This window comes from Eschrichtius robustus, chromosome 20 (genome assembly GCF_028021215.1).
Source record: "Eschrichtius robustus isolate mEscRob2 chromosome 20, mEscRob2.pri, whole genome shotgun sequence".
NCBI classification, from domain to species: Eukaryota; Metazoa; Chordata; class Mammalia; order Artiodactyla; family Eschrichtiidae; genus Eschrichtius; species Eschrichtius robustus.
In genome coordinates, this window is record NC_090843.1 from 30,511,839 (window position 1) to 30,583,927 (window position 72,089).

The window sequence follows — 72,089 nt, forward strand, 5'->3', positions numbered from 1 at the left end:
GGCCTGGGAACATGACATTGGTTTGATTCTGGAACCCTGTTTCCTGGGAACGTGACTGAGGTTTGATGGTTGAACCCTGTGGCCTGGCAACATGACAGAGGTTTGATTGTGGAACCCTCAGGCTTGGGAACATGACGGAGGCTTGATGGTGGAACCCTGTGGCCTGGCAACAGGACTGAGGTTTGATGGTGGAATCCTGTGGCCTGGAAAGATGACTTAGGTTTGATTGTGGAACACTCTGGCCTGGGAACATGACTGAGGCTTGATGGTGGAACCGTGGCCTGGCAACAGTACTGAGGTTTGATTGTGGAAACCTCTGGCCTGGGAATATGTCTGAGGTTAAATTCTGGAAGCCTGTAGCCTGGGAATATGAGTGAGACTTGATTCAGGAACCCTGTGTCCTGGGAACATGACTGACGTTTGATTCTGGAACCATGGGGCCTGGGAATATGACTGAGGTTTGATTCTGGCAACCATTGGCCTGGGAACATGACTGATGTTAGATTGTGGAATTCTTTGGCCTGCGTACATGACATCGGTTTGGATTCTGGTACCCTGTTGCCTGGGAACATGAAATTAGTTTGATTCTGGAAACCTGTGGTCTGCGAATATGACTGAGGTTTGATGGTGGTACCCTACGGCCTGGCAACATGACTGAGGTTTGATTCTGGTTTCCTGTGGCCTGGGAACATGACTGAGGCGTGATTCTGGAAACCTGTGACCTGGGAACATGAAATCTGTTTAGATTGTGGAATACTGTGCCCTGGCAACCTGACTGAGGCTTGGTTCTGGAACCCTTTGGCCTGGGAACATAACTGAGGATTGATTCTGGAACCCTGGGGCCTGGAAACATGACTGAGGTTTGATTGTGGAACCCTCTGGCCTGGGAACATGACTGTGGATGATTCTGAAACCCTGTGGCCTGGGAACATGACTGAGGTTTGGTTCTGGAACCCTGTTCCCTGGGAACATGACTGAGGTTTGATGCTGGACACCTGTGTCCTGTGAACATGACTGAGATTTGATTGTGGAACCCTGTGCCCTGGAAATATGACTGTGGCCTGGTACTGGAAACCCATGGCCTGGGAACTTGACATTGGTTTGATTCTGGAACCTTGTGTCCTGGGAACATCATTGAGGTTTGATTCTGGAAACCATTGGTCTGGGAACATGACTGATGTTAGATTGTGGAATCCTGTGGCCTGGGAACATGACATCGGTTTGGATTCTGGTAGCCTGTTGCCTGGGAACATGAAATCGGTTTGATTCTGGAAACCTGTGTCCTGGGAACATGACTGAGGTTTGAATGTGGAACCCTGTGGCGGGGGAACATGAGTGAGGTTTGATTCTGGAACCATGGGTCCTGGGAATATGACTGAGGTTTGATTCTGGATACCTGTGGCCTGGGAAAATGACTGAGGATTCAGTGTGGAAATATGTGGCCTGGGATCATGAGTGAGGTTTGATGGTGGAACACTCTGGCCTGGCAAAATGACTGAGGCTTGATTCTGGAACCCTGTGGCCTGGGAACTTGACTGAGGTTTGGTGGCAGAAACCTGTGGAGTGGAAACATGACTGTGGTTTGATTGTGGAACCCTGTGCCCTGGAAACATGACTGAGTCCTGGTACAGGAAACCCATGGCCTGAGAACTTGACACTGGATTGATTCTGGAACCCTGTGTCCTGGGAATATGATTGAGGTTTGATTTTGGAAACCATTGGTCTGGGAACATGACTGATGTTAGATTGTGGAATCCTGTGGCCTGGGAACATGACTGAGGTTTGATGGAGGAACCCTGTGGCCTGGGAATATGACTGAAGTTTGATGGTGGTACCCTGTGGCCTGGCAACATGACTGAGGCTTGATCATGGAACCCTGTGGCCTGGGAACTTGAATGTTGTTTGATCGCAGAAACCTGTGGACTGGCAACATGACTGAGGTTTGATGGTGGAACCCTGTGCACTGGGAACATGACTGAGGCCTGATACTGGAACCCCATGGCCTGGGAACATGACATTGGTTTGACTCTGGAAACCTGTTTCCTGGGAACATGACTGAGGTTTGATAGTTGAACCCTGTGTCCTGGCAACATGACAGAGGTTTGATTGTGGAACCCTCAGGATTTGGAACATGACTGAGGTTTGATGGTGGAAACCTGTGGCCTGGCAACAGGACTGAAGTTTGATGCTGGAATCCTGTGGCCTGGCAAGATGACACAGGTTTGATTGTGGAACACTCTGGACTGGGAACATGACTGAGGCTTGATGGTGTAATCATGGCCTGGCAACAGTACTGAGGTTTGATTGTGGAACCCTCTGGCCTGGGAATATGACTGAGGTTTAATTGTGGAACCCTGTTTCCTGGGAATATGAGTGAGGCTTGATTCTGGAACCCAGTGGCCTGGGAACATGACTAGGGTTTTATTTTTGAATGCTATGTCCAGGGAACATGACTGAGGTTTTATTCTGGAACCCTGTGTCCTGAGAACATGTCTGAGGTTTGATTCTGGAAACCATTGGCCTGGGAACATGACTGACGTTAGATTGTGGAATCCTGTGGCCTGGGAACATGACATCGGTTTGGATTCTGGTACCCTGTTGCCTGGGAACATGAAATCGGGGTGATTCTGGAAACCTGTGGTCTGGGAATATGACTGAGGTTTGATGGTGGTACCCTATGGCCTGGCAACATGACTGAGGTTTCATTCTGGATTCCTGTGGCCTGGGAACATGACTGAGGCGTGATTCTGGAAACCTGTGGCCTGGCAACATGACATCTGCTTACATTGTCCAATAATGTGCCCTGGGAAACTGACTGAGGCTTGGTTCTGGAATCCTGTGGACTGAGAACATGACTGAGGTTTTATTCTGGAAACCTGTAGCCTGGGAACATAACTGAGGATTGATTCTGGAACCCTGGGGCCTGGAAACATGACATCAGTGGATTCTGGAACCGTGTGGCCTGGGAACATGAGAACGGTTTGATTCTGGAACCCTGTGGCCTGGGAATATGTCTGAGGTTTGATGGTGGAATCCTGTGGCCTGGCAACATGACTGAGGTGTGTTTCTGGAATCCTTTTGCCTGGGAACATGACTGAGGTTTGATTCTGCACACCTTTGTCCTGGGAACATGACTGAGGTTTCATAGTGGAACCCTGTGGCCTGCGAACATGACTGAGTTTGATTCTGGACCCATGTGTCCTGGGAATATGACTGAGGTTTGATTGTGGAAATCTGTGGCCTGTGAACTTGACTGAGGTTTGATGGCAGAAACCTGTGGACTGGCAACATGACGGAGGTTTGATTGTGGAACCCTGTGCCCTGGAAACGTGACTGAGGCCTGGTACTGGAAACCCATGGCCTGGGAACTTGACATTGGTTGATTCTGGAACCCTGTGTCCTGTGAACATGATTGAGGTTTCATGGAGGAACCCTGTGGCCTGGGAACATGACTGAGGTTTGATGGAGGAAACCTGTGGCCTGGGAACATGACTGAGGTTTGATGGTGGTACCCTGTGGCCTGGCAACATGACTGAGGCTTGATTCTGGAACCCTGTGGCCTGGAACTTGACTCTGATTTGATAGCAGAAACCTGTGGACTGGCAACATGACTGCGGTTTCATGGTGGAACCCTGTGCACTGGGAACATGACTGAGGCCTGATACTGGAACCCCGTGGCCTGGGAACATGACATTGTTTTGATTCTGGAACCCTGTTTCCTGGGAACGTGACTGAGGTTTGATGGTTGAACCCTGTGGCCTGGCAACATGACAGAGGTTTGATTGTGGAACCCTCAGGCTTGGGAACATGACGGAGGCTTGATGGTGGAACCCTGTGGCCTGGCAACAGGACTGAGGTTTGATGGTGGAATCCTGTGGCCTGGAAAGATGACTTAGGTTTGATTGTGGAACACTCTGGCCTGGGAACATGACTGAGGCTTGATGGTGGAACCGTGGCCTGGCAACAGTACTGAGGTTTGATTGTGGAAACCTCTGGCCTGGGAATATGTCTGAGGTTAAATTCTGGAAGCCTGTAGCCTGGGAATATGAGTGAGACTTGATTCAGGAACCCTGTGTCCTGGGAACATGACTGACGTTTGATTCTGGAACCATGGGGCCTGGGAATATGACTGAGGTTTGATTCTGGCAACCATTGGCCTGGGAACATGACTGATGTTAGATTGTGGAATTCTTTGGCCTGCGTACATGACATCGGTTTGGATTCTGGTACCCTGTTGCCTGGGAACATGAAATTAGTTTGATTCTGGAAACCTGTGGTCTGCGAATATGACTGAGGTTTGATGGTGGTACCCTACGGCCTGGCAACATGACTGAGGTTTGATTCTGGTTTCCTGTGGCCTGGGAACATGACTGAGGCGTGATTCTGGAAACCTGTGACCTGGGAACATGAAATCTGTTTAGATTGTGGAATACTGTGCCCTGGCAACCTGACTGAGGCTTGGTTCTGGAACCCTTTGGCCTGGGAACATAACTGAGGATTGATTCTGGAACCCTGGGGCCTGGAAACATGACTGAGGTTTGATTGTGGAACCCTCTGGCCTGGGAACATGACTGTGGATGATTCTGAAACCCTGTGGCCTGGGAACATGACTGAGGTTTGGTTCTGGAACCCTGTTCCCTGGGAACATGACTGAGGTTTGATTCTGGACACCTGTGTCCTGTGAACATGACTGAGATTTGATTGTGGAACCCTGTGCCCTGGAAATATGACTGTGGCCTGGTACTGGAAACCCATGGCCTGGGAACTTGACATTGGTTTGATTCTGGAACCTTGTGTCCTGGGAACATCATTGAGGTTTGATTCTGGAAACCATTGGTCTGGGAACATGACTGATGTTAGATTGTGGAATCCTGTGGCCTGGGAACATGACATCGGTTTGGATTCTGGTAGCCTGTTGCCTGGGAACATGAAATCGGTTTGATTCTGGAAACCTGTGTCCTGGGAACATGACTGAGGTTTGAATGTGGAACCCTGTGGCGGGGGAACATGAGTGAGGTTTGATTCTGGAACCATGGGTCCTGGGAATATGACTGAGGTTTGATTCTGGATACCTGTGGCCTGGGAAAATGACTGAGGATTCAGTGTGGAAATATGTGGCCTGGGATCATGAGTGAGGTTTGATGGTGGAACACTCTGGCCTGGCAAAATGACTGAGGCTTGATTCTGGAACCCTGTGGCCTGGGAACTTGACTGAGGTTTGGTGGCAGAAACCTGTGGAGTGGAAACATGACTGTGGTTTGATTGTGGAACCCTGTGCCCTGGAAACATGACTGAGTCCTGGTACAGGAAACCCATGGCCTGAGAACTTGACACTGGATTGATTCTGGAACCCTGTGTCCTGGGAATATGATTGAGGTTTGATTTTGGAAACCATTGGTCTGGGAACATGACTGATGTTAGATTGTGGAATCCTGTGGCCTGGGAACATGACTGAGGTTTGATGGAGGAACCCTGTGGCCTGGGAATATGACTGAAGTTTGATGGTGGTACCCTGTGGCCTGGCAACATGACTGAGGCTTGATCATGGAACCCTGTGGCCTGGGAACTTGAATGTTGTTTGATCGCAGAAACCTGTGGACTGGCAACATGACTGAGGTTTGATGGTGGAACCCTGTGCACTGGGAACATGACTGAGGCCTGATACTGGAACCCCATGGCCTGGGAACATGACATTGGTTTGACTCTGGAAACCTGTTTCCTGGGAACATGACTGAGGTTTGATAGTTGAACCCTGTGTCCTGGCAACATGACAGAGGTTTGATTGTGGAACCCTCAGGATTTGGAACATGACTGAGGTTTGATGGTGGAAACCTGTGGCCTGGCAACAGGACTGAAGTTTGATGCTGGAATCCTGTGGCCTGGCAAGATGACACAGGTTTGATTGTGGAACACTCTGGACTGGGAACATGACTGAGGCTTGATGGTGTAATCATGGCCTGGCAACAGTACTGAGGTTTGATTGTGGAACCCTCTGGCCTGGGAATATGACTGAGGTTTAATTGTGGAACCCTGTTTCCTGGGAATATGAGTGAGGCTTGATTCTGGAACCCAGTGGCCTGGGAACATGACTAGGGTTTTATTTTTGAATGCTATGTCCAGGGAACATGACTGAGGTTTTATTCTGGAACCCTGTGTCCTGAGAACATGTCTGAGGTTTGATTCTGGAAACCATTGGCCTGGGAACATGACTGACGTTAGATTGTGGAATCCTGTGGCCTGGGAACATGACATCGGTTTGGATTCTGGTACCCTGTTGCCTGGGAACATGAAATCGGGGTGATTCTGGAAACCTGTGGTCTGGGAATATGACTGAGGTTTGATGGTGGTACCCTATGGCCTGGCAACATGACTGAGGTTTCATTCTGGATTCCTGTGGCCTGGGAACATGACTGAGGCGTAATTCTGGAAACCTGTGGCCTGGCAACATGACATCTGCTTACATTGTCCAATAATGTGCCCTGGGAAACTGACTGAGGCTTGGTTCTGGAATCCTGTGGACTGAGAACATGACTGAGGTTTTATTCTGGAAACCTGTAGCCTGGGAACATAACTGAGGATTGATTCTGGAACCCTGGGGCCTGGAAACATGACATCAGTGGATTCTGGAACCGTGTGGCCTGGGAACATGAGAACGGTTTGATTCTGGAACCCTGTGGCCTGGGAATATGTCTGAGGTTTGATGGTGGAATCCTGTGGCCTGGCAACATGACTGAGGTGTGTTTCTGGAATCCTTTTGCCTGGGAACATGACTGAGGTTTGATTCTGCACACCTTTGTCCTGGGAACATGACTGAGGTTTCATAGTGGAACCCTGTGGCCTGCGAACATGACTGAGTTTGATTCTGGACCCATGTGTCCTGGGAATATGACTGAGGTTTGATTGTGGAAATCTGTGGCCTGTGAACTTGACTGAGGTTTGATGGCAGAAACCTGTGGACTGGCAACATGACGGAGGTTTGATTGTGGAACCCTGTGCCCTGGAAACGTGACTGAGGCCTGGTACTGGAAACCCATGGCCTGGGAACTTGACATTGGTTGATTCTGGAACCCTGTGTCCTGTGAACATGATTGAGGTTTCATGGAGGAACCCTGTGGCCTGGGAACATGACTGAGGTTTGATGGAGGAAACCTGTGGCCTGGGAACATGACTGAGGTTTGATGGTGGTACCCTGTGGCCTGGCAACATGACTGAGGCTTGATTCTGGAACCCTGTGGCCTGGAACTTGACTCTGATTTGATAGCAGAAACCTGTGGACTGGCAACATGACTGCGGTTTCATGGTGGAACCCTGTGCACTGGGAACATGACTGAGGCCTGATACTGGAACCCCGTGGCCTGGGAACATGACATTGGTTTGATTCTGGAACCCTGTTTCCTGGGAACGTGACTGAGGTTTGATGGTTGAACCCTGTGGCCTGGCAACATGACAGAGGTTTGATTGTGGAACCCTCAGGCTTGGGAACATGACGGAGGCTTGATGGTGGAACCCTGTGGCCTGGCAACAGGACTGAGGTTTGATGGTGGAATCCTGTGGCCTGGAAAGATGACTTAGGTTTGATTGTGGAACACTCTGGCCTGGGAACATGACTGAGGCTTGATGGTGGAACCGTGGCCTGGCAACAGTACTGAGGTTTGATTGTGGAAACCTCTGGCCTGGGAATATGTCTGAGGTTAAATTCTGGAAGCCTGTAGCCTGGGAATATGAGTGAGACTTGATTCAGGAACCCTGTGTCCTGGGAACATGACTGACGTTTGATTCTGGAACCATGGGGCCTGGGAATATGACTGAGGTTTGATTCTGGCAACCATTGGCCTGGGAACATGACTGATGTTATGTTGTGGAATTCTTTGGCCTGCGTACATGACATCGGTTTGGATTCTGGTACCCTGTTGCCTGGGAACATGAAATTAGTTTGATTCTGGAAACCTGTGGTCTGCGAATATGACTGAGGTTTGATGGTGGTACCCTACGGCCTGGCAACATGACTGAGGTTTGATTCTGGTTTCCTGTGGCCTGGGAACATGACTGAGGCGTGATTCTGGAAACCTGTGACCTGGGAACATGAAATCTGTTTAGATTGTGGAATACTGTGCCCTGGCAACCTGACTGAGGCTTGGTTCTGGAACCCTTTGGCCTGGGAACATAACTGAGGATTGATTCTGGAACCCTGGGGCCTGGAAATATGACTGAGGTTTGATTGTGGGACCCTCTGGCCTGGGAACATGACTGTGGATGATTATGAAACCCTGTGGCCTGGGAACATGACTGAGGTTTGGTTCTGGAACCCTGTTCCCTGGGAACATGACTGAGGTTTGATTCTGGACACCTGTGTCCTGTGAACATGACTGAGATTTGATTGTGGAACCCTGTGCCCTGGAAATATGACTGTGGCCTGGTACTGGAAACCCATGGCCTGGGAACTTGACATTGGTTTGATTCTGGAACCTTGTGTCCTGGGAACATCATTGAGGTTTGATTCTGGAAACCATTGGTCTGGGAACATGACTGATGTTAGATTGTGGAATCCTGTGGCCTGGGAACATGACATCGGTTTGGATTCTGGTAGCCTGTTGCCTGGGAACATGAAATCGGTTTGATTCTGGAAACCTGTGTCCTGGGAACATGACTGAGGTTTGAATGTGGAACCCTGTGGCGGGGGAACATGAGTGAGGTTTGATTCTGGAACCATAGGTCCTGGGAATATGACTGAGATTTGATTCTGGATACCTGTGGCCTGGGAAAATGACTGAGGATTCAGTGTGGAAATATGTGGCCTGGGATCATGAGTGAGGTTTGATGGTGGAACACTCTGGCCTGGCAAAATGACTGAGGCTTGATTCTGGAACCCTGTGGCCTGGGAACTTGACTGAGGTTTGGTGGCAGAAACCTGTGGAGTGGAAACATGACTGTGGTTTGATTGTGGAACCCTGTGCCCTGGAAACATGACTGAGTCCTGGTACAGGAAACCCATGGCCTGAGAACTTGACACTGGATTGATTCTGGAACCCTGTGTCCTGGGAATATGATTGAGGTTTGATTTTGGAAACCATTGGTCTGGGAACATGACTGATGTTAGATTGTGGAATCCTGTGGCCTGGGAACATGACTGAGGTTTGATGGAGGAACCCTGTGGCCTGGGAATATGACTGCAGTTTGATGGTGGTACCCTGTGGCCTGGCAACATGACTGAGGCTTGATCATGGAACCCTGTGGCCTGGGAACTTGAATGTTGTTTGATCGCAGAAACCTGTGGACTGGCAACATGACTGAGGTTTGATGGTGGAACCCTGTGCACTGGGAACATGACTGAGGCCTGATACTGGAACCCCGTGGCCTGGGAACATGACATTGGTTTGATTCTGGAACCCTGTTTCCTGGGAACGTGACTGAGGTTTGATGGTTGAACCCTGTGGCCTGGCAACATGACAGAGGTTTGATTGTGGAACCCTCAGGCTTGGGAACATGACGGAGGCTTGATGGTGGAACCCTGTGGCCTGGCAACAGGACTGAGGTTTGATGGTGGAATCCTGTGGCCTGGAAAGATGACTTAGGTTTGATTGTGGAACACTCTGGCCTGGGAACATGACTGAGGCTTGATGGTGGAACCGTGGCCTGGCAACAGTACTGAGGTTTGATTGTGGAAACCTCTAGCCTGGGAATATGTCTGAGGTTTAATTCTGGAAGCCTGTAGCCTGGGAATATGAGTGAGACTTGATTCAGGAACCCTGTGTCCTGGGAACATGACTGACGTTTGATTCTGGAACCATGGGGCCTGGGAATATGACTGAGGTTTGATTCTGGCAACCATTGGCCTGGGAACATGACTGATGTTAGATTGTGGAATTCTTTGGCCTGCGTACATGACATCGGTTTGGATTCTGGTACCCTGTTGCCTGGGAACATGAAATTAGTTTGATTCTGGAAACCTGTGGTCTGCGAATATGACTGAGGTTTGATGGTGGTACCCTATGGCCTGGCAACATGACTGAGGTTTGATTCTGGTTTCCTGTGGCCTGGGAACATGAAATCTGTTTAGATTGTGGAATACTGTGCCCTGGCAACCTGACTGAGGCTTGGTTCTGGAACCCTTTGGCCTGGGAACATAACTGAGGATTGATTCTGGAACCCTGGGGCCTGGAAACATGACTGAGGTTTGATTGTGGAACCCTCTGGCCTGGGAATATGACTGAGGTTTAATTGTGGAACCCTGTTTCCTGGGAATATGAGTGAGGCTTGATTCTGGAACCCTGTGGCCTGGGAACATGACTAGGGTTTTATTTTTGAATGCTATGTCCAGGGATTTTGACTGAGGTTTTATTCTGGAAACCTGTTTCCTGAGAACATGTCTGAGGTTTGATTCTGGAAACCATTGGCCTGGGAACATGACTGACGTTAGATTTTGGAATCCTGTGGCCTGGGAACATGACATCGGTTTGGATTCTGGTACCCTGTTGCCTGGGAACATGAAATCGGGGTGATTCTGGAAACCTGTGGTCTGGGAATATGACTGAGGTTTGATGGTGGTACCCTATGGCCTGGCAACATGACTGAGGTTTCATTCTGGATTCCTGTGGCCTGGGAACATGACTGAGGCGTGATTCTGGAAACCTGTGGCCTGGCAACATGACATCTGCTTACATTGTCCAATAATGTGCCCTGGGAAACTGACTGAGGCTTGGTTCTGGAATCCTGTGGACTGAGAACATGACTGAGGTTTTATTCTGGAAACCTGTAGCCTGGGAACATAACTGAGGATTGATTCTGGAACCCTGGGGCCTGGAAACATGACATCAGTGGATTCTGGAACCGTGTGGCCTGGGAAAATGAGAACGGTTTGATTCTGGAACCCTGTGGCCTCTGAATATGTCTGAGGTTTGATGGTGGAATCCTGTGGCCTGGCAACATGACTGAGGTGTGTTTCTGGAATCCTTTTGCCTGGGAACATGACTGAGGTTTGATTCTGCACACCTTTGTCCTGGGAACATGACTGAGGTTTCATAGTGGAACCCTGTGGCCTGCGAACATGACTAAGTTTGATTCTGGACCCATGTGTCCTGGGAATATGACTGAGGTTTGATTGTGGAAATCGGTGGCCTGGGAACTTGACTGAGGTTTGATGGCAGAAACCTGTGGACTGGCAACATGACGGAGGTTTGATTGTGGAACCCTGTGCCCTGGAAACATGACTGAGGCCTGGTACTGGAAACCCATTACCTGGGAACTTGACATTGGTTGATTCTGGAACCCTGTGTCCTGTGAACATGATTGAGGTTTCATGGAGGAACCTTGTGGCCTGGGAACATGACTGAGGTTTGATGGAGGAACACTGTGACCTGGGAACATGACTGAGGTTTGATGGTGGTACCCTGTGGCCTGGCAACATGACTGAGGCTTGATTCTGGAACCCTGTGGCCTGGGAACTTGACTCTGATTTGATCGCAGAAACCTGTGGACTGGCAACATGACTGCGGTTTGATGGTGGAACCCTGTGCACTGGGAATATGACTGAGGCCTGATACTGGAACCCCGTGGCCTGGGAACATGACATTGGTTTGATTCTGGAAACCTGTTTCCTGGGAACATGACTGAGGTTTGATGGTTGAACCCTGTGGCCTGGCAACATGACAGAGGTTTGATTGTGGAACCCTCAGGCTTGGGAACATGACTGAGGCTTGATGGTGGAACCCTGTGGCCTGGCAAAAGGACTGAAGTTTGATGGTGGAATCCTGTGGCCTGGAAAGATGACTTAGGTTTGATTGTGGAACACTCTGGCCTGGGAACATGACTGAGGCTTGATGGTGGAACCGTGACCTGGCAACAGTACTGAGGTTTGATTTTGGAAACCTGTGGCCTGGGACTGTGTCTGAGGTTTAATTCTGGAAGCCTGTGGCCTGGGAATATGAGTGAGACTTGATTCAGGTACCCTGTGTCCTGGGAACATGACTGGGGGTTTTTTTTTGAAACCTGTTTCCAGGGAACATGACTGAGGTTTTATTCTGGAACCCTGTGTCCTGGGAACATGACTGAGGTTTGATTCTGAAACCATGGGGCCTGGGAATATGACTGAGGTTTGATTCTGGAAACCATTGGCCTGGGTACATGACTGATGTTAGATTGTGGAATCCTGTGGCCTGCGAACATGACATCGGTTTGGATTCTGGTACCCTGTTGCCTGGGAACATGAAATTAGTTTGATTCTGGAAACCTGTGGTCTGCAAATATGACTGAGGTTTGATGGTGGTACCCTATGGCCTGGCAACATGACTGAGGTTTGATTCTGGTTTCCTGTGGCCTGGGAACATGACTGAGGCGTGATTCTGGAAACCTGTGACCTGGGAACATGAAATCTGTTTAGATTGTGGAATACTGTGCCCTGGCAACCTGACTGAGGCTTGGTTCTGGAACCCTTTGGCCTGGGAACATAACTGAGGATTGATTCTGGAACCCTGGGGCCTGGAATCATGACATCAGTGGATTCTGGAACCCTGTGGCCTGGGAACATGAGAACGGTTTGATTCTGGAACCCTGTGGCCTGGGAACATGTCTGAGGTTTGATGGTGGAACCCTGTTCCCTGGCAACATGACTGAGGTTTGTTTCTGGAATCCTTTTCCCTGGGAACATGACTGAGGTTTGATTGTGCACACCTTTGTCCTGGGAACATGACTGAGGTTTGATAGTGGAACCCTGTGGCCTGCGAACATGACTGAGGTTTGATTCTGGAACCATGTGTCCTGGGAATATGACTGAGGTTTGATTGTGGAAATCTGTGACCAGGGAAAATAACTGAGGTTTTCGTTGTGGAAATATGTGGCCTGGGATCATGAGTGAGGTTTGATGGTGGAACACTCTGGCCTGGCGAAATGACTGAGGCTTGATTCTGGAACCCTGTGGCCTGGGAACTTGACTGAGGTTTGATGGCAGAAACCTGTGGACTGGCAACATGACTGAGGTTTGATTGTGGAACCCTGTGCCCTGGAAACATGACTGTGGCCTGGTACTGGAAACCCATCGTCTGGGACGTTGACATTGGTTTGATTCTGGAACCCTGTGTCCTGGGAACATGTTTGAGGTTTGATTCTGGAAACCATTGGTCTGGGAATATGACTGATGTTAGATTGTGGAACCTGTGGCCTGGGAACATGACTGAGGTTTCATGGAGGAACCCTGTGGCCTGGGAACATGACTGAGGTTTCATGGAGGAACCCTGTGGCCTGGGAACTTGACTCTGATTTCATCGCAGAAACCTGTGGACTCGCAATAGGACTGAGGTTTGATGGTGGAACCCTGTGCACTGGGAACATGACTGAGGCCTGATACTGGAACCCCGTGGCCTGGGAACATGACATTGGTTTGATTCTAGAACCCTGTTTCCTGGGAACATGACTGAGGTTTGATTGTTGAACCCTGTGTCCTGGCAACTTGACAGAGGTTTGACTGTGGAACCCTCAGGCTTGGGAACATGACTGAGGATCGATGGTAGAACGCTGTGGCCAGGCAACAGGACTGAGGTTTGATGGTGGGACCCAGTGGCCTGGGAACATGACATCGTTTTTGATTCTGATACCCTGTTGCTGGGAACATGAAATCGTTTTGATTCTGGAAACCTGTGTCCTGGGAACATGACTGAGGTTTGAATGTGGAACCCTGTGGCGGGGGAACATGAGTGAGGTTTGATTCTGGAAGCATGGGTCCTGGGAATATGACTGAAGTTTGATTCTGGATACCTGTGGCCTGGGAAAATGACTGAGGTTTCAGTGTGGAAATATGCGGCCTGGGATCATGAGTGAGGTTTGATGGTGGAACACTCTGGCCTGGCAAAATGACTGAGGCTTGATTCTGGAACCCTGTGGCCTGGGAACTTGACTGAGGTTTGGTGGCAGAAACCTGTGGAGTGGAAACATGACTGTGGTTTGATTGTGGAACCCTGTGCCCTGGAAACATGACTGTGTCCTGATACAGGAAACCCATGGCCTGAGAACTTGACACTGGTTTGATTCTGGAACCCTGTGTACTGGGAATATGATTGAGGTTTGATTTTGGAAACCATTGGTCTGGGAACATGACTGATGTTAGATTGTGTAATCCTGTGGCCTGGAAACATGACTGAGGTTTGATGGAGGAACCCTGTGGCCTGGGAATATGACTGAAGTTTGATGGTGGTACCCTATGTCCTGGCAACATGACTGAGGTTTGATTCTGGTTTCCTGTGGCCTGGGAACATGACTGAGGCGTGATTCTGGAAACCTGTGACCTGGGAACATGAAATCTGTTTAGATTGTGGAATACTGTGCCCTGGCAACCTGACTGAGGCTTGGTTCTGGAACCCTTTGGCCTGGGAACATAACTGAGGATTGATTCTGGAACCCTGGGGCCTGGAAACATGACTGAGGTTTGATTGTGGAACCCTCTGGCCTGGGAACATGACAGTGGATGATTCTGAAACCCTGTGGACTGGGAACATGACTGAGGTTTGGTTCTGGAACCCTGTTCCCTGGGAACATGACTGAGGTTTGATTCTGGACACCTGTGTCCTGTGAACATGACTGAGATTTGATTGTGGAACCCTGTGCCCTGGAAATATGAGTGTGGCCTGGTACTGGAAACCCATGGCCTGGGAACTTGACATTGGTTTGATTCTGGAACCTCGTGTCCTGGGAACATCATTGAGGTTTGATTCTGGAAACCATTGGTCTGGGAACATGACTGATGTTAGATTGTGGAATCCTGTGGCCTGGGAACATGACATCGGTTTGGATTCTGGTAACCTGTTGCCTGGGAACATGAAATCGGTTTGATTCTGGAAACCTGTGTCCTGGGAACATGACTGAGGTTTGAATGTGGAACCCTGTGGCGGGGGAACATGAGTGAGGTTTGATTCTGGAACCATGGGTCCTGGGAATATGACTGAGGTTTGATTCTGGATACCTGTGGCCTGGGAAAATGACTGAGGTTTCAGTGTGGAAATATGTGGCCTGGGATCATGAGTGAGGTTTGATGGTGGAACACTCTGGCCTGGCAAAATGACTGAGGCTTGATTCTGGAACCCTGTGGCCTGGGAACTTGACTGAGGTTTGGTGGCAGAAACCTGTGGAGTGGAAACATGACTGTGGTTTGATTGTGGAACCCTGTGCCCTGGAAACATGACTGAGTCCTGGTACAGGAAACCCATGGCCTGAGAACTTGACACTGGTTTGATTCTGGAACCCTGTGTCCTGGGAATATGATTGTGGTTTGATTTTGGAAACAATTGGTCTGGGAACATGACTGATGTTAAATTGTGGAATCCTGTGGCCTGGGAACATGACTGAGGTTTGATGGAGGAACCCTGTGGCCTGGGAATATGACTGAAGTTTGATGGTGGTACCCTGTGGCCTGGCAACATGACTGAGGCTTGATCATGGAACCCTGTGGCCTGGGAACTTGAATGTTGTTTGATCGCAGAAACCTGTGGACTGGCAACATGACTGAGGTTTGATGGTGGAACCCTGTGCACTGGGAACATGACTGAGGCCTGATACTGGAACCCCATGGCCTGGGAACATGACATTGGTTTGACTCTGGAAACCTGTTTTCTGGGAACATGACTGAGGTTTGATAGTTGAACCCTGTGTCCTGGCAACATGACAGAGGTTTGATTGTGGAACCCTCAGGATTTGGAACATGACTGAGGTTTGATGGTGGAAACCTGTGGCCTGGCAACAGGACTGAAGTTTGATGCTGGAATCCTGTGGCCTGGCAAGATGACACAGGTTTGATTGTGGAACACTCTGGCCTGGGAACATGACTGAGGCTTGATGGTGGAATCATGGCCTGGCAACAGTACTGAGGTTTGATTGTGGAACCCTCTGGCCTGGGAATATGACTGAGGTTTAATTGTGGAACCCTGTTTCCTGGGAATATGAGTGAGGCTTGATTCTGGAACCCAGTGGCCTGGGAACATGACTAGGGTTTTATTTTTGAATGCTATGTCCAGGGAACATGACTGAGGTTTTATTCTGGAACCCTGTGTCCTGAGAACATGTCTGAGGTTTGATTCTGGAAACCATTGGCCTGGGAACATGACTGACGTTAGATTGTGGAATCCTGTGGCCTGGGAACATGACATCGGTTTGGATTCTGGTACCCTGTTGCCTGGGAACATGAAATCGGGGTGATTCTGGAAACCTGTGGTCTGGGAATATGACTGAGGTTTGATGGTGGTACCCTATGGCCTGGCAACATGACTGAGGTTTCATTCTGGATTCCTGTGGCCTGGGAACATGACTGAGGCGTGATTCTGGAAACCTGTGGCCTGGCAACATGACATCTGCTTACATTGTCCAATAATGTGCCCTGGGAAACTGACTGAGGCTTGGTTCTGGAATCCTGTGGACTGAGAACATGACTGAGGTTTTATTCTGGAAACCTGTAGCCTGGGAACATAACTGAGGATTGATTCTGGAACCCTGGGGCCTGGAAACAAGACATCAGTGGATTCTGGAACCGTGTGGCCTGGGAAAATGAGAACGGTTTGATTCTGGAACCCTGTGGCCTGGGAATATGTCTGAGGTTTGATGGTGGAATCCTGTGGCCTGGCAACATGACTGAGGTGTGTTTCTGGAATCCTTTTGCCTGGGAACATGACTGAGGTTTGATTCTGCACACCTTTGTCCTGGGAACATGACTGAGGTTTCATAGTGGAACCCTGTGGCCTGCGGACATGACTGAGTTTGATTCTGGACACATGTGTCCTGGGAATATGACTGAGGTTTGATTGTGGAAATCTGTGGCCTCGGAACTTGACTGAGGTTTGATGGCAGAAACCTGTGGACTGGCAACATGACGGAGGTTTGATTGTGGAACCCTGTGCCCTGGAAACATGACTGAGGCCTGGTACTGGAAACCCATGGCCTGGGAACTTGACATTGGTTGATTCTGGAACCCTGTGTCCTGTGAACATGATTGAGGTTTGATGGAGGAACCCTGTGGCCTGGGAACATGACTGAGGTTTGATGGAGGAAACCTGTGGCCTGGGAACATGACTGAGGTTTGATGGTGGTACCCTGTGGCCTGGCAACATGACTGAGGCTTGATTCTGGAACCCTGTGGCCTGGAACTTGACTCTGATTTGATAGCAGAAACCTGTGGACTGGCAACATGACTGCGGTTTCATGGTGGAACCCTGTGCACTGGGAACATGACTGAGGCCTGATACTGGAACCCCGTGGCCTGGGAACATGACATTGGTTTGATTCTGGAACCCTGTTTCCTGGGAACGTGACTGAGGTTTGATGGTTGAACCCTGTGGCCTGGCAACATGACAGAGGTTTGATTGTGGAACCCTCAGGCTTGGGAACATGACTGAGGCTTGATGGTGGAACCCTGTGGCCTGGCAACAGTACTGAGGTTTGATTGTGGAAACCTCTGGCCTGGGAATATGTCTAAGGTTTAATTCTGGAAGCCTGTAGCCTGGGGATATGAGTGAGACTTGATTCAGGAACCCTGTGTCCTGGGAACATGACTGACGTTTGATTCTGGAACCATGGGGCCTGGGAATATGACTGATGTTTAATTCTGGCAACCATTGGCCTGGGAACATGACTGATGTTAGATTGTGGAATTCTTTGGCCTGCGTACATGACATCGGTTTGGATTCTGGTACCCTGTTGCCTGGGAACATGAAATTAGTTTGATTCTGGAAACCTGTGGTCTGCGAATATGACTGAGGTTTGATGGTGGTACCCTACGGCCTGGCAACATGACTGAGGTTTGATTCTGGTTTCCTGTGGCCTGGGAACATGACTGAGGCGTGATTCTGGAAACCTGTGACCTGGGAACATGAAATCTGTTTAGATTGTGGAATACTGTGCCCTGGCAACCTGACTGAGGTTTGGTTCTGGAACCCTTTGGCCTGGGAACATAACTGAGGATTGATTCTGGAACCCTGGGGCCTGGAAACATGACTGAGGTTTGATTGTGGAACCCTCTGGCCTGGGAACATGACAGTGGATGATTCTGAAACCCTGTGGCCTGGGAACATGACTGAGGTTTGGTTCTGGAACCCTGTTCCCTGGGAACATGACTGAGGTTTGATTCTGGACACCTGTGTCCTGTGAACATGACTGAGATTTGATTGTGGAACCCTGTGCCCTGGAAACATGACTGTGGCCTGGTACTGGAAACCCATGGTCTGGGAAGTTGACATTGGTTTGATTCTGGAACCCTGTGTCCTGGGAACATGTTTGAGGTTTGATTCTGGAAACCATTGGTCTGGGAATATGACTGATGTTAGATTGTGGAACCTGTGGCCTGGGAACATGACTGAGGTTTGATGGAGGAACCCTGTGGCCTGGGAACATGACTGAGGTTTCATGGAGGAACCCTGTGGCCTGGGAACTTGACTCTGATTTCATCGCAGAAACCTGTGGACTGGCAACAGGACTGAGGTTTGATGGTGGAACCCTGTGCACTGGGAACATGACTGAGGCCTGATACTGGAACCCCGTGGCCTGGGAACATGACATTGGTTTGATTCTAGAACCCTGTTTCCTGGGAATATGACTGAGGTTTGATGGTTGAACCCTGTGGCCTGGCAACTTGACAGAGGTTTGACTGTGGAACCCTCAGGCTTGGGAACATGACTGAGGATTGATGGTAGAACGCTGTGGCCTGGCAACAGGACTGAGGTTTGATGGTGGGACCGAGTGGCCTGGGAACATGACATCGTTTTTGATTCTGATACCCTGTTCCCTGGGAAAATCAAATCGGTTTGATTCTGGAAACCTGTGTCCTGGGAACATGACTGAGGTTTGAATGTGGAACCCTGTGGCGGGGGAACATGAGTGAGGTTTCATTCTGGAACATGGGTCCTGGGAATATGACTGAGGTTTGATTCTGGATACCTGTGGCCTGGGACAATGACTGAGGTTTCGTTGTGGAAATATGTGGCCTGGGATCATGAGTGAGGTTTGATGGTGGAACATTCTGGCCTGGCAAAATGACTGAGGCTTGATTCTGGAACCCTGTGGCCTGGGAACTTGACTGAGGTTTGATGGCAGAAACCTGTGGACTGGCAACATGACGGAGGTTTGATTGTGGAACCCTGTGCCCTGGAAACATGACTGTGGCCTGGTACTGGAAACCCATGGTCTGGCAACTTGACATTGGTTGATTCTGGAACCCTGTGTCCTGGGAACATGATTGAGGTTTGATGGAGGAACCCTGTGGCCTGGGAACATGACTGAGGTTTGATGGAGGAAACCTGTGGCCTGGGAACATGACTGAGGTTTGATGGTGGTACCTTGTGGCCTGGCAACATGACTGAGGCTTGATTCTGGAACCCTGTTGCCTGGAATTGACTCTGATTTGATCGCAGAAACCTGTGGACTGGCAACATGACTGCGGTTTCATGGTGGAACCCTGTGCACTGGGAATATGACTGAGGCCTGATACCGGAACCCCGTGGCCTGGGAACATGACATTGGTTTGATTCTGGAACCCTGTTTCCTGGGAACGTGACTGAGGTTTGATGGTTGAACCCTGTGGCCTGGCAACATGACAGAGGTTTGATTGTGGAACCCTCAGGCTAGGGAACATGACTGAGGCTTGATGGTGGAACCCTGTGGCCTGGCAACAGGACTGAGGTTTCATGGTGGAATCCTGTGGCCTGGAAAGATGACTTAGGTTTGATTGTGGAAAACTCTGGCCTGGGAACATGACTGAGGCTTGATGGTGGAACCGTGGCCTGGCAACAGTACTGAGGTTTGATTGTGGAAACCTCTGGCCTGGGAACATGACAGTGGATGATTCTGAAACCCTGTGGACTGGGAACATGACTGAGGTTTGGTTCTGGAACCCTGTTCCCTGGGAACCTGACTGAGGTTTGATTCTGGACACCTGTGTCCTGTGAACATGACTGAGATTTGATTGTGGAACCCTGTGCCCTGGAAATATGACTGTGGCCTGGTACTGGAAACCCATGGCCTGGGAACTTGACATTGGTTTGATTCTGGAACCTTGTGTCCTGGGAAAGTCATTGAGGTTTGATTCTGGAAACCATTGGTCTGGGAACATGACTGATGTTAGATTGTGGAATCCTGTGGCCTGGGAACGTGACATCGGTTTGGATTCTGTTAGCCTGTTGCCTGGGAACATGAAATCGGTTTGATTTTGGAAACCTGTGTCCTGGGAACATGACTGAGGTTTGAATGTGGAACCCTGTGGCGGGGGAACATGAGTGAGGTTTGTTTCTGGAACCATGGGTCCTGGGAATATGACTGAGGTTTGATTCTGGATACCTGTGGCCTGGGAAAATGACTGAGGTTTCAGTGTGGAAATATGTGGCCTGGGATCATGAGTGAGGTTTGATGGTGGAACACTCTGGCCTGGCAAAATGACTGAGGCTTGATTCTGGAACCCTGTGGCCTGGGAACTTGACTGAGGTTTGGTGGCAGAAACCTGTGGAGTGGAAACATGACTGTGGTTTGATTGTGGAACCCTGTGCCCTGGAAACATGACTGAGTCCTGGTACAGGAAACCCATGGCCTGAGAACTTGACACTGGTTTGATTCTGGAACCCTGTGTCCTGGGAATATGATTGAGGTTTGATTTTGGAAACAATTGGTCTGGGAACATGACTGATGTTAGATTGTGGAATCCTGTGGCCTGGGAACATGACTGAGGTTTGATGGAGGAACCCTGTGGCCTGGGATTATGACTGAAGTTTGATGGTGGTACCCTGTGGCCTGGCAACATGACTGAGGTTTGATGGTGGAACCCTGTGCACTGGGAACATGACTGAGGCCTGATACTGGAACCCCATGGCCTGGGAACATGACATTGGTTTGACTCTGGAAACCTGTTTCCTGGGAACATGACTGAGGTTTGATAGTTGAACCCTGTGTCCTGGCAACATGACAGAGGTTTGATTGTGGAACCCTCAGGATTTGGAACATGACTGAGGTTTGATGGTGGAAACCTGTGGCCTGGCAACAGGACTGAAGTTTGATGCTGGAATCCTGTGGCCTGGCAAGATGACACAGGTTTGATTGTGGAACACTCTGGCCTGGGAACATGACTGAGGCTTGATGGTGGAATCATGGCCTGGCAACAGTACTGAGGTTTGATTGTGGAACCCTCTGGCCTGGGAATATGACTGAGGTTTAATTGTGGAACCCTGTTTCCTGGGAATATGAGTGAGGCTTGATTCTGGAACCCAGTGGCCTGGGAACATGACTAGGGTTTTATTTTTGAATGCTATGTCCAGGGAACATGACTGAGGTTTTATTCTGGAACCCTGTGTCCTGAGAACATGTCTGAGGTTTGATTCTGGAAACCATTGGCCTGGGAACATGACTGACGTTAGATTGTGGAATCCTGTGGCCTGGGAACATGACATCGGTTTGGATTCTGGTACCCTGTTGCCTGGGAACATGAAATCGGGGTGATTCTGGAAACCTGTGGTCTGGGAATATGACTGAGGTTTGATGGTGGTACCCTATGGCCTGGCAACATGACTGAGGTTTCATTCTGGATTCCTGTGGCCTGGGAACATGACTGAGGCGTGATTCTGGAAACCTGTGGCCTGGCAACATGACATCTGCTTACATTGTCCAATAATGTGCCCTGGGAAACTGACTGAGGCTTGGTTCTGGAATCCTGTGGACTGAGAACATGACTGAGGTTTTATTCTGGAAACCTGTAGCCTGGGAACATAACTGAGGATTGATTCTGGAACCCTGGGGCCTGGAAACATGACATCAGTGGATTCTGGAACCGTGTGGCCTGGGAAAATGAGAACGGTTTGATTCTGGAACCCTGTGGCCTGGGAATATGTCTGAGGTTTGATGGTGGAATCCTGTGGCCTGGCAACATGACTGAGGTGTGTTTCTGGAATCCTTTTGCCTGGGAACATGACTGAGGTTTGATTCTGCACACCTTTGTCCTGGGAACATGACTGAGGTTTCATAGTGGAACCCTGTGGCCTGCGGACATGACTGAGTTTGATTCTGGACACATGTGTCCTGGGAATATGACTGAGGTTTGATTGTGGAAATCTGTGGCCTCGGAACTTGACTGAGGTTTGATGGCAGAAACCTGTGGACTGGCAACATGACGGAGGTTTGATTGTGGAACCCTGTGCCCTGGAAACATGCCTGAGGCCTGGTACTGGAAACCCATGGCCTGGGAACTTGACATTGGTTGATTCTGGAACCCTGTGTCCTGTGAACATGATTGAGGTTTCATGGAGGAACCCTGTGGCCTGGGAACATGACTGAGGTTTGATGGAGGAAACCTGTGGCCTGGGAACATGACTGAGGTTTGATGGTGGTACCCTGTGGCCTGGCAACATGACTGAGGCTTGATTCTGGAACCCTGTGGCCTGGAACTTGACTCTGATTTGATAGCAGAAACCTGTGGACTGGCAACATGACTGCGGTTTCATGGTGGAACCCTGTGCACTGGGAACATGACTGAGGCCTGATACTGGAACCCCGTGGCCTGGGAACATGACATTGGTTTGATTCTGGAACCCTGTTTCCTGGGAACGTGACTGAGGTTTGATGGTTGAACCCTGTGGCCTGGCAACATGACAGAGGTTTGATTGTGGAACCCTCAGGCTTGGGAACATGACTGAGGCTTGATGGTGGAACCCTGTGGCCTGGCAACAGTACTGAGGTTTGATTGTGGAAACCTCTGGCCTGGGAATATGTCTAAGGTTTAATTCTGGAAGCCTGTAGCCTGGGAATATGAGTGAGACTTGATTCAGGAACCCTGTGTCCTGGGAACATGACTGACATTTGATTCTGGAACCATGGGGCCTGGGAATATGACTGATGTTTAATTCTGGCAACCATTGGCCTGGGAACATGACTGATGTTAGATTGTGGAATTCTTTGGCCTGCGTACATGACATCGGTTTGGATTCTGGTACCCTGTTGCCTGGGAACATGAAATTAGTTTGATTCTGGAAACCTGTGGTCTGCGAATATGACTGAGGTTTGATGGTGGTACCCTACGGCCTGGCAACATGACTGAGGTTTGATTCTGGTTTCCTGTGGCCTGGGAACATGACTGAGGCGTGATTCTGGAAACCTGTGACCTGGGAACATGAAATCTGTTTAGATTGTGGAATACTGTGCCCTGGCAACCTGACTGAGGTTTGGTTCTGGAACCCTTTGGCCTGGGAACATAACTGAGGATTGATTCTGGAACCCTGGGGCCTGGAAACATGACTGAGGTTTGATTGTGGAACCCTCTGGCCTGTGAACATGACAGTGGATGATTCTGAAACCCTGTGGCCTGGGAACATGACTGAGGTTTGGTTCTGGAACCCTGTTCCCTGGGAACATGACTGAGGTTTGATTCTGGACACCTGTGTCCTGTGAACATGACTGAGATTTGATTGTGGAACCCTGTGCCCTGGAAACATGACTGTGGCCTGGTACTGGAAACCCATGGTCTGGGAAGTTGACATTGGTTTGATTCTGGAACCCTGTGTCCTGGGAACATGTTTGAGGTTTGATTCTGGAAACCATTGGTCTGGGAATATGACTGATGTTAGATTGTGGAACCTGTGGCCTGGGAACATGACTGAGGTTTGATGGAGGAACCCTGTGGCCTGGGAACATGACTGAGGTTTCATGGAGGAACCCTGTGGCCTGGGAACTTGACTCTGATTTCATCGCAGAAACCTGTGGACTGGCAACAGGACTGAGGTTTGATGGTGGAACCCTGTGCACTGGGAACATGACTGAGGCCTGATACTGGAACCCCGTGGCCTGGGAACATGACATTGGTTTGATTCTAGAACCCTGTTTCCTGGGAATATGACTGAGGTTTGATGGTTGAACCCTGTGGCCTGGCAACTTGACAGAGGTTTGACTGTGGAACCCTCAGGCTTGGGAACATGACTGAGGATTGATGGTAGAACGCTGTGGCCTGGCAACAGGACTGAGGTTTGATGGTGGGACCGAGTGGCCTGGGAACATGACATCGTTTTTGATTCTGATACCCTGTTCCCTGGGAAAATCAAATCGGTTTGATTCTGGAAACCTGTGTCCTGGGAACATGACTGAGGTTTGAATGTGGAACCCTGTGGCGGGGGAACATGAGTGAGGTTTCATTCTGGAACATGGGTCCTGGGAATATGACTGAGGTTTGATTCTGGATACCTGTGGCCTGGGACAATGACTGAGGTTTCGTTGTGGAAATATGTGGCCTGGGATCATGAGTGAGGTTTGATGGTGGAACATTCTGGCCTGGCAAAATGACTGAGGCTTGATTCTGGAACCCTGTGGCCTGGGAACTTGACTGAGGTTTGATGGCAGAAACCTGTGGACTGGCAACATGACGGAGGTTTGATAGTGGAACCCTGTGCCCTGGAAACATGACTGTGGCCTGGTACTGGAAACCCATGGTCTGGCAACTTGACATTGGTTGATTCTGGAACCCTGTGTCCTGGGAACATGATTGAGGTTTGATGGAGGAACCCTGTGGCCTGGGAACATGACTGAGGTTTGATGGAGGAAACCTGTGGCCTGGGAACATGACTGAGGATTGATGGTGGTACCTTGTGGCCTGGCAACATGACTGAGGCTTGATTCTGGAACCCTGTTGCCTGGAATTGACTCTGATTTGATCGCAGAAACCTGTGGACTGGCAACATGACTGCGGTTTCATGGTGGAACCCTGTGCACTGGGAACATGACTGAGGCCTGATACCGGAACCCCGTGGCCTGGGAACATGACATTGGTTTGATTCTGGAACCCTGTTTCCTGGGAACGTGACTGAGGTTTGATGGTTGAACCCTGTGGCCTGGCAACATGACAGAGGTTTGATTGTGGAACCCTCAGGCTAGGGAACATGACTGAGGCTTGATGGTGGAACCCTGTGGCCTGGCAACAGGACTGAGGTTTCATGGTGGAATCCTGTGGCCTGGAAAGATGACTTAGGTTTGATTGTGGAAAACTCTGGCCTGGGAACATGACTGAGGCTTGATGGTGGAACCGTGGCCTGGCAACAGTACTGAGGTTTGATTGTGGAAACCTCTGGCCTGGGAACATGACAGTGGATGATTCTGAAACCCTGTGGACTGGGAACATGACTGAGGTTTGGTTCTGGAACCCTGTTCCCTGGGAACATGACTGAGGTTTGATTCTGGACACCTGTGTCCTGTGAACATGACTGAGATTTGATTGTGGAACCCTGTGCCCTGGAAATATGACTGTGGCCTGGTACTGGAAACCCATGGCCTGGGAACTTGACATTGGTTTGATTCTGGAACCTTGTGTCCTGGGAACATCATTGAGGTTTGATTCTGGAAACCATTGGTCTGGGAACATGACTGATGTTAGATTGTGGAATCCTGTGGCCTGGGAACATGACATCGGTTTGGATTCTGGTAGCCTGTTGCCTGGGAACATGAAATCGGTTTGATTCTGGAAACCTGTGTCCTGGGAACATGACTGAGGTTTGAATGTGGAACCCTGTGGCGGGGGAACATGAGTGAGGTTTGTTTCTGGAACCATGGGTCCTGGGAATATGACTGAGGTTTGATTCTGGATACCTGTGGCCTGGGAAAATGACTGAGGTTTCAGTGTGGAAATATGTGGCCTGGGATCATGAGTGAGGTTTGATGGTGGAACACTCTGGCCTGGCAAAATGACTGAGGCTTGATTCTGGAACCCTGTGGCCTGGGAACTTGACTGAGGTTTGGTGGCAGAAACCTGTGGAGTGGAAACATGACTGTGGTTTGATTGTGGAACCCTGTGCCCTGGAAACATGACTGAGTCCTGGTACAGGAAACCCATGGCCTGAGAACTTGACACTGGTTTGATTCTGGAACCCTGTGTCCTGGGAATATGATTGAGGTTTGATTTTGGAAACAATTGGTCTGGGAACATGACTGATGTTAGATTGTGGAATCCTGTGGCCTGGGAACATGACTGAGGTTTGATGGAGGAACCCTGTGGCCTGGGATTATGACTGAAGTTTGATGGTGGTACCCTGTGGCCTGGCAACATGACTGAGGTTTGATGGTGGAACCCTGTGCACTGGGAACATGACTGAGGCCTGATACTGGAACCCCATGGCCTGGGAACATGACATTGGTTTGACTCTGGAAACCTGTTTCCTGGGAACATGACTGAGGTTTGATAGTTGAACCCTGTGTCCTGGCAACATGACAGAGGTTTGATTGTGGAACCCTCAGGATTTGGAACATGACTGAGGTTTGATGGTGGAAACCTGTGGCCTGGCAACAGGACTGAAGTTTGATGCTGGAATCCTGTGGCCTGGCAAGATGACACAGGTTTGATTGTGGAACACTCTGGCCTGGGAACATGACTGAGGCTTGATGGTGGAATCATGGCCTGGCAACAGTACTGAGGTTTGATTGTGGAACCCTCTGGCCTGGGAATATGACTGAGGTTTAATTGTGGAACCCTGTTTCCTGGGAATATGAGTGAGGCTTGATTCTGGAACCCAGTGGCCTGGGAACATGACTAGGGTTTTATTTTTGAATGCTATGTCCAGGGAACATGACTGAGGTTTTATTCTGGAACCCTGTGTCCTGAGAACATGTCTGAGGTTTGATTCTGGAAACCATTGGCCTGGGAACATGACTGACGTTAGATTGTGGAATCCTGTGGCCTGGGAACATGACATCGGTTTGGATTCTGGTACCCTGTTGCCTGGGAACATGAAATCGGGGTGATTCTGGAAACCTGTGGTCTGGGAATATGACTGAGGTTTGATGGTGGTACCCTATGGCCTGGCAACATGACTGAGGTTTCATTCTGGATTCCTGTGGCCTGGGAACATGACTGAGGCGTGATTCTGGAAACCTGTGGCCTGGCAACATGACATCTGCTTACATTGTCCAATAATGTGCCCTGGGAAACTGACTGAGGCTTGGTTCTGGAATCCTGTGGACTGAGAACATGACTGAGGTTTTATTCTGGAAACCTGTAGCCTGGGAACATAACTGAGGATTGATTCTGGAACCCTGGGGCCTGGAAACATGACATCAGTGGATTCTGGAACCGTGTGGCCTGGGAAAATGAGAACGGTTTGATTCTGGAACCCTGTGGCCTGGGAATATGTCTGAGGTTTGATGGTGGAATCCTGTGGCCTGGCAACATGACTGAGGTGTGTTTCTGGAATCCTTTTGCCTGGGAACATGACTGAGGTTTGATTCTGCACACCTTTGTCCTGGGAACATGACTGAGGTTTCATAGTGGAACCCTGTGGCCTGCGGACATGACTGAGTTTGATTCTGGACACATGTGTCCTGGGAATATGACTGAGGTTTGATTGTGGAAATCTGTGGCCTCGGAACTTGACTGAGGTTTGATGGCAGAAACCTGTGGACTGGCAACATGACGGAGGTTTGATTGTGGAACCCTGTGCCCTGGAAACATGACTGAGGCCTGGTACTGGAAACCCATGGCCTGGGAACTTGACATTGGTTGATTCTGGAACCCTGTGTCCTGTGAACATGATTGAGGTTTCATGGAGGAACCCTGTGGCCTGGGAACATGACTGAGGTTTGATGGAGGAAACCTGTGGCCTGGGAACATGACTGAGGTTTGATGGTGGTACCCTGTGGCCTGGCAACATGACTGAGGCTTGATTCTGGAACCCTGTGGCCTGGAACTTGACTCTGATTTGATAGCAGAAACCTGTGGACTGGCAACATGACTGCGGTTTCATGGTGGAACCCTGTGCACTGGGAACATGACTGAGGCCTGATACTGGAACCCCGTGGCCTGGGAACATGACATTGGTTTGATTCTGGAACCCTGTTTCCTGGGAACGTGACTGAGGTTTGATGGTTGAACCCTGTGGCCTGGCAACATGACAGAGGTTTGATTGTGGAACCCTCAGGCTTGGGAACATGACTGAGGCTTGATGGTGGAACCCTGTGGCCTGGCAACAGTACTGAGGTTTGATTGTGGAAACCTCTGGCCTGGGAATATGTCTAAGGTTTAATTCTGGAAGCCTGTAGCCTGGGAATATGAGTGAGACTTGATTCAGGAACCCTGTGTCCTGGGAACATGACTGACGTTTGATTCTGGAACCATGGGGCCTGGGAATATGACTGATGTTTAATTCTGGCAACCATTGGCCTGGGAACATGACTGATGTTAGATTGTGGAATTCTTTGGCCTGCGTACATGACATCGGTTTGGATTCTGGTACCCTGTTGCCTGGGAACATGAAATTAGTTTGATTCTGGAAACCTGTGGTCTGCGAATATGACTGAGGTTTGATGGTGGTACCCTACGGCCTGGCAACATGACTGAGGTTTGATTCTGGTTTCCTGTGGCCTGGGAACATGACTGAGGCGTGATTCTGGAAACCTGTGACCTGGGAACATGAAATCTGTTTAGATTGTGGAATACTGTGCCCTGGCAACCTGACTGAGGTTTGGTTCTGGAACCCTTTGGCCTGGGAACATAACTGAGGATTGATTCTGGAATCCTGGGGCCTGGAAATATGACTGAGGTTTGATTGTGGAACCCTCTGGCCTGGGAACATGACAGTGGATGATTCTGAACCCCTGTGGCCTGGGAACATGACTGAGGTTTGGTTCTGGAACCCTGTTCCCTGGGAACATGACTGAGGTTTGATTCTGGACACCTGTGTCCTGTGAACATGACTGAGATTTGATTGTGGAACCCTGTGCCCTGGAAACATGACTGTGGCCTGGTACTGGAAACCCATGGTCTGGGAAGTTGACATTGGTTTGATTCTGGAACCCTGTGTCCTGGGAACATGTTTGAGGTTTGATTCTGGAAACCATTGGTCTGGGAACATGACTGATGTTAGATTGTGGAACCTGTGGCCTGGGAACATGACTGAGGTTTGATGGAGGAACCCTGTGGCCTGGGAACATGACTGAGGTTTCATGGAGGAACCCTGTGGCCTGGGAACTTGACTCTGATTTCATCGCAGAAACCTGTGGACTGGCAACAGGACTGAGGTTTGATGGTGGAACCCTGTGCACTGGGAACATGACTGAGGCCTGATACTGGAACCCCGTGGCCTGGGAACATGACATTGGTTTGATTCTAGAACCCTGTTTCCTGGGAATATGACTGAGGTTTGATGGTTGAACCCTGTGGCCTGGCAACTTGACAGAGGTTTGACTGTGGAACCCTCAGGCTTGGGAACATGACTGAGGATTGATGGTAGAACGCTGTGGCCTGGCAACAGGACTGAGGTTTGATGGTGGGACCGAGTGGCCTGGGAACATGACATCGTTTTTGATTCTGATACCCTGTTCCCTGGGAAAATCAAATCGGTTTGATTCTGGAAACCTGTGTCCTGGGAACATGACTGAGGTTTGAATGTGGAACCCTGTGGCGGGGGAACATGAGTGAGGTTTCATTCTGGAACATGGGTCCTGGGAATATGACTGAGGTTTGATTCTGGATACCTGTGGCCTGGGACAATGACTGAGGTTTCGTTGTGGAAATATGTGGCCTGGGATCATGAGTGAGGTTTGATGGTGGAACATTCTGGCCTGGCAAAATGACTGAGGCTTGATTCTGGAACCCTGTGGCCTGGGAACTTGACTGAGGTTTGATGGCAGAAACCTGTGGACTGGCAACATGACGGAGGTTTGATTGTGGAACCCTGTGCCCTGGAAACATGACTGTGGCCTGGTACTGGAAACCCATGGTCTGGCAACTTGACATTGGTTGATTCTGGAACCCTGTGTCCTGGGAACATGATTGAGGTTTGATGGAGGAACCCTGTGGCCTGGGAACATGACTGAGGTTTGATGGAGGAAACCTGTGGCCTGGGAACATGACTGAGGTTTGATGGTGGTACCTTGTGGCCTGGCAACATGACTGAGGCTTGATTCTGGAACCCTGTTGCCTGGAATTGACTCTGATTTGATCGCAGAAACCTGTGGACTGGCAACATGACTGCGGTTTCATGGTGGAACCCTGTGCACTGGGAACATGACTGAGGCCTGATACTGCAACCCCGTGGCCTGGGAACATGACATTGGTTTGATTCTGGAACCCTGTTTCCTGGGAACGTGACTGAGGTTTGATGGTTGAACCCTGTGGCCTGGCAACATGACAGAGGTTTGATTGTGGAACCCTCAGGCTAGGGAACATGACTGAGGCTTGATGGTGGAACCCTGTGGCCTGGCAACAGGACTGAGGTTTCATGGTGGAATCCTGTGGCCTGGAAAGATGACTTAGGTTTGATTGTGGAAAACTCTGGCCTGGGAACATGACTGAGGCTTGATGGTGGAACCGTGGCCTGGCAACAGTACTGAGGTTTGATTGTGGAAACCTCTGGCCTGGGAACATGACAGTGGATGATTCTGAAACCCTGTGGACTGGGAACATGACTGAGGTTTGGTTCTGGAACCCTGTTCCCTGGGAACATGACTGAGGTTTGATTCTGGACACCTGTGTCCTGTGAACATGACTGAGATTTGATTGTGGAACCCTGTGCCCTGGAAATATGACTGTGGCCTGGTACTGGAAACCCATGGCCTGGGAACTTGACATTGGTTTGATTCTGGAACCTTGTGTCCTGGGAACATCATTGAGGTTTGATTCTGGAAACCATTGGTCTGGGAACATGACTGATGTTAGATTGTGGAATCCTGTGGCCTGGGAACATGACATCGGTTTGGATTCTGGTAGCCTGTTGCCTGGGAACATGAAATCGGTTTGATTCTGGAAACCTGTGTCCTGGGAACATGACTGAGGTTTGAATGTGGAACCCTGTGGCGGGGGAACATGAGTGAGGTTTGTTTCTGGAACCATGGGTCCTGGGAATATGACTGAGGTTTGATTCTGGATACCTGTGGCCTGGGAAAATGACTGAGGTTTCAGTGTGGAAATATGTGGCCTGGGATCATGAGTGAGGTTTGATGGTGGAACACTCTGGCCTGGCAAAATGACTGAGGCTTGATTCTGGAACCCTGTGGCCTGGGAACTTGACTGAGGTTTGGTGGCAGAAACCTGTGGAGTGGAAACATGACTGTGGTTTGATTGTGGAACCCTGTGCCCTGGAAACATGACTGAGTCCTGGTACAGGAAACCCATGGCCTGAGAACTTGACACTGGTTTGATTCTGGAACCCTGTGTCCTGGGAATATGATTGAGGTTTGATTTTGGAAACAATTGGTCTGGGAACATGACTGATGTTAGATTGTGGAATCCTGTGGCCTGGGAACATGACTGAGGTTTGATGGAGGAACCCTGTGGCCTGGGATTATGACTGAAGTTTGATGGTGGTACCCTGTGGCCTGGCAACATGACTGAGGTTTGATGGTGGAACCCTGTGCACTGGGAACATGACTGAGGCCTGATACTGGAACCCCATGGCCTGGGAACATGACATTGGTTTGACTCTGGAAACCTGTTTCCTGGGAACATGACTGAGGTTTGGTAGTTGAACCCTGTGTCCTGGCAACATGACAGAGGTTTGATTGTGGAACCCTCAGGATTTGGAACATGACTGAGGTTTGATGGTGGAAACCTGTGGCCTGGCAACAGGACTGAAGTTTGATGCTGGAATCCTGTGGCCTGGCAAGATGACACAGGTTTGATTGTGGAACACTCTGGCCTGGGAACATGACTGAGGCTTGATGGTGGAATCATGGCCTGGCAACAGTACTGAGGTTTGATTGTGGAACCCTCTGGCCTGGGAATATGACTGAGGTTTAATTGTGGAACCCTGTTTCCTGGGAATATGAGTGAGGCTTGATTCTGGAACCCAGTGGCCTGGGAACATGACTAGGGTTTTATTTTTGAATGCTATGTCCAGGGAACATGACTGAGGTTTTATTCTGGAACCCTGTGTCCTGAGAACATGTCTGAGGTTTGATTCTGGAAACCATTGGCCTGGGAACATGACTGACGTTAGATTGTGGAATCCTGTGGCCTGGGAACATGACATCGGTTTGGATTCTGGTACCCTGTTGCCTGGGAACATGAAATCGGGGTGATTCTGGAAACCTGTGGTCTGGGAATATGACTGAGGTTTGATGGTGGTACCCTATGGCCTGGCAACATGACTGAGGTTTCATTCTGGATTCCTGTGGCCTGGGAACATGACTGAGGCGTGATTCTGGAAACCTGTGGCCTGGCAACATGACATCTGCTTACATTGTCCAATAATGTGCCCTGGGAAACTGACTGAGGCTTGGTTCTGGAATCCTGTGGACTGAGAACATGACTGAGGTTTTATTCTGGAAACCTGTAGCCTGGGAACATAACTGAGGATTGATTCTGGAACCCTGGGGCCTGGAAACATGACATCAGTGGATTCTGGAACCGTGTGGCCTGGGAAAATGAGAACGGTTTGATTCTGGAACCCTGTGGCCTGGGAATATGTCTGAGGTTTGATGGTGGAATCCTGTGGCCTGGCAACATGACTGAGGTGTGTTTCTGGAATCCTTTTGCCTGGGAACATGACTGAGGTTTGATTCTGCACACCTTTGTCCTGGGAACATGACTGAGGTTTCATAGTGGAACCCTGTGGCCTGCGGACATGACTGAGTTTGATTCTGGACACATGTGTCCTGGGAATATGACTGAGGTTTGATTGTGGAAATCTGTGGCCTCGGAACTTGACTGAGGTTTGATGGCAGAAACCTGTGGACTGGCAACATGACGGAGGTTTGATTGTGGAACCCTGTGCCCTGGAAACATGACTGAGGCCTGGTACTGGAAACCCATGGCCTGGGAACTTGACATTGGTTGATTCTGGAACCCTGTGTCCTGTGAACATGATTGAGGTTTCATGGAGGAACCCTGTGGCCTGGGAACATGACTGAGGTTTGATGGAGGAAACCTGTGGCCTGGGAACATGACTGAGGTTTGATGGTGGTACCCTGTGGCCTGGCAACATGACTGAGGCTTGATTCTGGAACCCTGTGGCCTGGAACTTGACTCTGATTTGATAGCAGAAACCTGTGGACTGGCAACATGACTGCGGTTTCATGGTGGAACCCTGTGCACTGGGAACATGACTGAGGCCTGATACTGGAACCCCGTGGCCTGGGAACATGACATTGGTTTGATTCTGGAACCCTGTTTCCTGGGAACGTGACTGAGGTTTGATGGTTGAACCCTGTGGCCTGGCAACATGACAGAGGTTTGATTGTGGAACCCTCAGGCTTGGGAACATGACTGAGGCTTGATGGTGGAACCCTGTGGCCTGGCAACAGTACTGAGGTTTGATTGTGGAAACCTCTGGCCTGGGAATATGTCTAAGGTTTAATTCTGGAAGCCTGTAGCCTGGGAATATGAGTGAGACTTGATTCAGGAACCCTGTGTCCTGGGAACATGACTGACGTTTGATTCTGGAACCATGGGGCCTGGGAATATGACTGATGTTTAATTCTGGCAACCATTGGCCTGGGAACATGACTGATGTTAGATTGTGGAATTCTTTGGCCTGCGTACATGACATCGGTTTGGATTCTGGTACCCTGTTGCCTGGGAACATGAAATTAGTTTGATTCTGGAAACCTGTGGTCTGCGAATATGACTGAGGTTTGATGGTGGTACCCTACGGCCTGGCAACATGACTGAGGTTTGATTCTGGTTTCCTGTGGCCTGGGAACATGACTGAGGCGTGATTCTGGAAACCTGTGACCTGGGAACATGAAATCTGTTTAGATTGTGGAATACTGTGCCCTGGCAACCTGACTGAGGTTTGGTTCTGGAACCCTTTGGCCTGGGAACATAACTGAGGATTGATTCTGGAACCCTGGGGCCTGGAAATATGACTGAGGTTTGATTGTGGAACCCTCTGGCCTGTGAACATGACAGTGGATGATTCTGAAACCCTGTGGCCTGGGAACATGACTGAGGTTTGGTTCTGGAACCCTGTTCCCTGGGAACATGACTGAGGTTTGATTCTGGACACCTGTGTCCTGTGAACATGACTGAGATTTGATTGTGGAACCCTGTGCCCTGGAAACATGACTGTGGCCTGGTACTGGAAACCCATGGTCTGGGAAGTTGACATTGGTTTGATTCTGGAACCCTGTGTCCTGGGAACATGTTTGAGGTTTGATTCTGGAAACCATTGGTCTGGGAATATGACTGATGTTAGATTGTGGAACCTGTGGCCTGGGAACATGACTGAGGTTTGATGGAGGAACCCTGTGGCCTGGGAACATGACTGAGGTTTCATGGAGGAACCCTGTGGCCTGGGAAGTTGACTCTGATTTCATCGCAGAAACCTGTGGACTGGCAACAGGACTGAGGTTTGATGGTGGAACCCTGTGCACTGGGAACATGACTGAGGCCTGATCCTGGAACCCCGTGGCCTGGGAACATGACATTGGTTTGATTCTAGAACCCTGTTTCCTGGGAATATGACTGAGGTTTGATGGTTGAACCCTGTGGCCTGGCAACTTGACAGAGGTTTGACTGTGGAACCCTCAGGCTTGGGAACATGACTGAGGATTGATGGTAGAACGCTGTGGCCTGGCAACAGGACTGAGGTTTGATGTTGGGACCGAGTGGCCTGGGAACATGACATCGTTTTTGATTCTGATACCCTGTTCCCTGGGAAAATCAAATCGGTTTGATTCTGGAAACCTGTGTCCTGGGAACATGACTGAGGTTTGAATGTGGAACCCTGTGGCGGGGGAACATGAGTGAGGTTTCATTCTGGAACCATGGGTCCTGGGAATATGACTGAGGTTTGATTCTGGATACCTGTGGCCTGGGACAATGACTGAGGTTTCGTTGTGGAAATATGTGGCCTGGGATCATGAGTGAGGTTTGATGGTGGAACATTCTGGCCTGGCAAAATGACTGAGGCTTGATTCTGGAACCCTGTGGCCTGGGAAATTGACTGAGGTTTGATGGCAGAAACCTGTGGACTGGCAACATGACGGAGGTTTGATTGTGGAACCCTGTGCCCTGGAAACATGATTGTGGCCTGGTACTGGAAACCCATGGTCTGGGAACTTGACATTGGTTGATTCTGGAACCCTGTGTCCTGGGAACATGATTGAGGTTTGATGGAGGAACCCTGTGGCCTGGGAACATGACTGAGGTTTGATGGAGGAAACCTGTGGCCTGGGAACATGACTGAGGTTTGATGGTGGTACCATGTGGCCTGGCAACATGACTGAGGCTTGATTCTGGAACCCTGTTGCCTGGAATTGACTCTGATTTGATCGCAGAAACCTGTGGACTGGCAACATGACTGCGGTTTCATGGTGGAACCCTGTGCACTGGGAACATGACTGAGGCCTGATACCGGAACCCCGTGGCCTGGGAACATGACATTGGTTTGACTCTGGAAACCTGTTTCCTGGGAACATGACTGAGGTTTGATAGTTGAACCCTGTGTCCTGGCAACATGACAGAGGTTTGATTGTGGAACCCTCAGGATTTGGAACATGACTGAGGTTTGATGGTGGAAACCTGTGGCCTGGCAACAGGACTGAAGTTTGATGCTGGAATCCTGTGGCCTGGCAAGATGACTAAGGTTTGATTGTGGAACACTCTGGCCTGGGAACATGACTGAGGCTTGATGGTGGAATCATGGCCTGGCAACATGACTGAGGTTTGATTGTGGAACCCTCTGGCCTGGGAATATGACTGAGGTTTAATTGTGGAACCCTGTTTCCTGGGAATATGAGTGAGGCTTCATTCTGGAACCCTGTGGCCTGGGAACATGACTAGGGTTTTATTTTTGAATGCTATGTCCAGGGAACTTGACTGAGGTTTTATTCTGGAAACCTGTGTCCTGAGAACATGTCTGAGGTTTGATTCTGGAAACCATTGGCCTGGGAACATGACTGACGTTAGATTTTGGAATCCTGTGGCCTGGGAACATGACATCGGTTTGGATTCTGGTACCCTGTTGCCTGGGAACATGAAATCGGGGTGATTCTGGAAACCTGTTGTCTGGGAATATGACTGAGGTTTGATGGTGGTACCCTATGGCCTGGCAACATGACTGAGGTTTCATTCTGGATTCCTGTGGCCTGGGAACATGACTGAGGCGTGATTCTGGAAACCTGTGGCCTGGCAACATGACATCTGCTTACATTGTCCAATAATGTGCCCTGGGAAACTGACTGAGGCTTGGTTCTGGAATCCTGTGGACTGAGAACATGACTGAGGTTTTATTCTGGAAACCTGTAGCCTGGGAACATAACTGAGGATTGATTCTGGAACCCTGGGGCCTGGAAACATGACATCAGTGGATTCTGGAACCGTGTGGCCTGGGAAAATGAGAACGGTTTGATTCTGGAACCCTGTGGCCTGGGAATATGTCTGAGGTTTGATGGTGGAATCCTGTGGCCTGGCAACATGACTGAGGTGTGTTTCTGGAATCCTTTTGCCTGGGAACATGACTGAGGTTTGATTCTGCACACCTTTGTCCTGGGAACATGACTGAGGTTTCATAGTGGAACCCTGTGGCCTGCGGACATGACTGAGTTTGATTCTGGACACATGTGTCCTGGGAATATGACTGAGGTTTGATTGTGGAAATCTGTGGCCTCGGAACTTGACTGAGGTTTGATGGCAGAAACCTGTGGACTGGCAACATGACGGAGGTTTGATTGTGGAACCCTGTGCCCTGGAAACATGACTGAGGCCTGGTACTGGAAACCCATGGCCTGGGAACTTGACATTGGTTGATTCTGGAACCCTGTGTCCTGTGAACATGATTGAGGTTTCATGGAGGAACCCTGTGGCCTGGGAACATGACTGAGGTTTGATGGAGGAAACCTGTGGCCTGGGAACATGACTGAGGTTTGATGGTGGTACCCTGTGGCCTGGCAACATGACTGAGGCTTGATTCTGGAACCCTGTGGCCTGGAACTTGACTCTGATTTGATAGCAGAAACCTGTGGACTGGCAACATGACTGCGGTTTCATGGTGGAACCCTGTGCACTGGGAACATGACTGAGGCCTGATACTGGAACCCCGTGGCCTGGGAACATGACATTGGTTTGATTCTGGAACCCTGTTTCCTGGGAACGTGACTGAGGTTTGATGGTTGAACCCTGTGGCCTGGCAACATGACAGAGGTTTGATTGTGGAACCCTCAGGCTTGGGAACATGACTGAGGCTTGATGGTGGAACCCTGTGGCCTGGCAACAGTACTGAGGTTTGATTGTGGAAACCTCTGGCCTGGGAATATGTCTAAGGTTTAATTCTGGAAGCCTGTAGCCTGGGAATATGAGTGAGACTTGATTCAGGAACCCTGTGTCCTGGGAACATGACTGACGTTTGATTCTGGAACCATGGGGCCTGGGAATATGACTGATGTTTAATTCTGGCAACCATTGGCCTGGGAACATGACTGATGTTAGATTGTGGAATTCTTTGGCCTGCGTACATGACATCGGTTTGGATTCTGGTACCCTGTTGCCTGGGAACATGAAATTAGTTTGATTCTGGAAACCTGTGGTCTGCGAATATGACTGAGGTTTGATGGTGGTACCCTACGGCCTGGCAACATGACTGAGGTTTGATTCTGGTTTCCTGTGGCCTGGGAACATGACTGAGGCGTGATTCTGGAAACCTGTGACCTGGGAACATGAAATCTGTTTAGATTGTGGAATACTGTGCCCTGGCAACCTGACTGAGGTTTGGTTCTGGAACCCTTTGGCCTGGGAACATAACTGAGGATTGATTCTGGAACCCTGGGGCCTGGAAATATGACTGAGGTTTGATTGTGGAACCCTCTGGCCTGTGAACATGACAGTGGATGATTCTGAAACCCTGTGGCCTGGGAACATGACTGAGGTTTGGTTCTGGAACCCTGTTCCCTGGGAACATGACTGAGGTTTGATTCTGGACACCTGTGTCCTGTGAACATGACTGAGATTTGATTGTGGAACCCTGTGCCCTGGAAACATGACTGTGGCCTGGTACTGGAAACCCATGGTCTGGGAAGTTGACATTGGTTTGATTCTGGAACCCTGTGTCCTGGGAACATGTTTGAGGTTTGATTCTGGAAACCATTGGTCTGGGAATATGACTGATGTTAGATTGTGGAACCTGTGGCCTGGGAACATGACTGAGGTTTGATGGAGGAACCCTGTGGCCTGGGAACATGACTGAGGTTTCATGGAGGAACCCTGTGGCCTGGGAAGTTGACTCTGATTTCATCGCAGAAACCTGTGGACTGGCAACAGGACTGAGGTTTGATGGTGGAACCCTGTGCACTGGGAACATGACTGAGGCCTGATCCTGGAACCCCGTGGCCTGGGAACATGACATTGGTTTGATTCTAGAACCCTGTTTCCTGGGAATATGACTGAGGTTTGATGGTTGAACCCTGTGGCCTGGCAACTTGACAGAGGTTTGACTGTGGAACCCTCAGGCTTGGGAACATGACTGAGGATTGATGGTAGAACGCTGTGGCCTGGCAACAGGACTGAGGTTTGATGTTGGGACCGAGTGGCCTGGGAACATGACATCGTTTTTGATTCTGATACCCTGTTCCCTGGGAAAATCAAATCGGTTTGATTCTGGAAACCTGTGTCCTGGGAACATGACTGAGGTTTGAATGTGGAACCCTGTGGCGGGGGAACATGAGTGAGGTTTCATTCTGGAACCATGGGTCCTGGGAATATGACTGAGGTTTGATTCTGGATACCTGTGGCCTGGGACAATGACTGAGGTTTCGTTGTGGAAATATGTGGCCTGGGATCATGAGTGAGGTTTGATGGTGGAACATTCTGGCCTGGCAAAATGACTGAGGCTTGATTCTGGAACCCTGTGGCCTGGGAAATTGACTGAGGTTTGATGGCAGAAACCTGTGGACTGGCAACATGACGGAGGTTTGATTGTGGAACCCTGTGCCCTGGAAACATGATTGTGGCCTGGTACTGGAAACCCATGGTCTGGGAACTTGACATTGGTTGATTCTGGAACCCTGTGTCCTGGGAACATGATTGAGGTTTGATGGAGGAACCCTGTGGCCTGGGAACATGACTGAGGTTTGATGGAGGAAACCTGTGGCCTGGGAACATGACTGAGGTTTGATGGTGGTACCATGTGGCCTGGCAACATGACTGAGGCTTGATTCTGGAACCCTGTTGCCTGGAATTGACTCTGATTTGATCGCAGAAACCTGTGGACTGGCAACATGACTGCGGTTTCATGGTGGAACCCTGTGCACTGGGAACATGACTGAGGCCTGATACCGGAACCCCGTGGCCTGGGAACATGACATTGGTTTGACTCTGGAAACCTGTTTCCTGGGAACATGACTGAGGTTTGATAGTTGAACCCTGTGTCCTGGCAACATGACAGAGGTTTGATTGTGGAACCCTCAGGATTTGGAACATGACTGAGGTTTGATGGTGGAAACCTGTGGCCTGGCAACAGGACTGAAGTTTGATGCTGGAATCCTGTGGCCTGGCAAGATGACTAAGGTTTGATTGTGGAACACTCTGGCCTGGGAACATGACTGAGGCTTGATGGTGGAATCATGGCCTGGCAACATGACTGAGGTTTGATTGTGGAACCCTCTGGCCTGGGAATATGACTGAGGTTTAATTGTGGAACCCTGTTTCCTGGGAATATGAGTGAGGCTTCATTCTGGAACCCTGTGGCCTGGGAACATGACTAGGGTTTTATTTTTGAATGCTATGTCCAGGGAACTTGACTGAGGTTTTATTCTGGAAACCTGTGTCCTGAGAACATGTCTGAGGTTTGATTCTGGAAACCATTGGCCTGGGAACATGACTGACGTTAGATTGTGGAATCCTGTGGCCTAGGAACATGACATCGGTTTGGATTCTGGTACCCTGTTGCCTGGGAACATGAAATCGGGGTGATTCTGGAAACCTGTGGTCTGGGAATATGACTGAGGTTTGATGGTGGTACCCTATGGCCTGGCAACATGACTGAGGTTTCATTCTGGATTCCTGTGGCCTGGGAACATGACTGAGGCGTGATTCTGGAAACCTGTGGCCTGGCAACATGACATCTGCTTACATTGTCCAATAATGTGCCCTGGGAAACTGACTGAGGCTTGGTTCTGGAATCCTGTGGACTGAGAACATGACTGAGGTTTTATTCTGGAAACCTGTAGCCTGGGAACATAACTGAGGATTGATTCTGGAACCCTGGGGCCTGGAAACATGACATCAGTGGATTCTGGAACCGTGTGGCCTGGGAAAATGAGAACAGTTTGATTCTGGAACCCTGTGGCCTGGGAATATGTCTGAGGATTGATGGTGGAATCATGTGGCCTGGCAACATGACTGAGGTGTGTTTCTGGAATCCTTTTGCCTGGGAACATGACTGAGGTTTGATTCTGCACACCTTTGTCCTGGGAACATGACTGAGGTTTCATAGTGGAACCCTGTGGCCTGCGAACATGACTAAGTTTGATTCTGGACCCATGTGTCCTGGGAATATGACTGAGGTTTGATTGTGGAAATCGGTGGCCTGGGAACTTGACTGAGGTTTGATGGCAGAAACCTGTGGACTGGCAACATGACGGAGGTTTGATTGTGGAACCCTGTGCCCTGGAAACATGACTGAGGCCTGGTACTGGAAACCCATTGCCTGGGAACTTGACATTGGTTGATTCTGGAACCCTGTGTCCTGTGAACATGATTGAGGTTTCATGGAGGAACCTTGTGGCCTGGGAACATGACTGAGGTTTGATGGAGGAACACTGTGACCTGGGAACATGACTGAGGTTTGATGGTGGTACCCTGTGGCCTGGCAACATGACTGAGGCTTGATTCTGGAACCCTGTGGCCTGGGAACTTGACTCTGATTTGATCGCAGAAACCTGTGGACTGGCAACATGACTGCGGTTTGATGGTGGAAACCTGTGCACTGGGAATATGACTGAGGCCTGATACTGGAACCCCGTGGCCTGGGAACATGACATTGGTTTGATTCTGGAAACCTGTTTCCTGGGAACATGACTGAGGTTTGATGGTTGAACCCTGTGGCCTGGCAACATGACAGAGGTTTGATTGTGGAACCCTCAGGCTTGGGAACATGACTGAGGCTTGATGGTGGAACCCTGTGGCCTGGCAAAAGGACTGAAGTTTGATGGTGGAATCCTGTGGCCTGGAAAGATGACTTAGGTTTGATTGTGGAACACTCTGGCCTGGGAACATGACTGAGGCTTGATGGTGGAACCGTGACCTGGCAACAGTACTGAGGTTTGATTTTGGAAACCTGTGGCCTGGGACTGTGTCTGAGGTTTAATTCTGGAAGCCTGTGGCCTGGGAATATGAGTGAGACTTGATTCAGGTACCCTGTGTCCTGGGAACATGACTGGGGTTTTTTTTTTGAAACCTGTTTCCAGGGAACATGACTGAGGTTTTATTCTGGAACCCTGTGTCCTGGGAACATGACTGAGGTTTGATTCTGAAACCATGGGGCCTGGGAATATGACTGAGGTTTGATTCTGGAAACCATTGGCCTGGGTACATGACTGATGTTAGATTGTGGAATCCTGTGGCCTGCGAACATGACATCGGTTTGGATTCTGGTACCCTGTTGCCTGGGAACATGAAATTAGTTTGATTCTGGAAACCTGTGGTCTGCGAATATGACTGAGGTTTGATGGTGGTACCCTATGGCCTGGCAACATGACTGAGGTTTGATTCTGGTTTCCTGTGGCCTGGGAACATGACTGAGGCGTGATTCTGGAAACCTGTGACCTGGGAACATGAAATCTGTTTAGATTGTGGAATACTGTGCCCTGGCAACCTGACTGAGGCTTGGTTCTGGAACCCTTTGGCCTGGGAACATAACTGAGGATTGATTCTGGAACCCTGGGGCCTGGAATCATGACATCAGTGGATTCTGGAACCCTGTGGCCTGGGAACATGAGAACGGTTTGATTCTGGAACCCTGTGGCCTGGGAACATGTCTGAGGTTTGATGGTGGAATCCTGTGGCCTGGCAACATGACTGAGGTTTGTTTCTGGAATCCTTTTCCCTGGGAACATGACTGTGGTTTGATCCTGCACACCTTTGTCCTGGGAACATGACTGAGGTTTGATAGTGGAACCCTGTGGCCTGCGAACATGACTGAGGTTTGATTCTGGAACCATGTGTCCTGGGAATATGACTGAGGTTTGATTGTGGAAATCTGTGACCAGGGAAAATAACTGAGGTTTTCGTTGTGGAAATATGTGGCCTGGGATCATGAGTGAGGTTTGATGGTGGAACACTCTGGCCTGGCAAAATGACTGAGGCTTGATTCTGGAACCCTGTGGCCTGGGAACTTGACTGAGGTTTGATGGCAGAAACCTGTGGACTGGCAACATGACTGAGGTTTGATTGTGGAACCCTGTGCCCTGGAAACATGACTGTGGCCTGGTACTGGAAACCCATGGTCTGGGAAGTTGACATTGGTTTGATTCTGGAACCCTGTGTCCTGGGAACATGTTTGAGGTTTGATTCTGGAAACCATTGGTCTGGGAATATGACTGATGTTAGATTGTGGAACCTGTGGCCTGGGAACATGACTGAGGTTTCATGGAGGAACCCTGTGGCCTGGGAACTTGACTCTGATTTCATCGCAGAAACCTGTGGACTCGCAATAGGACTGAGGTTTGATGGTGGAACCCTGTGCACTGGGAACATGACTGAGGCCTGATACTGGAACCCCGTGGCCTGGGAACATGACATTGGTTTGATTCTAGAACCCTGTTTCCTGGGAACATGACTGAGGTTTGATTGTTGAACCCTGTGTCCTTGCAACTTGACAGAGGTTTGACTGTGGAACCCTCAGGCTTGGGAACATGACTGAGGATTGATGGTAGAACGCTGTGGCCTGGCAACAGGACTGAGGTTTGATGGTGGGACCCAGTGGCCTGGGAGCATGACATCGTTTTTGATTCTGATACCCTGTTGCTGGGAACATGAAATCGTTTTGATTCTGGAAACCTGTGGTCTGCGAATATGACTGAGGTTTGATGGTGGTACCCTATGGCCTGGCAACATGACTGAGGTTTGATTCTGGTTTCCTGTGGCCTGGGAACATGACTGAGGCGTGATTCTGGAAACCTGTGACCTGGGAACATGAAATCTGTTTAGATTGTGGAATACTGTGCCCTGGCAACATGACTGAGGCTTGGTTCTGGAACCCTTTGGCCTGGGAATATAACTGAGGATTGATTCTGGAACCCTGGGGCCTGGAAACATGACATCAGTGGATTCTGGAACCGTGTGGCCTGGGAAAATGAGAACGGTTTGATTCTGGAACCCTGTGGCCTGGGAATATGTCTGAGGTTTGATGGTGGAATCCTGTGGCCTGGCAACATGACTGAGGTGTGTTTCTGGAATCCTTTTACCTGGGAACATGACTGAGGTTTGATTCTGCACACCTTTGTCCTGGGAACATGACTGAGGTTTCATAGTGGAACCCTGTGGCCTGCGAACATGACTGAGTTTGATTCTGGACCCATGTGTCCTGGGAATATGACTGAGGTTTGATTGTGGAAATCTGTGGCCTGGGAACTTGACTGAGGTTTGATGGCAGAAACCTGTGGACTGGCAACATGACGGAGGTTTGATTGTGGAACCCTGTTTCCTGGGAACATGACTGAGGTTTGATTGTTGAACCCTGTGTCCTTGCAACTTGACAGAGGTTTGACTGTGGAACCCTCAGGCTAGGGAACATGACTGAGGCTTGATGGTGGAACCCTGTGGCCTGGCAACAGGACTGAGGTTTCATGGTGGAATCCTGTGGCCTGGAAAGATGACTTAGGTTTGATTGTGGAAAACTCTGGCCTGGGAACATGACTGAGGCTTGATGGTGGAACCGTGGCCTGGCAACAGTACTGAGGTTTGATTGTGGAAACCTCTGGCCTGGGAACATGACAGTGGATGATTCTGAAACCCTGTGCACTGGGAACATGACTGAGGTTTGGTTCTGGAACCCTGTTCCCTGGGAACATGACTGAGGTTTGATTCTGGACACCTGTGTCCTGTGAACATGACTGAGATTTGATTGTGGAACCCTGTGCCCTGGAAATATGACTGTGGCCTGGTACTGGAAACCCATGGCCTGGGAACTTGACATTGGTTTGATTCTGGAACCTTGTGTCCTGGGAACATCATTGAGGTTTGATTCTGGAAACCATTGGTCTGGGAACATGACTGATGTTAGATTGTGGAATCCTGTGGCCTGGGAACATGACATCGGTTTGGATTCTGGTAGCCTGTTGCCTGGGAACATGAAATCGGTTTGATTCTGGAAACCTGTGTCCTGGGAACATGACTGAGGTTTGAATGTGGAACACTGTGGCGGGGGAACATGAGTGAGGTTTGTTTCTGGAACCATGGGTCCTGGGAATATGACTGAGGTTTGATTCTGGATACCTGTGGCCTGGGAAAATGACTGAGGTTTCAGTGTGGAAATATGTGGCCTGGGATCATGAGTGAGGTTTGATGGTGGAACACTCTGGCCTGGCAAAATGACTGAGGCTTGATTCTGGAACCCTGTGGCCTGGGAACTTGACTGAGGTTTGGTGGCAGAAACCTGTGGAGTGGAAACATGACTGTGGTTTGATTGTGGAACCCTGTGCCCTGGAAACATGACTGAGTCCTGGTACAGGAAACCCATGGCCTGAGAACTTGACACTGGTTTGATTCTGGAACCCTGTGTCCTGGGAATATGATTGAGGTTTGATTTTGGAAACAATTGGTCTGGGAACATGACTGATGTTAGATTGTGGAATCCTGTGGCCTGGGAACATGACTGAGGTTTGATGGAGGAACCCTGTGGCCTGGGATTATGACTGAAGTTTGATGGTGGTACCCTGTGGCCTGGCAACATGACTGAGGTTTGATGGTGGAACCCTGTGCACTGGGAACATGACTGAGGCCTGATACTGGAACCCCATGGCCTGGGAACATGACATTGGTTTGACTCTGGAAACCTGTTTCCTGGGAACATGACTGAGGTTTGATAGTTGAACCCTGTGTCCTGGCAACATGACAGAGGTTTGATTGTGGAACCCTCAGGATTTGGAACATGACTGAGGTTTGATGGTGGAAACCTGTGGCCTGGCAACAGGACTGAAGTTTGATGCTGGAATCCTGTGGCCTGGCAAGATGACACAGGTTTGATTGTGGAACACTCTGGCCTGGGAACATGACTGAGGCTTGATGGTGGAATCATGGCCTGGCAACAGTACTGAGGTTTGATTGTGGAACCCTCTGGCCTGGGAATATGACTGAGGTTTAATTGTGGAACCCTGTTTCCTGGGAATATGAGTGAGGCTTGATTCTGGAACCCAGTGGCCTGGGAACATGACTAGGGTTTTATTTTTGAATGCTATGTCCAGGGAACATGACTGAGGTTTTATTCTGGAACCCTGTGTCCTGAGAACATGTCTGAGGTTTGATTCTGGAAACCATTGGCCTGGGAACATGACTGACGTTAGATTGTGGAATCCTGTGGCCTGGGAACATGACATCGGTTTGGATTCTGGTACCCTGTTGCCTGGGAACATGAAATCGGGGTGATTCTGGAAACCTGTGGTCTGGGAATATGACTGAGGTTTGATGGTGGTACCCTATGGCCTGGCAACATGACTGAGGTTTCATTCTGGATTCCTGTGGCCTGGGAACATGACTGAGGCGTGATTCTGGAAACCTGTGGCCTGGCAACATGACATCTGCTTACATTGTCCAATAATGTGCCCTGGGAAACTGACTGAGGCTTGGTTCTGGAATCCTGTGGACTGAGAACATGACTGAGGTTTTATTCTGGAAACCTGTAGCCTGGGAACATAACTGAGGATTGATTCTGGAACCCTGGGGCCTGGAAACAAGACATCAGTGGATTCTGGAACCGTGTGGCCTGGGAAAATGAGAACGGTTTGATTCTGGAACCCTGTGGCCTGGGAATATGTCTGAGGTTTGATGGTGGAATCCTGTGGCCTGGCAACATGACTGAGGTGTGTTTCTGGAATCCTTTTGCCTGGGAACATGACTGAGGTTTGATTCTGCACACCTTTGTCCTGGGAACATGACTGAGGTTTCATAGTGGAACCCTGTGGCCTGCGGACATGACTGAGTTTGATTCTGGACAAATGTGTCCTGGGAATATGACTGAGGTTTGATTGTGGAAATCTGTGGCCTCGGAACTTGACTGAGGTTTGATGGCAGAAACCTGTGGACTGGCAACATGACGGAGGTTTGATTGTGGAACCCTGTGCCCTGGAAACATGACTGAGGCCTGGTACTGGAAACCCATGGCCTGGGAACTTGACATTGGTTGATTCTGGAACCCTGTGTCCTGTGAACATGATTGAGGTTTGATGGAGGAACCCTGTGGCCTGGGAACATGACTGAGGTTTGATGGAGGAAACCTGTGGCCTGGGAACATGACTGAGGTTTGATGGTGGTACCCTGTGGCCTGGCAACATGACTGAGGCTTGATTCTGGAACCCTGTGGCCTGGAACTTGACTCTGATTTGATAGCAGAAACCTGTGGACTGGCAACATGACTGCGGTTTCATGGTGGAACCCTGTGCACTGGGAACATGACTGAGGCCTGATACTGGAACCCCGTGGCCTGGGAACATGACATTGGTTTGATTCTGGAACCCTGTTTCCTGGGAACGTGACTGAGGTTTGATGGTTGAACCCTGTGGCCTGGCAACATGACAGAGGTTTGATTGTGGAACCCTCAGGCTTGGGAACATGACTGAGGCTTGATGGTGGAACCCTGTGGCCTGGCAACAGTACTGAGGTTTGATTGTGGAAACCTCTGGCCTGGGAATATGTCTAAGGTTTAATTCTGGAAGCCTGTAGCCTGGGAATATGAGTGAGACTTGATTCAGGAACCCTGTGTCCTGGGAACATGACTGACGTTTGATTCTGGAACCATGGGGCCTGGGAATATGACTGATGTTTAATTCTGGCAACCATTGGCCTGGGAACATGACTGATGTTAGATTGTGGAATTCTTTGGCCTGCGTACATGACATCGGTTTGGATTCTGGTACCCTGTTGCCTGGGAACATGAAATTAGTTTGATTCTGGAAACCTGTGGTCTGCGAATATGACTGAGGTTTGATGGTGGTACCCTACGGCCTGGCAACATGACTGAGGTTTGATTCTGGTTTCCTGTGGCCTGGGAACATGACTGAGGCGTGATTCTGGAAACCTGTGACCTGGGAACATGAAATCTGTTTAGATTGTGGAATACTGTGCCCTGGCAACCTGACTGAGGTTTGGTTCTGGAACCCTTTGGCCTGGGAACATAACTGAGGATTGATTCTGGAACCCTGGGGCCTGGAAACATGACTGAGGTTTGATTGTGGAACCCTCTGGCCTGGGAACATGACAGTGGATGATTCTGAAACCCTGTGGCCTGGGAACATGACTGAGGTTTGGTTCTGGAACCCTGTTCCCTGGGAACATGACTGAGGTTTGATTCTGGACACCTGTGTCCTGTGAACATGACTGAGATTTGATTGTGGAACCCTGTGCCCTGGAAACATGACTGTGGCCTGGTACTGGAAACCCATGGTCTGGGAAGTTGACATTGGTTTGATTCTGGAACCCTGTGTCCTGGGAACATGTTTGAGGTTTGATTCTGGAAACCATTGGTCTGGGAATATGACTGATGTTAGATTGTGGAACCTGTGGCCTGGGAACATGACTGAGGTTTGATGGAGGAACCCTGTGGCCTGGGAACATGACTGAGGTTTCATGGAGGAACCCTGTGGCCTGGGAACTTGACTCTGATTTCATCGCAGAAACCTGTGGACTGGCAACAGGACTGAGGTTTGATGGTGGAACCCTGTGCACTGGGAACATGACTGAGGCCTGATACTGGAACCCCGTGGCCTGGGAACATGACATTGGTTTGATTCTAGAACCCTGTTTCCTGGGAATATGACTGAGGTTTGATGGTTGAACCCTGTGGCCTGGCAACTTGACAGAGGTTTGACTGTGGAACCCTCAGGCTTGGGAACATGACTGAGGATTGATGGTAGAACGCTGTGGCCTGGCAACAGGACTGAGGTTTGATGGTGGGACCGAGTGGCCTGGGAACATGACATCGTTTTTGATTCTGATACCCTGTTCCCTGGGAAAATCAAATCGGTTTGATTCTGGAAACCTGTGTCCTGGGAACATGACTGAGGTTTGAATGTGGAACCCTGTGGCGGGGGAACATGAGTGAGGTTTCATTCTGGAACCATGGGTCCTGGGAATATGACTGAGGTTTGATTCTGGATACCTGTGGCCTGGGACAATGACTGAGGTTTCGTTGTGGAAATATGTGGCCTGGGATCATGAGTGAGGTTTGATGGTGGAACATTCTGGCCTGGCAAAATGACTGAGGCTTGATTCTGGAACCCTGTGGCCTGGGAACTTGACTGAGGTTTGATGGCAGAAACCTGTGGACTGGCAACATGACGGAGGTTTGATTGTGGAACCCTGTGCCCTGGAAACATGACTGTGGCCTGGTACTGGAAACCCATGGTCTGGGAACTTGACATTGGTTGATTCTGGAACCCTGTGTCCTGGGAACATGATTGAGGTTTGATGGAGGAACCCTGTGGCCTGGGAACATGACTGAGGTTTGATGGAGGAAACCTGTGGCCTGGGAACATGACTGAGGTTTGATGGTGGTACCTTGTGGCCTGGCAACATGACTGAGGCTTGATTCTGGAACCCTGTTGCCTGGAATTGACTCTGATTTGATCGCAGAAAACTGTGGACTGGCAACATGACTGCGGTTTCATGGTAGAACCCTGTGCACTGGGAACATGACTGAGGCCTGATACCGGAACCCCGTGGCCTGGGAACATGACATTGGTTTGATTCTGGAACCCTGTTTCCTGGGAACGTGACTGAGGTTTGATGGTTGAACCCTGTGGCCTGGCAACATGACAGAGGTTTGATTGAGGAACCCTCAGGCTAGGGAACATGACTGAGGCTTGATGGTGGAACCCTGTGGCCTGGCAACAGGACTGAGGTTTCATGGTGGAATCCTGTGGCCTGGAAAGATGACTTAGGTTTGATTGTGGAAAACTCTGGCCTGGGAACATGACTGAGGCTTGATGGTGGAACCGTGGCCTGGCAACAGTACTGAGGTTTGATTGTGGAAACCTCTGGCCTGGGAACATGACAGTGGATGATTCTGAAACCCTGTGGACTGGGAACATGACTGAGGTTTGGTTCTGGAACCCTGTTCCCTGGGAACATGACTGAGGTTTGATTCTGGACACCTGTGTCCTGTGAACATGACTGAGATTTGATTGTGGAACCCTGTGCCCTGGAAATATGACTGTGGCCTGGTACTGGAAACCCATGGCCTGGGAACTTGACATTGGTTTGATTCTGGAAACTTGTGTCCTGGGAACATCATTGAGGTTTGATTCTGGAAACCATTGGTCTGGGAACATGACTGATGTTAGATTGTGGAATCCTGTGGCCTGGGAACATGACATCGGTTTGGATTCTGGTAGCCTGTTGCCTGGGAACATGAAATCGGTTTGATTCTGGAAACCTGTGTCCTGGGAACATGACTGAGGTTTGAATGTGGAACCCTGTGGCGGGGGAACATGAGTGAGGTTTGTTTCTGGAACCATGGGTCCTGGGAATATGACTGAGGTTTGATTCTGGATACCTGTGGCCTGGGAAAATGACTGAGGTTTCAGTGTGGAAATATGTGGCCTGGGATCATGAGTGAGGTTTGATGGTGGAACACTCTGGCCTGGCAAAATGACTGAGGCTTGATTCTGGAACCCTGTGGCCTGGGAACTTGACTGAGGTTTGGTGGCAGAAACCTGTGGAGTGGAAACATGACTGTGGTTTGATTGTGGAACCCTGTGCCCTGGAAACATGACTGAGTCCTGGTACAGGAAACCCATGGCCTGAGAACTTGACACTGGTTTGATTCTGGAACCCTGTGTCCTGGGAATATGATTGAGGTTTGATTTTGGAAACAATTGGTCTGGGAACATGACTGATGTTAGATTGTGGAATTCTGTGGCCTGGGAACATGACTGAGGTTTGATGGAGGAACCCTGTGGCCTGGGATTATGACTGAAGTTTGATGGTGGTACACTGTGGCCTGGCAACATGACTGAGGTTTGATGGTGGAACCCTGTGCACTGGGAACATGACTGAGGCCTGATACTGGAACCCCATGGCCTGGGAACATGACATTGGTTTGACTCTGGAAACCTGTTTCCTGGGAACATGACTGAGGTTTGATAGTTGAACCCTGTGTCCTGGCAACATGACAGAGGTTTGATTGTGGAACCCTCAGGATTTGGAACATGACTGAGGTTTGATGGTGGAAACCTGTGGCCTGGCAACAGGACTGAAGTTTGATGCTGGAATCCTGTGGCCTGGCAAGATGACACAGGTTTGATTGTGGAACACTCTGGCCTGGGAACATGACTGAGGCTTGATGGTGGAATCATGGCCTGGCAACAGTACTGAGGTTTGATTGTGGAACCCTCTGGCCTGGGAATATGACTGAGGTTTAATTGTGGAACCCTGTTTCCTGGGAATATGAGTGAGGCTTGATTCTGGAACCCTGTGGCCTGGGAACATGACTAGGGTTTTATGTTTGAATGCTGTGTCCAGGGAACATGACTGAGGTTTTATTCTGGAACCCTGTGTCCTGAGAACATGTCTGAGGTTTGATTCTGGAAACCATTGGCCTGGGAACATGACTGACGTTAGATTGTGGAATCCTGTGGCCTGGGAACATGACATCGGTTTGGATTCTGGTACCCTGTTGCCTGGGAACATGAAATCGGGGTGATTCTGGAAACCTGTGGTCTGGGAATATGACTGAGGTTTGATGGTGGTACCCTATGGCCTGGCAACATGACTGAGGTTTCATTCTGGATTCCTGTGGCCTGGGAACATGACTGAGGCGTGATTCTGGAAACCTGTGGCCTGGCAACATGACATCTGCTTACATTGTCCAATAATGTGCCCTGGGAAACTGACTGAGGCTTGGTTCTGGAATCCTGTGGACTGAGAACATGACTGAGGTTTTATTCTGGAAACCTGTAGCCTGGGAACATAACTGAGGATTGATTCTGGAACCCTGGGGCCTGGAAACATGACATCAGTGGATTCTGGAACCGTGTGGCCTGGGAAAATGAGAACGGTTTGATTCTGGAACCCTGTGGCCTGGGAATATGTCTGAGGTTTGATGGTGGAATCCTGTGGCCTGGCAACATGACTGAGGTGTGTTTCTGGAATCCTTTTGCCTGGGAACATGACTGAGGTTTGATTCTGCACACCTTTGTCCTGGGAACATGACTGAGGTTTCATAGTGGAACCCTGTGGCCTGCGGACATGACTGAGTTTGATTCTGGACACATGTGTCCTGGGAATATGACTGAGGTTTGATTGTGGAAATCTGTGGCCTCGGAACTTGACTGAGGTTTGATGGCAGAAACCTGTGGACTGGCAACATGACGGAGGTTTGATTGTGGAACCCTGTGCCCTGGAAACATGACTGAGGCCTGGTACTGGAAACCCATGGCCTGGGAACTTGACATTGGTTGATTCTGGAACCCTGTGTCCTGTGAACATGATTGAGGTTTGATGGAGGAACCCTGTGGCCTGGGAACATGACTGAGGTTTGATGGAGGAAACCTGTGGCCTGGGAACATGACTGAGGTTTGATGGTGGTACCCTGTGGCCTGGCAACATGACTGAGGCTTGATTCTGGAACCCTGTGGCCTGGAACTTGACTCTGATTTGATAGCAGAAACCTGTGGACTGGCAACATGACTGCGGTTTCATGGTGGAACCCTGTGCACTGGGAACATGACTGAGGCCTGATACTGGAACCCCGTGGCCTGGGAACATGACATTGGTTTGATTCTGGAACCCTGTTTCCTGGGAACGTGACTGAGGTTTGATGGTTGAACCCTGTGGCCTGGCAACATGACAGAGGTTTGATTGTGGAACCCTCAGGCTTGGGAACATGACTGAGGCTTGATGGTGGAACCCTGTGGCCTGGCAACAGTACTGAGGTTTGATTGTGGAAACCTCTGGCCTGGGAATATGTCTAAGGTTTAATTCTGGAAGCCTGTAGCCTGGGAATATGAGTGAGACTTGATTCAGGAACCCTGTGTCCTGGGAACATGACTGACGTTTGATTCTGGAACCATGGGGCCTGGGAATATGACTGATGTTTAATTCTGGCAACCATTGGCCTGGGAACATGACTGATGTTAGATTGTGGAATTCTTTGGCCTGCGTACATGACATCGGTTTGGATTCTGGTACCCTGTTGCCTGGGAACATGAAATTAGTTTGATTCTGGAAACCTGTGGTCTGCGAATATGACTGAGGTTTGATGGTGGTACCCTACGGCCTGGCAACATGACTGAGGTTTGATTCTGGTTTCCTGTGGCCTGGGAACATGACTGAGGCGTGATTCTGGAAACCTGTGACCTGGGAACATGAAATCTGTTTAGATTGTGGAATACTGTGCCCTGGCAACCTGACTGAGGTTTGGTTCTGGAACCCTTTGGCCTGGGAACATAACTTAGGATTGATTCTGGAACCCTGGGGCCTGGAAACATGACTGAGGTTTGATTGTGGAACCCTCTGGCCTGTGAACATGACAGTGGATGATTCTGAAACCCTGTGGCCTGGGAACATGACTGAGGTTTGGTTCTGGAACCCTGTTCCCTGGGAACATGACTGAGGTTTGATTCTGGACACCTGTGTCCTGTGAACATGACTGAGATTTGATTGTGGAACCCTGTGTCCTGGAAACATGACTGTGGCCTGGTACTGGAAACCCATGGTCTGGGAAGTTGACATTGGTTTGATTCTGGAACCCTGTGTCCTGGGAACATGTTTGAGGTTTGATTCTGGAAACCATTGGTCTGGGAATATGACTGATGTTAGATTGTGGAACCTGTGGCCTGGGAACATGACTGAGGTTTGATGGAGGAACCCTGTGGCCTGGGAACATGACTGAGGTTTCATGGAGGAACCCTGTGGCCTGGGAACTTGACTCTGATTTCATCGCAGAAACCTGTGGACTGGCAACAGGACTGAGGTTTGATGGTGGAACGCTGTGCACTGGGAACATGACTGAGGCCTGATACTGGAACCCCGTGGCCTGGGAACATGACATTGGTTTGATTCTAGAACCCTGTTTCCTGGGAATATGACTGAGGTTTGATGGTTGAACCCTGTGGCCTGGCAACTTGACAGAGGTTTGACTGTGGAACCCTCAGGCTTGGGAACATGACTGAGGATTGATGGTAGAACGCTGTGGCCTGGCAACCGGACTGAGGTTTGATGGTGGGACCGAGTGGCCTGGGAATATGACATCGTTTTTGATTCTGATACCCTGTTCCCTGGGAAAATCAAATCGGTTTGATTCTGGAAACCTGTGTCCTGGGAACATGACTGAGGTTTGAATGTGGAACCCTGTGGCGGGGGAACATGAGTGAGGTTTCATTCTGGAACCATGGGTCCTGGGAATATGACTGAGGTTTGATTCTGGATACCTGTGGCCTGGGACAATGACTGAGGTTTCGTTGTGGAAATATGTGGCCTGGGATCATGAGTGAGGTTTGATGGTGGAACATTCTGGCCTGGCAAAATGACTGAGGCTTGATTCTGGAACCCTGTGGCCTGGGAACTTGACTGAGGTTTGATGGCAGAAACCTGTGGACTGGCAACATGACGGAGGTTTGATTGTGGAACCCTGTGCCCTGGAAACATGACTGTGGCCTGGTACTGGAAACCCATGGTCTGGGAACTTGACATTGGTTGATTCTGGAACCCTGTGTCCTGGGAACATGATTGAGGTTTGATGGAGGAACCCTGTGGCCTGGGAACATGACTGAGGTTTGATGGAGGAAACCTGTGGCCTGGGAACATGACTGAGGTTTGATGGTGGTACCTTGTGGCCTGGCAACATGACTGAGGCTTGATTCTGGAACCCTGTTGCCTGGAATTGACTCTGATTTGATCGCAGAAACCTGTGGACTGGCAACATGACTGCGGTTTCATGGTAGAACCCTGTGCACTGGGAACATGACTGAGGCCTGATACCGGAACCCCGTGGCCTGGGAACATGACATTGGTTTGATTCTGGAACCCTGTTTCCTGGGAACGTGACTGAGGTTTGATGGTTGAACCCTGTGGCCTGGCAACATGACAGAGGTTTGATTGAGGAACCCTCAGGCTAGGGAACATGACTGAGGCTTGATGGTGGAACCCTGTGGCCTGGCAACAGGACTGAGGTTTCATGGTGGAATCCTGTGGCCTGGAAAGATGACTTAGGTTTGATTGTGGAAAACTCTGGCCTGGGAACATGACTGAGGCTTGATGGTGGAACCGTGGCCTGGCAACAGTACTGAGGTTTGATTGTGGAAACCTCTGGCCTGGGAACATGACAGTGGATGATTCTGAAACCCTGTGGACTGGGAACATGACTGAGGTTTGGTTCTGGAACCCTGTTCCCTGGGAACATGACTGAGGTTTGATTCTGGACACCTGTGTCCTGTGAACATGACTGAGATTTGATTGTGGAACCCTGTGCCCTGGAAATATGACTGTGGCCTGGTACTGGAAACCCATGGCCTGGGAACTTGACATTGGTTTGATTCTGGAACCTTGTGTCCTGGGAACATCATTGAGGTTTGATTCTGGAAACCATTGGTCTGGGAACATGACTGATGTTAGATTGTGGAATCCTGTGGCCTGGGAACATGACATCGGTTTGGATTCTGGTAGCCTGTTGCCTGGGAACATGAAATCGGTTTGATTCTGGAAACCTGTGTCCTGGGAACATGACTGAGGTTTGAATGTGGAACCCTGTGGCGGGGGAACATGAGTGAGGTTTGTTTCTGGAACCATGGGTCCTGGGAATATGACTGAGGTTTGATTCTGGATACCTGTGGCCTGGGAAAATGACTGAGGTTTCAGTGTGGAAATATGTGGCCTGGGATCATGAGTGAGGTTTGATGGTGGAACACTCTGGCCTGGCAAAATGACTGAGGCTTGATTCTGGAACCCTGTGGCCTGGGAACTTGACTGAGGTTTGGTGGCAGAAACCTGTGGAGTGGAAACATGACTGTGGTTTGATTGTGGAACCCTGTGCCCTGGAAACATGACTGAGTCCTGGTACAGGAAACCCATGGCCTGAGAACTTGACACTGGTTTGATTCTGGAACCCTGTGTCCTGGGAATATGATTGAGGTTTGATTTTGGAAACAATTGGTCTGGGAACATGACTGATGTTAGATTGTGGAATCCTGTGGCCTGGGAACATGACTGAGGTTTGATGGAGGAACCCTGTGGCCTGGGATTATGACTGAAGTTTGATGGTGGTACCCTGTGGCCTGGCAACATGACTGAGGTTTGATGGTGGAACCCTGTGCACTGGGAACATGACTGAGGCCTGATACTGGAACCCCATGGCCTGGGAACATGACATTGGTTTGACTCTGGAAACCTGTTTCCTGGGAACATGACTGAGGTTTGGTAGTTGAACCCTGTGTCCTGGCAACATGACAGAGGTTTGATTGTGGAACCCTCAGGATTTGGAACATGACTGAGGTTTGATGGTGGAAACCTGTGGCCTGGCAACAGGACTGAAGTTTGATGCTGGAATCCTGTGGCCTGGCAAGATGACACAGGTTTGATTGTGGAACACTCTGGCCTGGGAACATGACTGAGGCTTGATGGTGGAATCATGGCCTGGCAACAGTACTGAGGTTTGATTGTGGAACCCTCTGGCCTGGGAATATGACTGAGGTTTAATTGTGGAACCCTGTTTCCTGGGAATATGAGTGAGGCTTGATTCTGGAACCCAGTGGCCTGGGAACATGACTAGGGTTTTATTTTTGAATGCTATGTCCAGGGAACATGACTGAGGTTTTATTCTGGAACCCTGTGTCCTGAGAACATGTCTGAGGTTTGATTCTGGAAACCATTGGCCTGGGAACATGACTGACGTTAGATTGTGGAATCCTGTGGCCTGGGAACATGACATCGGTTTGGATTCTGGTACCCTGTTGCCTGGGAACATGAAATCGGGGTGATTCTGGAAACCTGTGGTCTGGGAATATGACTGAGGTTTGATGGTGGTACCCTATGGCCTGGCAACATGACTGAGGTTTCATTCTGGATTCCTGTGGCCTGGGAACATGACTGAGGCGTGATTCTGGAAACCTGTGGCCTGGCAACATGACATCTGCTTACATTGTCCAATAATGTGCCCTGGGAAACTGACTGAGGCTTGGTTCTGGAATCCTGTGGACTGAGAACATGACTGAGGTTTTATTCTGGAAACCTGTAGCCTGGGAACATAACTGAGGATTGATTCTGGAACCCTGGGGCCTGGAAACATGACATCAGTGGATTCTGGAACCGTGTGGCCTGGGAAAATGAGAACGGTTTGATTCTGGAACACTGTGGCCTGGGAATATGTCTGAGGTTTGATGGTGGAATCCTGTGGCCTGGCAACATGACTGAGGTGTGTTTCTGGAATCCTTTTGCCTGGGAACATGACTGAGGTTTGATTCTGCACACCTTTGTCCTGGGAACATGACTGAGGTTTCATAGTGGAACCCTGTGGCCTGCGGACATGACTGAGTTTGATTCTGGACACATGTGTCCTGGGAATATGACTGAGGTTTGATTGTGGAAATCTGTGGCCTCGGAACTTGACTGAGGTTTGATGGCAGAAACCTGTGGACTGGCAACATGACGGAGGTTTGATTGTGGAACCCTGTGCCCTGGAAACATGACTGAGGCCTGGTACTGGAAACCCATGGCCTGGGAACTTGACATTGGTTGATTCTGGAACCCTGTGTCCTGTGAACATGATTGAGGTTTCATGGAGGAACCCTGTGGCCTGGGAACATGACTGAGGTTTGATGGAGGAAACCTGTGGCCTGGGAACATGACTGAGGTTTGATGGTGGTACCCTGTGGCCTGGCAACATGACTGAGGCTTGATTCTGGAACCCTGTGGCCTGGAACTTGACTCTGATTTGATAGCAGAAACCTGTGGACTGGCAACATGACTGCGGTTTCATGGTGGAACCCTGTGCACTGGGAACATGACTGAGGCCTGATACTGGAACCCCGTGGCCTGGGAACATGACATTGGTTTGATTCTGGAACCCTGTTTCCTGGGAACGTGACTGAGGTTTGATGGTTGAACCCTGTGGCCTGGCAACATGACAGAGGTTTGATTGTGGAAACCTCAGGCTTGGGAACATGACTGAGGCTTGATGGTGGAACCCTGTGGCCTGGCAACAGTACTGAGGTTTGATTGTGGAAACCTCTGGCCTGGGAATATGTCTAAGGTTTAATTCTGGAAGCCTGTAGCCTGGGAATATGAGTGAGACTTGATTCAGGAACCCTGTGTCCTGGGAACATGACTGACGTTTGATTCTGGAACCATGGGGCCTGGGAATATGACTGATGTTTAATTCTGGCAACCATTGGCCTGGGAACATGACTGATGTTAGATTGTGGAATTCTTTGGCCTGCGTACATGACATCGGTTTGGATTCTGGTACCCTGTTGCCTGGGAACATGAAATTAGTTTGATTCTGGAAACCTGTGGTCTGCGAATATGACTGAGGTTTGATGGTGGTACCCTACGGCCTGGCAACATGACTGAGGTTTGATTCTGGTTTCCTGTGGCCTGGGAACATGACTGAGGCGTGATTCTGGAAACCTGTGACCTGGGAACATGAAATCTGTTTAGATTGTGGAATACTGTGCCCTGGCAACCTGACTGAGGTTTGGTTCTGGAACCCTTTGGCCTGGGAACATAACTGAGGATTGATTCTGGAACCCTGGGGCCTGGAAATATGACTGAGGTTTGATTGTGGAACCCTCTGGCCTGGGAACATGACAGTGGATGATTCTGAACCCCTGTGGCCTGGGAACATGACTGAGGTTTGGTTCTGGAACCCTGTTCCCTGGGAACATGACTGAGGTTTGATTCTGGACACCTGTGTCCTGTGAACATGACTGAGATTTGATTGTGGAACCCTGTGCCCTGGAAACATGACTGTGGCCTGGTACTGGAAACCCATGGTCTGGGAAGTTGACATTGGTTTGATTCTGGAACCCTGTGTCCTGGGAACATGTTTGAGGTTTGATTCTGGAAACCATTGGTCTGGGAACATGACTGATGTTAGATTGTGGAACCTGTGGCCTGGGAACATGACTGAGGTTTGATGGAGGAACCCTGTGGCCTGGGAACATGACTGAGGTTTCATGGAGGAACCCTGTGGCCTGGGAACTTGACTCTGATTTCATCGCAGAAACCTGTGGACTGGCAACAGGACTGAGGTTTGATGGTGGAACCCTGTGCACTGGGAACATGACTGAGGCCTGATACTGGAACCCCGTGGCCTGGGAACATGACATTGGTTTGATTCTAGAACCCTGTTTCCTGGGAATATGACTGAGGTTTGATGGTTGAACCCTGTGGCCTGGCAACTTGACAGAGGTTTGACTGTGGAATCCTCAGGCTTGGGAACATGACTGAGGATTGATGGTAGAACGCTGTGGCCTGGCAACAGGACTGAGGTTTGATGGTGGGACCGAGTGGCCTGGGAACATGACATCGTTTTTGATTCTGATACCCTGTTCCCTGGGAAAATCAAATCGGTTTGATTCTGGAAACCTGTGTCCTGGGAACATGACTGAGGTTTGAATGTGGAACCCTGTGGCGGGGGAACATGAGTGAGGTTTCATTCTGGAACATGGGTCCTGGGAATATGACTGAGGTTTGATTCTGGATACCTGTGGCCTGGGACAATGACTGAGGTTTCGTTGTGGAAATATGTGGCCTGGGATCATGAGTGAGGTTTGATGGTGGAACATTCTGGCCTGGCAAAATGACTGAGGCTTGATTCTGGAACCCTGTGGCCTGGGAACTTGACTGAGGTTTGATGGCAGAAACCTGTGGACTGGCAACATGACGGAGGTTTGATTGTGGAACCCTGTGCCCTGGAAACATGACTGTGGCCTGGTACTGGAAACCCATGGTCTGGCAACTTGACATTGGTTGATTCTGGAACCCTGTGTCCTGGGAACATGATTGAGGTTTGATGGAGGAACCCTGTGGCCTGGGAACATGACTGAGGTTTGATGGAGGAAACCTGTGGCCTGGGAACATGACTGAGGTTTGATGGTGGTACCTTGTGGCCTGGCAACATGACTGAGGCTTGATTCTGGAACCCTGTTGCCTGGAATTGACTCTGATTTGATCGCAGAAACCTGTGGACTGGCAACATGACTGCGGTTTCATGGTGGAACCCTGTGCACTGGGAACATGACTGAGGCCTGATACCGGAACCCCGTGGCCTGGGAACATGACATTGGTTTGATTCTGGAACCCTGTTTCCTGGGAACGTGACTGAGGTTTGATGGTTGAACCCTGTGGCCTGGCAACATGACAGAGGTTTGATTGTGGAACCCTCAGGCTAGGGAACATGACTGAGGCTTGATGGTGGAACCCTGTGGCCTGGCAACAGGACTGAGGTTTCATGGTGGAATCCTGTGGCCTGGAAAGATGACTTAGGTTTGATTGTGGAAAACTCTGGCCTGGGAACATGACTGAGGCTTGATGGTGGAACCGTGGCCTGGCAACAGTACTGAGGTTTGATTGTGGAAACCTCTGGCCTGGGAACATGACAGTGGATGATTCTGAAACCCTGTGGACTGGGAACATGACTGAGGTTTGGTTCTGGAACCCTGTTCCCTGGGAACATGACTGAGGTTTGATTCTGGACACCTGTGTCCTGTGAACATGACTGAGATTTGATTGTGGAACCCTGTGCCCTGGAAATATGACTGTGGCCTGGTACTGGAAACCCATGGCCTGGGAACTTGACATTGGTTTGATTCTGGAACCTTGTGTCCTGGGAACATCATTGAGGTTTGATTCTGGAAACCATTGGTCTGGGAACATGACTGATGTTAGATTGTGGAATCCTGTGGCCTGGGAACATGACATCGGTTTGGATTCTGGTAGCCTGTTGCCTGGGAACATGAAATCGGTTTGATTCTGGAAACCTGTGTCCTGGGAACATGACTGAGGTTTGAATGTGGAACCCTGTGGCGGGGGAACATGAGTGAGGTTTGTTTCTGGAACCATGGGTCCTGGGAATATGACTGAGGTTTGATTCTGGATACCTGTGGCCTGGGAAAATGACTGAGGTTTCAGTGTGGAAATATGTGGCCTGGGATCATGAGTGAGGTTTGATGGTGGAACACTCTGGCCTGGCAAAATGACTGAGGCTTGATTCTGGAACCCTGTGGCCTGGGAACTTGACTGAGGTTTGGTGGCAGAAACCTGTGGAGTGGAAACATGACTGTGGTTTGATTGTGGAACCCTGTGCCCTGGAAACATGACTGAGTCCTGGTACAGGAAACCCATGGCCTGAGAACTTGACACTGGTTTGATTCTGGAACCCTGTGTCCTGGGAATATGATTGAGGTTTGATTTTGGAAACAATTGGTCTGGGAACATGACTGATGTTAGATTGTGGAATCCTGTGGCCTGGGAACATGACTGAGGTTTGATGGAGGAACCCTGTGGCCTGGGATTATGACTGAAGTTTGATGGTGGTACCCTGTGGCCTGGCAACATGACTGAGGTTTGATGGTGGAACCCTGTGCACTGGGAACATGACTGAGGCCTGATACTGGAACCCCATGGCCTGGGAACATGACATTGGTTTGACTCTGGAAACCTGTTTCCTGGGAACATGACTGAGGTTTGGTAGTTGAACCCTGTGTCCTGGCAACATGACAGAGGTTTGATTGTGGAACCCTCAGGATTTGGAACATGACTGAGGTTTGATGGTGGAAACCTGTGGCCTGGCAACAGGACTGAAGTTTGATGCTGGAATCCTGTGGCCTGGCAAGATGACACAGGTTTGATTGTGGAACACTCTGGCCTGGGAACATGACTGAGGCTTGATGGTGGAATCATGGCCTGGCAACAGTACTGAGGTTTGATTGTGGAACCCTCTGGCCTGGGAATATGACTGAGGTTTAATTGTGGAACCCTGTTTCCTGGGAATATGAGTGAGGCTTGATTCTGGAACCCAGTGGCCTGGGAACATGACTAGGGTTTTATTTTTGAATGCTATGTCCAGGGAACATGACTGAGGTTTTATTCTGGAACCCTGTGTCCTGAGAACATGTCTGAGGTTTGATTCTGGAAACCATTGGCCTGGGAACATGACTGACGTTAGATTGTGGAATCCTGTGGCCTGGGAACATGACATCGGTTTGGATTCTGGTACCCTGTTGCCTGAGAACATGAAATCGGGGTGATTCTGGAAACCTGTGGTCTGGGAATATGACTGAGGTTTGATGGTGGTACCCTATGGCCTGGCAACATGACTGAGGTTTCATTCTGGATTCCTGTGGCCTGGGAACATGACTGAGGCGTGATTCTGGAAACCTTTGGCCTGGCAACATGACATCTGCTTACATTGTCCAATAATGTGCCCTGGGAAACTGACTGAGGCTTGGTTCTGGAATCCTGTGGACTGAGAACATGACTGAGGTTTTATTCTGGAAACCTGTAGCCTGGGAACATAACTGAGGATTGATTCTGGAACCCTGGGGCCTGGAAACATGACATCAGTGGATTCTGGAACCGTGTGGCCTGGGAAAATGAGAACGGTTTGATTCTGGAACCCTGTGGCCTGGGAATATGTCTGAGGTTTGATGGTGGAATCCTGTGGCCTGGCAACATGACTGAGGTGTGTTTCTGGAATCCTTTTGCCTGGGAACATGACTGAGGTTTGATTCTGCACACCTTTGTCCTGGGAACATGACTGAGGTTTCATAGTGGAACCCTGTGGCCTGCGGACATGACTGAGTTTGATTCTGGACACATGTGTCCTGGGAATATGACTGAGGTTTGATTGTGGAAATCTGTGGCCTCGGAACTTGACTGAGGTTTGATGGCAGAAACCTGTGGACTGGCAACATGACGGAGGTTTGATTGTGGAACCCTGTGCCCTGGAAACATGACTGAGGCCTGGTACTGGAAACCCATGGCCTGGGAACTTGACATTGGTTGATTCTGGAACCCTGTGTCCTGTGAACATGATTGAGGTTTCATGGAGGAACCCTGTGGCCTGGGAACATGACTGAGGTTTGATGGAGGAAACCTGTGGCCTGGGAACATGACTGAGGTTTGATGGTGGTACCCTGTGGCCTGGCAACATGACTGAGGCTTGATTCTGGAACCCTGTGGCCTGGAACTTGACTCTGATTTGATAGCAGAAACCTGTGGACTGGCAACATGACTGCGGTTTCATGGTGGAACCCTGTGCACTGGGAACATGACTGAGGCCTGATACTGGAACCCCGTGGCCTGGGAACATGACATTGGTTTGATTCTGGAACCCTGTTTCCTGGGAACGTGACTGAGGTTTGATGGTTGAACCCTGTGGCCTGGCAACATGACAGAGGTTTGATTGTGGAACCCTCAGGCTTGGGAACATGACTGAGGCTTGATGGTGGAACCCTGTGGCCTGGCAACAGTACTGAGGTTTGATTGTGGAAACCTCTGGCCTGGGAATATGTCTAAGGTTTAATTCTGGAAGCCTGTAGCCTGGGAATATGAGTGAGACTTGATTCAGGAACCCTGTGTCCTGGGAACATGACTGACGTTTGATTCTGGAACCATGGGGCCTGGGAATATGACTGATGTTTAATTCTGGCAACCATTGGCCTGGGAACATGACTGATGTTAGATTGTGGAATTCTTTGGCCTGCGTACATGACATCGGTTTGGATTCTGGTACCCTGTTGCCTGGGAACATGAAATTAGTTTGATTCTGGAAACCTGTGGTCTGCGAATATGACTGAGGTTTGATGGTGGTACCCTACGGCCTGGCAACATGACTGAGGTTTGATTCTGGTTTCCTGTGGCCTGGGAACATGACTGAGGCGTGATTCTGGAAACCTGTGACCTGGGAACATGAAATCTGTTTAGATTGTGGAATACTGTGCCCTGGCAACCTGACTGAGGTTTGGTTCTGGAACCCTTTGGCCTGGGAACATAACTGAGGATTGATTCTGGAACCCTGGGGCCTGGAAATATGACTGAGGTTTGATTGTGGAACCCTCTGGCCTGTGAACATGACAGTGGATGATTCTGAAACCCTGTGGCCTGGGAACATGACTGAGGTTTGGTTCTGGAACCCTGTTCCCTGGGAACATGACTGAGGTTTGATTCTGGACACCTGTGTCCTGTGAACATGACTGAGATTTGATTGTGGAACCCTGTGCCCTGGAAACATGACTGTGGCCTGGTACTGGAAACCCATGGTCTGGGAAGTTGACATTGGTTTGATTCTGGAACCCTGTGTCCTGGGAACATGTTTGAGGTTTGATTCTGGAAACCATTGGTCTGGGAATATGACTGATGTTAGATTGTGGAACCTGTGGCCTGGGAACATGACTGAGGTTTGATGGAGGAACCCTGTGGCCTGGGAACATGACTGAGGTTTCATGGAGGAACCCTGTGGCCTGGGAAGTTGACTCTGATTTCATCGCAGAAACCTGTGGACTGGCAACAGGACTGAGGTTTGATGGTGGAACCCTGTGCACTGGGAACATGACTGAGGCCTGATCCTGGAACCCCGTGGCCTGGGAACATGACATTGGTTTGATTCTAGAACCCTGTTTCCTGGGAATATGACTGAGGTTTGATGGTTGAACCCTGTGGCCTGGCAACTTGACAGAGGTTTGACTGTGGAACCCTCAGGCTTGGGAACATGACTGAGGATTGATGGTAGAACGCTGTGGCCTGGCAACAGGACTGAGGTTTGATGTTGGGACCGAGTGGCCTGGGAACATGACATCGTTTTTGATTCTGATACCCTGTTCCCTGGGAAAATCAAATCGGTTTGATTCTGGAAACCTGTGTCCTGGGAACATGACTGAGGTTTGAATGTGGAACCCTGTGGCGGGGGAACATGAGTGAGGTTTCATTCTGGAACCATGGGTCCTGGGAATATGACTGAGGTTTGATTCTGGATACCTGTGGCCTGGGACAATGACTGAGGTTTCGTTGTGGAAATATGTGGCCTGGGATCATGAGTGAGGTTTGATGGTGGAACATTCTGGCCTGGCAAAATGACTGAGGCTTGATTCTGGAACCCTGTGGCCTGGGAAATTGACTGAGGTTTGATGGCAGAAACCTGTGGACTGGCAACATGACGGAGGTTTGATTGTGGAACCCTGTGCCCTGGAAACATGATTGTGGCCTGGTACTGGAAACCCATGGTCTGGGAACTTGACATTGGTTGATTCTGGAACCCTGTGTCCTGGGAACATGATTGAGGTTTGATGGAGGAACCCTGTGGCCTGGGAACATGACTGAGGTTTGATGGAGGAAACCTGTGGCCTGGGAACATGACTGAGGTTTGATGGTGGTACCATGTGGCCTGGCAACATGACTGAGGCTTGATTCTGGAACCCTGTTGCCTGGAATTGACTCTGATTTGATCGCAGAAACCTGTGGACTGGCAACATGACTGCGGTTTCATGGTGGAACCCTGTGCACTGGGAACATGACTGAGGCCTGATACCGGAACCCCGTGGCCTGGGAACATGACATTGGTTTGACTCTGGAAACCTGTTTCCTGGGAACATGACTGAGGTTTGATAGTTGAACCCTGTGTCCTGGCAACATGACAGAGGTTTGATTGTGGAACCCTCAGGATTTGGAACATGACTGAGGTTTGATGGTGGAAACCTGTGGCCTGGCAACAGGACTGAAGTTTGATGCTGGAATCCTGTGGCCTGGCAAGATGACTAAGGTTTGATTGTGGAACACTCTGGCCTGGGAACATGACTGAGGCTTGATGGTGGAATCATGGCCTGGCAACATGACTGAGGTTTGATTGTGGAACCCTCTGGCCTGGGAATATGACTGAGGTTTAATTGTGGAACCCTGTTTCCTGGGAATATGAGTGAGGCTTCATTCTGGAACCCTGTGGCCTGGGAACATGACTAGGGTTTTATTTTTGAATGCTATGTCCAGGGAACTTGACTGAGGTTTTATTCTGGAAACCTGTGTCCTGAGAACATGTCTGAGGTTTGATTCTGGAAACCATTGGCCTGGGAACATGACTGACGTTAGATTTTGGAATCCTGTGGCCTGGGAACATGACATCGGTTTGGATTCTGGTACCCTGTTGCCTGGGAACATGAAATCGGGGTGATTCTGGAAACCTGTTGTCTGGGAATATGACTGAGGTTTGATGGTGGTACCCTATGGCCTGGCAACATGACTGAGGTTTCATTCTGGATTCCTGTGGCCTGGGAACATGACTGAGGCGTGATTCTGGAAACCTGTGGCCTGGCAACATGACATCTGCTTACATTGTCCAATAATGTGCCCTGGGAAACTGACTGAGGCTTGGTTCTGGAATCCTGTGGACTGAGAACATGACTGAGGTTTTATTCTGGAAACCTGTAGCCTGGGAACATAACTGAGGATTGATTCTGGAACCCTGGGGCCTGGAAACATGACATCAGTGGATTCTGGAACCGTGTGGCCTGGGAAAATGAGAACAGTTTGATTCTGGAACCCTGTGGCCTGGGAATATGTCTGAGGATTGATGGTGGAATCATGTGGCCTGGCAACATGACTGAGGTGTGTTTCTGGAATCCTTTTGCCTGGGAACATGACTGAGGTTTGATTCTGCACACCTTTGTCCTGGGAACATGACTGAGGTTTCATAGTGGAACCCTGTGGCCTGCGAACATGACTAAGTTTGATTCTGGACCCATGTGTCCTGGGAATATGACTGAGGTTTGATTGTGGAAATCGGTGGCCTGGGAACTTGACTGAGGTTTGATGGCAGAAACCTGTGGACTGGCAACATGACGGAGGTTTGATTGTGGAACCCTGTGCCCTGGAAACATGACTGAGGCCTGGTACTGGAAACCCATTGCCTGGGAACTTGACATTGGTTGATTCTGGAACCCTGTGTCCTGTGAACATGATTGAGGTTTCATGGAGGAACCTTGTGGCCTGGGAACATGACTGAGGTTTGATGGAGGAACACTGTGACCTGGGAACATGACTGAGGTTTGATGGTGGTACCCTGTGGCCTGGCAACATGACTGAGGCTTGATTCTGGAACCCTGTGGCCTGGGAACTTGACTCTGATTTGATCGCAGAAACCTGTGGACTGGCAACATGACTGCGGTTTGATGGTGGAACCCTGTGCACTGGGAATATGACTGTGGCCTGATACTGGAACCCCGTGGCCTGGGAACATGACATTGGTTTGATTCTGGAAACCTGTTTCCTGGGAACATGACTGAGGTTTGATGGTTGAACCCTGTGGCCTGGCAACATGACAGAGGTTTGATTGTGGAACCCTCAGGCTTGGGAACATGACTGAGGCTTGATGGTGGAACCCTGTGGCCTGGCAAAAGGACTGAAGTTTGATGGTGGAATCCTGTGGCCTGGAAAGATGACTTAGGTTTGATTGTGGAACACTCTGGCCTGGGAACATGACTGAGGCTTGATGGTGGAACCGTGACCTGGCAACAGTACTGAGGTTTGATTTTGGAAACCTGTGGCCTGGGACTGTGTCTGAGGTTTAATTCTGGAAGCCTGTGGCCTGGGAATATGAGTGAGACTTGATTCAGGTACCCTGTGTCCTGGGAACATGACTGAGGTTTTTTTTTTGAAACCTGTTTCCAGGGAACATGACTGAGGTTTTATTCTGGAACCCTGTGTCCTGGGAACATGACTGAGGTTTGATTCTGAAACCATGGGGCCTGGGAATATGACTGAGGTTTGATTCTGGAAACCATTGGCCTGGGTACATGACTGATGTTAGATTGTGGAATCCTGTGGCCTGCGAACATGACATCGGTTTGGATTCTGGTACCCTGTTGCCTGGGAACATGAAATTAGTTTGATTCTGGAAACCTGTGGTCTGCGAATATGACTGAGGTTTGATGGTGGTACCCTATGGCCTGGCAACATGACTGAGGTTTGATTCTGGTTTCCTGTGGCCTGGGAACATGACTGAGGCGTGATTCTGGAAACCTGTGACCTGGGAACATGAAATCTGTTTAGATTGTGGAATACTGTGCCCTGGCAACCTGACTGAGGCTTGGTTCTGGAACCCTTTGGCCTGGGAACATAACTGAGGATTGATTCTGGAACCCTGGGGCCTGGAATCATGACATCAGTGGATTCTGGAACCCTGTGGCCTGGGAACATGAGAACGGTTTGATTCTGGAACCCTGTGGCCTGGGAACATGTCTGAGGTTTGATGGTGGAATCCTGTGGCCTGGCAACATGACTGAGGTTTGTTTCTGGAATCCTTTTCCCTGGGAACATGACTGTGGTTTGATCCTGCACACCTTTGTCCTGGGAACATGACTGAGGTTTGATAGTGGAACCCTGTGGCCTGCGAACATGACTGAGGTTTGATTCTGGAACCATGTGTCCTGGGAATATGACTGAGGTTTGATTGTGGAAATCTGTGACCAGGGAAAATAACTGAGGTTTTCGTTGTGGAAATATGTGGCCTGGGATCATGAGTGAGGTTTGATGGTGGAACACTCTGGCCTGGCAAAATGACTGAGGCTTGATTCTGGAACCCTGTGGCCTGGGAACTTGACTGAGGTTTGATGGCAGAAACCTGTGGACTGGCAACATGACTGAGGTTTGATTGTGGAACCCTGTGCCCTGGAAACATGACTGTGGCCTGGTACTGGAAACCCATGGTCTGGGAAGTTGACATTGGTTTGATTCTGGAACCCTGTGTCCTGGGAACATGTTTGAGGTTTGATTCTGGAAACCATTGGTCTGGGAATATGACTGATGTTAGATTGTGGAACCTGTGGCCTGGGAACATGACTGAGGTTTCATGGAGGAACCCTGTGGCCTGGGAACTTGACTCTGATTTCATCGCAGAAACCTGTGGACTCGCAATAGGACTGAGGTTTGATGGTGGAACCCTGTGCACTGGGAACATGACTGAGGCCTGATACTGGAACCCCGTGGCCTGGGAACATGACATTGGTTTGATTCTAGAACCCTGTTTCCTGGGAACATGACTGAGGTTTGATTGTTGAACCCTGTGTCCTTGCAACTTGACAGAGGTTTGACTGTGGAACCCTCAGGCTTGGGAACATGACTGAGGATTGATGGTAGAACGCTGTGGCCTGGCAACAGGACTGAGGTTTGATGGTGGGACCCAGTGGCCTGGGAACATGACATCGTTTTTGATTCTGATACCCTGTTGCTGGGAACATGAAATCGTTTTGATTCTGGAAACCTGTGTCCTGGGAACATGACTGAGGTTTGAATGTGGAACCCTGTGGCGGGGGAACATGAGTGAGGTTTGATTCTGGAAGCATGGGTCCTGGGAATATGACTGAAGTTTGATTCTGGATACCTGTGGCCTGGGAAAATGACTGAGGTTTCAGTGTGGAAATATGTGGCCTGGGATCATGAGTGAGGTTTGATGGTGGAACACTCTGGCCTGGCAAAATGACTGAGGCTTGATTCTGGAACCCTGTGGCCTGGGAACTTGACTGAGGTTTGGTGGCAGAAACCTGTGGAGTGGAAACATGACTGTGGTTTGATTGTGGAACCCTGTGCCCTGGAAACATGACTGTGTCCTGATACAGGAAACCCATGGCCTGAGAACTTGACACTGGTTTGATTCTGGAACCCTGTGTACTGGGAATATGATTGAGGTTTGATTTTGGAAACCATTGGTCTGGGAACATGACTGATGTTAGATTGTGGAATCCTGTGGCCTGGAAACATGACTGAGGTTTGATGGAGGAACCCTGTGGCCTGGGAATATGACTGAAGTTTGATGGTGGTACCCTATGGCCTGGCAACATGACTGAGGTTTGATTCTGGTTTCCTGTGGCCTGGGAACATGACTGAGGCGTGATTCTGGAAACCTGTGACCTGGGAACATGAAATCTGTTTAGATTGTGGAATACTGTGCCCTGGCAACCTGACTGAGGCTTGGTTCTGGAACCCTTTGGCCTGGGAACATAACTGAGGATTGATTCTGGAACCCTGGGGCCTGGAAACATGACTGAGGTTTGATTGTGGAACCCTCTGGCCTGGGAACATGACAGTGGATGATTCTGAAACCCTGTGGACTGGGAACATGACTGAGGTTTGGTTCTGGAACCCTGTTCCCTGGGAACATGACTGAGGTTTGATTCTGGACACCTGTGTCCTGTGAACATGACTGAGATTTGATTGTGGAACCCTGTGCCCTGGAAATATGAGTGTGGCCTGGTACTGGAAACCCATGGCCTGGGAACTTGACATTGGTTTGATTCTGGAACCTCGAGTCCTGGGAACATCATTGAGGTTTGATTCTGGAAACCATTGGTCTGGGAACATGACTGATGTTAGATTGTGGAATCCTGTGGCCTGGGAACATGACATCGGTTTGGATTCTGGTAGCCTGTTGCCTGGGAACATGAAATCGGTTTGATTCTGGAAACCTGTGTCCTGGGAACATGACTGAGGTTTGAATGTGGAACCCTGTGGCGGGGGAACATGAGTGAGGTTTGATTCTGGAACCATGGGTCCTGGGAATATGACTGAGGTTTGATTCTGGATACCTGTGGCCTGGGAAAATGACTGAGGTTTCAGTGTGGAAATATGTGGCCTGGGATCATGAGTGAGGTTTGATGGTGGAACACTCTGGCCTGGCAAAATGACTGAGGCTTGATTCTGGAACCCTGTGGCCTGGGAACTTGACTGAGGTTTGGTGGCAGAAACCTGTGGAGTGGAAACATGACTGTGGTTTGATTGTGGAACCCTGTGCCCTGGAAACATGACTGAGTCCTGGTACAGGAAACCCATGGCCTGAGAACTTGACACTGGTTTGATTCTGGAACCCTGTGTCCTGGGAATATGATTGAGGTTTGATTTTGGAAACAATTGGTCTGGGAACATGAATGATGTTAAATTGTGGAATCCTGTGGCCTGGGAACATGACTGAGGTTTGATGGAGGAACCCTGTGGCCTGGGAATATGACTGAAGTTTGATGGTGGTACCCTGTGGCCTGGCAACATGACTGAGGCTTGATCATGGAACCCAGTGGCCTGGGAACTTGAATGTTGTTTGATCGCAGAAACCTGTGGACTGGCAACATGACTGAGGTTTGATGGTGGAACCCTGTGCACTGGGAACATGACTGAGGCCTGATACTGGAACCCCATGGCCTGGGAACATGACATTGGTTTGACTCTGGAAACCTGTTTCCTGGGAACATGACTGAGGTTTGATAGTTGAACCCTGTGTCCTGGCAACATGACAGAGGTTTGATTGTGGAACCCTCAGGATTTGGAACATGACTGAGGTTTGATGGTGGAAACCTGTGGCCTGGCAACAGGACTGAAGTTTGATGCTGGAATCCTGTGGCCTGGCAAGATGACACAGGTTTGATTGTGGAACACTCTGGCCTGGGAACATGACTGAGGCTTGATGGTGGAATCATGGCCTGGCAACAGTACTGAGGTTTGATTGTGGAACCCTCTGGCCTGGGAATATGACTGAGGTTTAATTGTGGAACCCTGTTTCCTGGGAATATGAGTGAGGCTTGATTCTGGAACCCAGTGGCCTGGGAACATGACTAGGGTTTTATTTTTGAATGCTATGTCCAGGGAACATGACTGAGGTTTTATTCTGGAACCCTGTGTCCTGAGAACATGTCTGAGGTTTGATTCTGGAAACCATTGGCCTGGGAACATGACTGACGTTAGATTGTGGAATCCTGTGGCCTGGGAACATGACATCGGTTTGGATTCTGGTACCCTGTTGCCTGGGAACATGAAATCGGGGTGATTCTGGAAACCTGTGGTCTGGGAATATGACTGAGGTTTGATGGTGGTACCCTATGGCCTGGCAACATGACTGAGGTTTCATTCTGGATTCCTGTGGCCTGGGAACATGACTGAGGCGTGATTCTGGAAACCTGTGGCCTGGCAACATGACATCTGCTTACATTGTCCAATAATGTGCCCTGGGAAACTGACTGAGGCTTGGTTCTGGAATCCTGTGGACTGAGAACATGACTGAGGTTTTATTCTGGAAACCTGTAGCCTGGGAACATAACTGAGGATTGATTCTGGAACCCTGGGGCCTGGAAACATGACATCAGTGGATTCTGGAACCGTGTGGCCTGGGAAAATGAGAACGGTTTGATTCTGGAACCCTGTGGCCTGGGAATATGTCTGAGGTTTGATGGTGGAATCCTGTGGCCTGGCAACATGACTGAGGTGTGTTTCTGGAATCCTTTTGCCTGGGAACATGACTGAGGTTTGATTCTGCACACCTTTGTCCTGGGAACATGACTGAGGTTTCATAGTGGAACCCTGTGGCCTGCGGACATGACTGAGTTTGATTCTGGACACATGTGTCCTGGGAATATGACTGAGGTTTGATTGTGGAAATCTGTGGCCTCGGAACTTGACTGAGGTTTGATGGCAGAAACCTGTGGACTGGCAACATGATGGAGGTTTGATTGTGGAACCCTGTGCCCTGGAATCATGACTGAGGCCTGGTACTGGAAACCCATGGCCTGGGAACTTGACATTGGTTGATTCTGGAACCCTGTGTCCTGTGAAGATGATTGAGGTTTCATGGTGGAATCCTGTGGCCTGGAAAGATGACTTAGGTTTGATTGTGGAACACTCTGGCCTGGGAACATGACTGAGGCTTGATGGTGGAACCGTGGCCAGGCAACAGTACTGAGGTTTAATTCTGGAAGCCTGTGGCCTGGGAATATGAGTGAGACTTGATTCAGGTACCCTGTGTCCTGGGAACATGACTGGGGTTTTTTTTTTGAAACCTGTTTCCAGGGAACATGACTGAGGTTTTATTCTGGAACCCTGTGTCCTGGGAACATGACTGAGGTTTTATTCTGGAAACCTGTAGCCTGGGAACATAACTGAGGATTGATTCTGGAACCCTGGGGCCTGGAAACATGACATCAGTGGATTCTGGAACCGTGTGGCCTGGGAAAATGAGAACGGTTTGATTCTGGAACCCTGTGGCCTGGGAATATGTCTGAGGTTT